This window comes from Oncorhynchus mykiss, chromosome 9 (assembly GCF_013265735.2).
Source record: "Oncorhynchus mykiss isolate Arlee chromosome 9, USDA_OmykA_1.1, whole genome shotgun sequence".
NCBI classification, from domain to species: Eukaryota; Metazoa; Chordata; class Actinopteri; order Salmoniformes; family Salmonidae; genus Oncorhynchus; species Oncorhynchus mykiss.
Window position 1 is genome coordinate 40,702,757 of NC_048573.1, and position 63,669 is coordinate 40,766,425.

At 44.4% G+C, this 63,669-nt stretch overlaps 3 protein-coding genes and 1 long non-coding RNA gene across 5 annotated transcripts in view; 1 reads left to right on the top strand and 3 right to left on the bottom strand.

Moving 5' to 3' along the window:
* Positions 1-28,364: 28,364 nt before the first annotated feature.
* Positions 28,365-40,937, bottom strand: zgc:136971 (S9 family peptidase). The gene is made up of 22 exons (XM_021615682.2): positions 40,808-40,937; positions 40,405-40,537; positions 39,754-39,886; positions 39,486-39,573; positions 39,296-39,371; positions 38,976-39,127; positions 38,645-38,779; positions 38,357-38,448; positions 38,188-38,225; positions 37,939-38,060; positions 37,362-37,422; positions 37,106-37,200; positions 36,971-37,022; positions 36,762-36,850; positions 31,334-31,469; positions 31,153-31,236; positions 30,850-30,930; positions 30,676-30,764; positions 30,308-30,516; positions 29,994-30,096; positions 29,795-29,901; positions 28,365-28,645 (listed from the first exon to the last, which is right to left on the bottom strand). Exons 1-22 carry the CDS (start codon positions 40,817-40,819, stop codon positions 28,537-28,539), a joined length of 2,196 nt encoding a protein of 731 aa, XP_021471357.1. The 5' UTR covers positions 40,820-40,937; the 3' UTR covers positions 28,365-28,536.
* A 1,929-nt stretch (positions 40,938-42,866) lies between these two features.
* LOC110532074 (interferon-related developmental regulator 2) lies at positions 42,867-56,260 on the bottom strand. Of its 2 annotated transcripts, XM_021615684.2 has the most exons (13): positions 55,709-56,260; positions 54,333-54,395; positions 49,756-49,872; positions 49,582-49,672; positions 47,048-47,172; positions 46,542-46,699; positions 46,369-46,422; positions 46,033-46,211; positions 45,716-45,824; positions 45,317-45,451; positions 45,014-45,142; positions 44,736-44,828; positions 42,867-43,781 (listed from the first exon to the last, which is right to left on the bottom strand). In XM_021615684.2, exons 1-13 carry the CDS (start codon positions 55,746-55,748, stop codon positions 43,701-43,703), a joined length of 1,374 nt encoding a protein of 457 aa, XP_021471359.1. In that variant the 5' UTR covers positions 55,749-56,260; the 3' UTR covers positions 42,867-43,700. The 2 variants fall into 2 exon arrangements, with proteins under 2 accessions (XP_021471359.1, XP_021471360.1); XM_021615685.2 differs by lacking the exon at positions 54,333-54,395 and having other exon boundaries at positions 55,709-56,255.
* Positions 56,261-57,795: 1,535 nt separating this feature from the next.
* Positions 57,796-59,682, bottom strand: LOC118965936 (aminomethyltransferase, mitochondrial-like). The gene is made up of 7 exons (XM_036986943.1): positions 59,644-59,682; positions 59,400-59,531; positions 59,246-59,291; positions 58,800-58,945; positions 58,450-58,630; positions 58,167-58,294; positions 57,796-57,867 (listed from the first exon to the last, which is right to left on the bottom strand). Exons 1-7 carry the CDS (start codon positions 59,680-59,682, stop codon positions 57,796-57,798), a joined length of 744 nt encoding a protein of 247 aa, XP_036842838.1.
* Positions 59,683-63,525: 3,843 nt separating this feature from the next.
* Positions 63,526-63,669, top strand: part of LOC110532075 — a 2,317-nt gene continuing 2,173 nt past the window's right edge. Inside the window, exon 1 of the long non-coding RNA XR_002474802.2 lies at positions 63,526-63,669. This exon is cut by the window's right edge and continues 179 nt beyond it. This is a non-coding gene — a long non-coding RNA (uncharacterized LOC110532075).

Genomic DNA, 63,669 nt, shown 5'->3' on the forward strand with positions numbered 1-63,669 from the left:
TGCAGAGTGTCTTCTTACTCTGAGAGCTCTTCATTCGATATCGTCTCCACTGAGAGGTTTTTTATCCCCGGGAGCTACAGGAGAGAGAGCTTCAAATCAATTTGTATTTGTCACATGCGCCGAACACAAATGCTTACAAGCCCTTAACCAACCAATGCAGTTTTAAGAAAATATGTCCTAAATAAACTAAAGTTAAAAATAGTAACACAAGAAAATAACATTAATAAGGCTATATACAGGGTGTACCGGTAACAGGTCAATCTGCGGCAGGGGAGGCTCCTCAGAGGAGGAAGGAGAGGACCATCCTCCTCAGTGGATAAAAAACATTTTAAAATATAAAAAACATATCATTTTTAGATAAAACTATACTAAATTTAATCACGTGACCAAATAATTGATTAAAACACACTTTATTTGCAATGACGGTCTACAGTAGCCTCAACAGCACTCTGTAGGGTAGCACCATGGTGTAGTCGGAGGACAGCTAGCTTCCGTCCTCCTCTTGATTTCAATATAAAACCTAGGAGGCTCATGGTTCTCACTCCCTTCCATACTTACACAGTAATTTTGACAACTTATGGAGGATGTCCTCCAACCTATCAGAGCTCTTGCAGCATGTACTGACATGTTGTCCAACTAATCAAAGGATCCGACAATTAATCTAGTACTAAAAGCACAATTAACAGCTAGCTAGCACTGCAGTGCACAAAATGTGGTGAGTAGTAGACTCAATGAGAGAGAAAGACAAAAGTTGAACAGTTTTGAACAAATTAATTTCTTCCAAAATGAAAGAGAAGCAAGAGAGAGATAGAGAGATTTCATTTTTTCCCACTTACTTAGATAGCAAATGCAGCTAGCGAGTTTTGCTTACTCAAACACCCTGCTCAAACAGAGGGATGATATGTTAGCTAGCTGGCTATGACTATCCAACACAGCACTGGAACTATTCCAAGTCAAGGTAAGCTTTTGGTTGTACACATTTTTTGTCACCGGGGCCTGCCGACGTAAGTGCTAAACTGCTTACTGACTGTACACTTTAACGTTACTGTGTGATTGTAGCGGGTATACTAAAGTGTTAGGTCTATTAGCCATGTTGACTATAACGTCACTTTAGCTAATATGGTGACAATGATGTAGGCTGTGTGTAGTGGGTATAATATGGTTTGGCTTGGAAAGGTTTTTTCGTCTGGTCATGTGCAACGGATGTGTTGTGCATTGAAGTTCACGAGCAAAGGGACAAGGTGAGAGGATGACAGCGCATAGATGTGAGAAGGAATACAACGCGGCTGCTATTAAAGTGAACTGTGTTTGCACATGATCATTCATTCCTCCGATTCTGATGATTTTTTTTTTCTTAAATGGAAGCAAATTTAACAAAACGGTGATAACCATACCTGCATTTGTCCAATAGAAACTCTTGTTTGCAACTGTTAGACAAATGATTGCACCATATATCAGTTAGATGTAGTGAATGTGTCACTGTCTGTCCATGTGTCTGTCACGCCCTGACCATAGTTTACTTTGTATTTTCTATGTTTTGATTGGTCAGGGTGTGATCTGGGTGGGCATTCTATGTTGGATGTCTTGTTTGTCTATTTCTATGTCTGGCCTGATATGGTTCTCAATCAGAGGCAGGTGTTAGTCATTGTCTCTGATTGGGAACCATATTTAGGTAGCCTGGGTTTCACTGTGTGTTTGTGGGTGATTGTTCCTGTCTATGTGTTTTTCACCAGATAGGCTGTTTTAGGTTTTCGTTACGTTCATCACGTTCTTTATTTTGTAGTGTTTGCATTGATTCGTGTTTTACGTTTGTTCATTAAAACATGGATCGCAATCTACACGCTGCATTTTGGTCCGACTCTCCTTCACATACAGAAAACCGTTACAGAATCACCCACCACCAACGGACCAAGCAGCGTGTCAACAGGCAGCAGCAGCAGCGTAAAGAGGAATGGACATGGGAGGACGTTTTGGATGGCAAGGGCTGTTACACTTGGGAGGAGATACTGGCTGGAAGAGATCGCCTCCCATGGGAACAGGTGGAGGCACTTAGGAGAGCAGAGGCAGCCGGAGAGAGGAGCCGGCGATATGAGGGAACACGGCTGGCAAGGAAGCCCGAGAGGCAGTCCCAAACATTTCTTGGGGGGGGGCTAACAGGGAGTATGGCTACGCCAGGTAGGAGACCTGGGCAGACTCCCTGTGCTTACCGGGGGGCTAGAGAGACCGGACAGACACCGTGTTATGCAGTGGTGCGCACGGTGTCTCCAGTGCGGGTGCATAGCCCGGTGCGGTATATTCCAGCTCCGCGTGTCTGCCGGGCTAGATTGAGCGTCGAGCCTAATGCCATGAAGCCGGCTCTACGCAGCTGGTCCCCAGTGCGTCTCCTTGGGCCGGCTTACATGGCACCAGCCTTGCGCTCGGTGTCTCCGGTTCGCCTGCATAGCCCAGTGCGGGCTATTCCACCTCGCCGCACTGGCAGGGCGACCGTGAGCATTCAACCAGGTAGGGTTGGGCAGGCTCGGTGCTCAAGAGCTCCAGTGCGCCTGCACGGTCCGGTTTTTCCAGTACCACCTCCACACCCCAGCCCTCCGGTAGCAGCTCCCCGCACCAGGCTTCCTGTGCGTGTCCTCGGCCCAGTACCACCAGTGCCAGCACCACGCATCAGGCCTACAGTGCGCCTCGCCTGTCCAGCGCTGTCGGAGCCCTCCTCCTCTCCAGCGTTGTCGGAGTCTCCCGCCTGTTTAGCGCTGTTAGAGCCTGCCTTCTCTACAGCGCTGCCGGAGTCTCCCGCCTGTTCAGAACTGCCAGTTAGCATAGAGCTGCCAGTTAGCATAGAGCTGCCAGTTAGCATAGAGCTGCCAGTTAGCATAGAGCTGCCAGTTAGCATAGAGCTGCCAGTTAGCATAGAGCTGCCAGTTAGCAAGGAGCTGCCAGTCTGCAAGGAGCTGCCAGTCTGCATGGAGCTGCCAGTCTGCAAGGAGCCGCCAGAGCTGCCAGTCTGCAGGATGCCGCCAAAGCTGCCAGTCTGCAAGGAGCCGCCAGAGCTGCCAGTCTGCAAGGAGCCGCCAGAGCTGCCAGTTAGCATGGAGCAGCCAGGGCCGCCAGTCAGCATGGAGCAGCCAGGGCCGCCAGTCAGCATGGAGCAGCCAGGGCCGCCAGTCAGCATGGAGCAGCCAGGGCCGCCAGTCAGCATGGAGCAGCCAGTCAGCATGGAGCAGCCAGTCAGCATGGAGCAGCCAGAGCAGCCAGTCAGCATGGAGCGGCCAGAGCTGCCAGTCAGCATGGAGCAGCCAGAGCTGCCAGTCAGCATGGAGCAGCCAGTCAGCATGGAGCAGCCAGAGCTACCAGTCATCATGGAGCAGCCAGAGCAGTCTGCCAGCATGGAGCAGCCAGAGCTGTCAGTCAGCATGGAGCAGCCAGAGCAGCCAGTCTGTGTCGACCAGTCTCTTCCAGATCTGCCAGTCGTCCAGACTCTTCCAGATCTGCCAGTCGTCCAGACTCTTCCAGATCTGCCAGTCGTCCAGACTCTTCCAGATCTGCCAGTCGTCCAGACTCTTCCAGATCTGCCAGTCGACCAGACTCTTCCAGATCTGCCCGTCGTCCAGACTCTTCCAGATCTGCCCGTCGTCCAGACTCTTCCAGATCTGCCAGTCGTCCAGACTCTTCCAGATCTGCCAGTCGTCCAGACTCTTCCAGATCTGCCAGTCGTCCAGACTCTTCCAGATCTGCCAGTCGTCCAGACTCTTCCAGATCTGCCAGTCGACCAGACTCTTCCAGATCTGCCAGTCGGCCAGATTCTCCCAGATCTGCCAGTCGGCCAGATTCTCCCAGATTTGCCAGTCGTCCAGATTCTCCCAGATCCGCCAGTCAGCCAGGATCTTCCGGATCCGCCAGTCAGCCAGGATCTTCCAGAACCGCCAGCCAGCCAGGATCTGCCGGATCTAACCACCTGCCTGAGCTTCTTCTCAGTGCTGAGCTTCTTCTCAGTGCTGAGCTTCTTCTCAGTGCTGAGCTTCTTCTCAGTGCTGAGCTTCCTCTCAGGGCTGAGCTACCCATCTGTCCCGAGTTACCTCTGTCCCGAGCTGTCCCTCTGTCCCATGTTATCATTGTGGTGGGTAACCTATTTAGGGACGTTTAGGAGGGGGATTAAAACTGTCATGGAGTGGGGTCCACGTCCAGCGCCAGAGCCGCCACCGCGGACAGATGCCCACCCAGACCCTCCCCTATAGGTTCAGGTTTTGCGGCCGGAGTCCGCACCTTGGGGGGGGGGTACTGTCACGCCCTGACCATAGTTTACTTTGTATTTTCTATGTTTTGATTGGTCAGGGTGTGATCTGGGTGGGCATTCTATGTTGGATGTCTTGTTTGTCTATTTCTATGTCTGGCCTGATATGGTTCTCAATCAGAGGCAGGTGTTAGTCATTGTCTCTGATTGGGAACCATATTTAGGTAGCCTGGGTTTCACTGTGTGTTTGTGGGTGATTGTTCCTGTCTATGTGTTTTTCACCAGATAGGCTGTTTTAGGTTTTCGTTACGTTCATCACGTTCTTTATTTTGTAGTGTTTGCATTGATTCGTGTTTTACGTTTGTTCATTAAAACATGGATCGCAATCTACACGCTGCATTTTGGTCCGACTCTCCTTCTCACCAAGAAAACCGTTACAGTGTCACAGTCTGTCACCTCAAAATTTTCTCTTGCCTTGTGTGCACTTAAGTTGTAAACTTTCATTCATAGGCTAGGTTGTAGCAACTTCATGATGGGTATAGGGAACATTTGAGTATCATGTAGTAGCCTAAGCCTGTCGCTGTTACATTGAACTGGGTGAATGGAATATGAATGACAGTCTTCCAATATACTGTAATAGAAATGGCCATGCTCATGAAAAATAAAATCGACCTCCTTCATCTTAAACTGCAATGACTACCAATGATGTGCAGAGGTACAGGTTAGCCGAGGTAATTTAGGTAATATGTACATTTAGGTAGGGGTAAAATGACTATGCATAGAGATAATAAACAATGAGTAGCAGCAGCGTAAAATAAGGGGTTCAATGCAAATAGCCCGGGTAGCCATTTTACACATTTTTGGCTTGGGGATAGCAGCTGTTAAGGAGTCTTTTGGACCTAGACTTGGCGCTCCGGTACCGCTTGCCACGGTAGCAGAAAGAATAGTCTATGACTTGGGTGTCTGGAGTCTTTAATAAATGTTAGGGCCTTCCTCTGATACCGCCTGGTATAGAGGTACTGAATGGCTGGAAGCTTGGCCCCAGTGATGTACTGGGCCGTACAAACTACCCTCTGTAGCGCTTTGCAGTCTGATGCCGAGCAGTTGTCATGCCAGGCGGTGATAAAAACCAGTCAGGATGCTCTCGATGGTGCAGCTGTAGAACTTTTTGAAGATCTGAGGGCCCGTGCCAAATCTTTTCAGTCTCCTGAGGCGGAAAAGCCATTGCTGTGTCTGCTTCACGACTGTCTTGGTGTGTTTGGACCATGATAGTTTGTTGGTGATGTGGACACCAAGGAACTTGAAGCTCTCAACCCGCTCCACTACAGCCCTGTCGATGAGAATGGGGGCCTGCTCGCCACTCCTTTTCTGTAGTCCACGATCAGCTCCTTTGTCTTGCTCATGTTGAGGGAGAGGTTGTTGCCAGGTCTCTGACCTCCTCCCTATTGGCTGTCTCATCGTTGTCGGTGATCGGGCCTACCAAACAGCAGATCTCTTCGTTCCTTGGGACCGAGAACTAGCACCTCGGTTTTTGTCAGAGACAGGAAACATCACAGCGAGAAACGAGCACAAGAGTCAAAGCGAGAGAAAAAAGGGAAGATGCCTTTCTCCTGAGCTGCCCTTGTCTTGGCTGTGAAGCTCTGACAGTCTGACAACTCACAGAACACAGGATGGAATGTCACATGCTGCCTTTGAACTCCTCACCAAACACAGCCACTGAATGGTAACTCTCAACCCCCCCGCTTCTCTTTCACTGTCAAAGCCTAGGTCTAGGAAAGGCATGCAAGTGTCTGTGCATGGGGCCGGGTGGGTGATGAAGAATTGCGCCTTTGAAAAATAACACTGAATGAAAGATGGAGAGAAGGGTGGAGGGTGAAGGGAAAATGACATGGTATTGAAAGGAGTTGACAGAGACAACGTAGCAACCGTCAGAGTTTCAGTTGTTGAACTGATGGCTCAGTGTGTCACACACGTTCGCACACACAAACACAGACTCGCGCGCGCGCACACACACACACGCACTCGTGAAGTCTTCTGTTTGAGCATTCAAGAGAAAGCCCGACAGGCCTCTCTTTAGAAAGCAGATGCTCTTTTTTTTTTTTACTCAGCCAGGTCTTTTGACAGTCCCCAACTTTGTAAATTAAATCATTACCAGCTTTAAAAAAGCATGCCTGGGGCCCAAGCTCATCACAACATGGAAACCAGCCCTTTTCTTTTTCCTCTCTTCCCTTCTTCTCTGCTCTCCTTTCATAATCCTTCCTTTTTCATGTCAGTTTCTGTGAAGCACATTGTGCTGACGTTAAAGGGGCTTTATAAAAAATACATCTGACTTGATTCAGTAGGTCTAGCCCCCCTGTCTGTTTTCCATAGCTCTGTTTCTGACGGAGTCTGCTAATTGAGAACACATTCCGAGCTTCTTGCTGTCTTATTTTCTCCTCTCCACAGATTTCTTTTGCTGATGAAGTCCTTGTCGGGGCACTACGTGAAACGCCAGGTGTTTGTATGGGTTTTGTGGATGGAGGGTAACAATGATTACTGTTTTGTAATAGAGGGGAATGCTTAGGTGGCCTCAGAGTCGTTCCTCCACTGAACCCCCCCATTCTGCACTCTCCCCTGGGCAGCAGTCTTCCCCTCTCCCCCTCTCTCTGGTGGGGCCCAGACATCCTGTGTGGTGCAGGTTTAACCAGGTTACCTGAACCCGAACGTGTCCCTGCGTCACAGAGAGGTTGGAGTGTGTGTACCCAGAGGGGACATAGTCTGGGACGTAAAAGAGGGGGTCGAGCCTCACACACACAACTTCCTGGCCAGGTCCAGCGGGTGAGTGAGTGGCGAGGAGGAGAACAGCACACCCTGAGCTAAAAGTGGAGTGCTCAGCAGTCTAATCGAGCGTTTAATCATGTCCAATTCCTCCTCTGACACAGACAGGAGTTAAAGCCCCCTCAGGCCTTATGCAGGCCCTCCCCAGAGACACATGCACTCGTCAAGTCATCACTAACATTTCCCTTCCCCTGCCGAGTACAGAGAAACAGAGCAGCAGAGGAGAGCACCGCACGCTAAAGAGCGCCCTGGACACCAGTAAATCCAGACCAGTTAAACGAGCCCCCATTTCAGGGACCCGTGCAGCCCACACAGGATAGGAGGAGCGGATAGCTGCTGGCTGCTCGGCTCGTCATACTTAGCGATGGAGACAGGGGAGGGCGGGTTGTGATTTCCTGGTTTTGTAATGATAAGGGAAACCACGAAGTCTACTCATCGCCTTCAGTCAGAAACATGACGCTACACAGCCTCAGGAGCCTCATTGGTTAAGCTCACGAGAGCTCATTCCGGAATGTGTGGGGTGATACACACACATACTGACATAGGGATGTATGGAGTGGGGGTGAGGTGTCTGATAGGGGGGGACTATGATTTGGAGGTTGGTGAATAGTGGTTGGTTCTCATATTAGGGGGTGAATGATGCATGATGTGATAGGACTGATATTGAGCGGTTAATGAGAAGAGGCCCACATGGATGATGTAAGCACAGATTGAAGGCAGAACACAAGGCGCAGCATAAGGCAGAACGTTTTCAACTAATGCAGCGGCTTCAATCAACGGTCCAACATTCCAATAGCCACTTCATTTAGACACCTTTACAGACACACCTTTACAGACACACCTTTACAGACACACCTTTGCACGGATAGGATTGAGAGTGTTGTTCTTGGTTGCAACTAAAAAAACACGAGCTATTTACTCACAACGACGCCCAGGGTTGTAACACAATGCCATTGTTGGTGGATTTTAAAGCAAACATGGAATCTAGGTAAGCATCGAAAGGGCCCAATGGTATTGATGGCAAGCAGACTCAAAAAGATACACAACTTATAAGGGAAAAGTAGATGAATAGCTTTCAATCAAATAGTCAATCCAAAGACATAAATGCACAATATGAAATGGTATAAACGGCATTGGAACGAGGGTTGGAAACAAAGAAGGTGCAGCGGTCTAAGGCATTGCATCTCAGTGCAAGAGGCGTCACTACAGTCCCTGGTTTGAATCCAGCGTTGTCTGGGTTTTGCCGGGGTAGGCAGTCATTGTAAATAAAAAATGTGTTCTTAATAGGGATAGCCCCCTTTTTTTCAATTTTCTCCTAAAATGACATACCCAAATCTAACTGCCTGTAGCTCAGTCCCTGAAGCAAGGATATGCATATTATTGGTACCATTTGAAAGGAAACACTTTGAAGTTTGTGGAAATGCAAATTGAATGTAGGAGAATATAACACAATAGATCTGGTAGAAGAAGATAAAACATTTCTACCACCATCTTTGAGATGGAACAGAAAGGCCCCAAATCTAGCCATCACTCTGGTTAATTCCGATAGTGTCCACAAGATGGAAGCAGTGTATGGGAAAAGTTGCAGACGGATTACTTGAAGTATGAGCAAACTACATGACTTTTAGTGTGAAGTCACCCAGGTACATTAGGGTAAATTGTAAAGGAGACGTTCACATTCACATTATATTTTTTTCTGCAAGAATGTCGTCAAATCTGTATACTTGGACTTTGATTTAGCTTTTCCAGTATTAGTAGCAATATTATAAGTTCAAACACACAGTTTTCATAACTCTCCATATTCTTATAATTTTTGTCCAAGGTTAGCAGCTACATTTTACGACAGATACAGATACTCCTGTAAAGTCCAGCTCATTGGCTATCTAGATAGCTTTGTTTGACCCCGATTAGTGCTTATTTGACAAAGATACAGTCAATCAAGTCATCGGCGTGCCATGAAGGCGTCGCTCTCTGACCAAATTTGGTGTCCTATAGGATATAATACACCCCTAATGACATAGTGAAGTCTGGTTACGTTCTAGGATCTCTGAGGAATAAATACAAACGTGATTTGACTGGTTGAAACAACGTTTAGAGTTAGATTTTCACAGATTCCTTTCTTTGTAAATTGAATGAGTGGGAATACATTGTGCATGCTATATGGACCATTTCAGGATATGAAAAGGGATTTTATCTAACAAAACTTAATGTTATCTCTGGGACCCTTTGGATGATAAATCAGAGCAAGATTTCAAAATGTAAGTACACATTTCACCTTCTGAGGTGAATTTATCAAACCTATCGCTGTGAAAAAAAAAATGTGTTGTTAAGAGCTCTCCTCAAACAATAGCATGCCATTTTTTCACAGTAATAGCTACTATAAATTGGACAGTGCAGTTATATTAACAAGAATTTAAGCTTTCAGCCGATATAAGACACTTATATGTACCGACATTTGTTTCTCTAAAATCTGCGATCGTGGCACAAGGCGCTGCATGACTGTCCCGTTAACGGGACGCCTATCCCTAATTAACTGGCTTGCCTATTTAAATAAAGCTTAAATAAAAATAAAAACAATAGTATCATTAGGTATTTTCCAATAGAAAGCTCCTAACACCTGTTCTAATCAAGCTCAACTGAAGTCTGATGCCATCTTTTGAACTTCAACCCATTTACAGTATATGTCATTCTAATAGCAAACCCATAATTAGCCACGTAGGTGTCATTATAGCAATAATACACATTTCCATACACAGTACAATAAACAGTTTCTATACAATAATAAATGAACCAAAAACATTTGATTTGAACATACAAAATGTCACAAACAACTCCCATACAGTGCTTTACATGTGTAAACAACGTAGTGGGGCCAGAAATGAGGAAAAATACAAGCCAACAAAGAACAATGAATGAATGTACTCTCTCTAATATCCCAATCAAGCGCTACATCTAAATATCTGTACATCTCCAAAACACTTAATATGACACAGATATGACATCCACAAGTATATCAACTGCAGCTACAGGCCTTAAAACCAAGACGTGGGCTTGAAACCAAGACGTGGGCTTGAAACCAAGACGCTTCTGTTCCAATTCAGCGCGGCAACGTCCAAGAAAAGCTCAGGTTGACAAATGATTCCAACACGTCAGCTGGTTGAATGAAATACCACATAAAAGGCTTGGGGTGCAGAGTGTGTCTGAACGTGTCATGTTTTTCTTCCTCTCCTTCCATGTGTCATGGAGAAACGCTGGCCCGGTGAACGAAACCTCATCTCAGCTACTAATTATCTCAATCCCAACCATCTTCCACTCTCCAACCAAAACAAAGCTCATGGTACTCAGCTGTCAAACCCGTGTCTGTTTCCATTGACTCAGTGAGTCTGTCTCGGAAAATGATTATTCATCGATCTAGGTTCTTCTGATGTGGTGTGGCTGGACGGACGTGTTTATTAAGAATCTGACTCTGATTCTTCATCTTGGGAGTTAAAGAACCCCCGAGGCATAATCTACCAATTACAGGTTGGATACTGCAACGTTACCAGGCAGACTGACAGTGTGAAGATTAGACCTTCAACATGGGTGGTCAGCCACGTAGTGTCTCTCTCTCCGTCTCTCTCTCTCTCTCTAAGGGGCTTTATTGGCATGGGAAACATATGTTTACATTGCCAAAGCAAGTGAAATAGATAATAAACGATCTATTCCAAAATAATAAAGACATTTCAAATGTCATATTATGTCTATATAGTGTTGTAACGATGAGCAAATAGTTCAAGTAAAAAAGGGAAAATGAATCAAAATAAATATGGGTTGTATTTACAATGGGGTTTGTTCTTCACTGGTTGCCCTTTTCTTGAGACAACAAGTCACAAATCCTGCTTCTGTGATTGCACACTGTGCTATTTCACCCAATAGATATATGTGGCTAATATTGTCATACATCTGGCAGGAGGTCCACCTCATTTTGTGGGCAGTGTGCACATAGCCTGTCTTCTCTTGAGAGCCAGGTCTGCCTACGGCAACCTTTCTCAATGGCAAGGCTGTGCTTACTGAGTGTGTGCATGGTCAAAGCTTTCCTTAAGTTTGGGTCAGTCACGGTGGTCAGGTATTCTGCCACTGTGTACTCTCTGTTTAGGTCCAAATAGCAGTCTAGTTTGCTCTGTTTTTTTGTTAATTCTTTCCAATGTGTCAAGTAATTATCGTTTTGTTTTCTCATGATTTGGTTGGGTCTAATTGTGTTGCTGTCCTGGGGCTCTGTGGGGTCTGTTTGTGTTTGTGAACAGAGCCCCAGGACCAGCTTGCTTTTTATTTTATTTAACCTTTATTTAACCAGGCAAGTCAGTTAAGAACAAATTCTTATTTTCAATGACGGCCTGGGAACAGTGGGAACAACTGCCTGTTCAGGGGCAGAACGACAGATTTGTACCTTGTCAGCTCGGGGGTTTGAACTCGCAACCTTCCGGTTACTAGTCCAACACTCTAACCACTAGGCTACCCTGCCGCCCCTGGGGGACTCTTCTCCAGGTTCATCTCTCTGTAGGTGATGGCATTGTCATGGAAGGTTTGGGAATTGCTTCCTTTAAGTTGGTTGTAGAATTTAACGTCTCTTTTCTGGATTTTGATATTTAGTGGGTATCGGCCTAATTCTGCTCTGCATGCATTATTTGGTGTTTTACGTTGTACACAGAATATGTTTTTGCAGAATTCTGCATGCCATCTCAATTTGATGTTGTCCCATTTGGAGAATTAGTGGTTGGTGAGCGGACCCCAGACCTCACAACCATAAAGGGAAATGGGTTCTATAACTGATTCAAGTACCTTTTGCCAAATCCTAAATGGTATGTCAAATTTTATGTTCCTTTTGATGGCTTGTCTCTCAGATCGTTCACAGCTTTGTGGAAGTTACCTGTGGCGCTGATGTTTAGGCCGAAGTATGTATAGTTTTTTGTGTGCTCTAGGGCAACGGTGTCTAGATGGAATTTGTATTTGTGGTCCTGGAAACTGGACCTTTTTTGGAACACCATTATTTTTGTCTGTGCAGAAGATCTAGGTGCTGCTGCAGGCCTTCCTTGGTTGGGGACAGAAGCACCAGATCATCAGCAAAAAGTTGACATTTGACTTCAGATTCTAGTAAGGTGAGACCGGGTGTTTCAGACTGTTCTAGTGCCAATTCGTTGATATATATGTTGGGGGTTAAGCTGCATCCCTGTCTCACCCCGAGTCTGGTGTTAATGTCACGCCCTGATCTGTTTCACCTGTTCCTGTGATTGTCTCCACCCCCTCCAGGTGTCACTTATTTTCCCCAGTGTATTTATCCCTGTGTTTCCTGTCTCTCTGTGCCAGTTCATCTTGTATGTTTATGTCAAGTCAACCAGTGTGTTTTTCCCGTACTCCTTTTGCTATTCTCTTTTTCTAGTCCTCCCGGTTTTGACCCTTGCCTGTTTCTGGACTTTGTACCCGCCTTCCTGACTATTCTGCCTGCCTTGACCACGAACCTGTGTGCCACTCTGTACCTCCTGGACTCTGATCTGGTTTTGACCTTTAACCTGTCCACGACCATTCTCTTGCCTACCCCTTTTGGATTATTTAACATTGTAAGACTCCAACCATCTGCCTCCTGTGTCTGCATCTGGGTCTCGCCTTGTGTCTTGATAGTTAATGATAATGCAGAGGATTTTCCCACGGTTGCTGTTGACGCATATCCAACGGTAGTTATCGGGATTCAATTTGTCTTCACTTTTGTGGATTGGGGTGATCAGTCCTTTGTTCTAAATATTGGGGAAGATGCCAGAGCTGAGGATGGTGTTAAAAAGTTTAAGTATAGCCGATTGGAATTTGTTGTCTGTCTATTTGATCAATTCATTTAGGATACAATCAACAGGGTTTGTATTTTGTCCTGTACTTCCTTCAATGTAACTGGAGAATCTAGTGGGTTCTGGTAGTTAATAGTTCATTTTAAGATTTGTATTTCATCCCGTATATGTTTTTGCTGTTTGTTCTCTGTTACAGGGTCACAAAGATTGGAGAAGTGGTTTATCCATACATCTCCATTTTGGATAGATAACTCTTTGTTAGTGTGTTCCAATTTTCCTAGAAGTGGTTAGATTCTATTGAATCTTCAATTACATTGAGCTGATTTCTGATGTGCTGGTCCTTTTTCCGTAGAGTTTTTCTGCATTGTTTTGGTGATTCACCATAGTGAAGGCGTAGACTCAGGTTTTCTGGGTCTCTGTTTTTGGTTGGATAGGTTTCTCAATTTCTTTGTTAGGTTTTTGCATTCTTCATCAAACCATATGTCATTGTTTTTCATTTTCTTAGGTTGTCTGCGTTACATTTTTAGATTTGATAGGGAAGCTCAAAGGTCAAATATATTGTTTAGGCTTTCTACTGCCAAGTTTGCACCTTCACTATTACAGTCAATCAATTATATGTATTTATAAAGCCCTTCATACATCAGCTGATGTCACAAAGTGCTGTACAGAAACCCAGCCTAAAACCCCAAACAGCAAGCAATGCAGGTGTAGAAGCACGGTGGCTAGGAAAAAAATCCCTAGAAAGGCCAAAACCTAGGAAGAAACCTAGAGAGGAACCAGGCTATGAGGGGTGGCCAGTCCTCCTCTGGCTGTGCCGGGTGGAGATTATAACAGAACATGGCCAAGATGTTCAAATGTTCATAGATGACCAGCAGGGTCAAATAATAATCATCACAGTGGTTGTAGAGTATGCAACCTCAGGAGTAAATGCAGTTGGCTTTTCATAGCTAATCATTCAGAGTATCTCTACTGCTCCTGCTGTCTCTAGAGAGTTTAAAACAGCAGGTCTGGGACAGGAAGCACGTCCGGTGAACAGGTCAGGGTTCCATAGCCGCAGGCAAAACAGTTGAAACTGGAGTAGCAGCACGACCAGGTGGACTGGGGACAGAAAGTAGTCATCAGGCCAGGTAGTCCTGAGGCATGGTCATAGGGCTTAGGTCCTCCGAGAGAGAGAAAGACAGAAAGAGCATACTTAAATTCACACAGGACACCGGATAAGACAGGAGAAATACTCCAGATATAACAGACTGACCCTAGCCCTCCGACATAAACTATTGCAGCATAAATACTGGAGGCTGAGACAGGAGAGGTCGGGAGACACTGTGGCCCTTTCCGACGATACCCCCGGACAGGGCCAAACAGGCAGGATATAACCCCACCCACCCACTTTGCCAAAGCCCAGCCCCCACACCACTAGAAAGATATCTTCAACCACCAACCTACCATCCTGAGACAAGGCCGAGTATAGCCCACAAAGATCTCCCCCGGCACAACCCAAGGGGGGCGCCAACCCGGACAGGAAGATCACGTCAGTGGTCCAACCCACTCAAGTGACGCACCACTCCTAGGGACGGCATGGAGCACCAGTAAGTAAGCCAGTGACTCAGCCCCTGTAATAGGGTTTGAGGGAGAGAATCCCAGTGGAAAGAGGGGAACCGGCCAGGCAGAGACAGCAAGGGTGGTTCGTTGCTCCAGTGCCTTTCCGTTCATCTTCACACTCCTGGGCCAGACAACACTCAATCATAGGACCTACTGAAGAGATGAGTCTTCAATAAAGACTTAAAGGTTGAGACCGAGTCTGCGTCTCTCACATTGGTAGGCAGACCATTCCATAAAAATGGAGCTCTACAGAAGAAAGCCCTGCCTCCAGCTGTTTGCTTAGAAATTCTAGGGACAATAAGGAGGCCTGCGTCTTGTGAAGGTATGTGAAGGTATGTGTAGGTATGTACGGCAGGACCAAATCGGAAAGATAGGTAGGAGCAAGTCCATGTGATGCTTAGCAGTAAAACCTCGAAATCAGCCCTAGCCTTAACAGGAAGCCCGTGTAGAGGTTAGCACTAGAGAAATATGATCACATTTTTGGTTCTAGTCAAGATTCTAGCAGCCGTGTTTGACACTAACTGAAGTTTATTTATTGCTTTATCCGGGTTCTAGCAGCCGTGTTTAGCACTAACTGAAGTTTATTTATTGCTTTATCCGGGTTCTAGCAGCCGTGTTTAGCACTAACTGAAGTTTATTTATTGCTTTATCCGGGTTCTAGCAGCCGTGTTTAGCACTAACTGAAGTTTATTTATTGCTTTATCCGGGTAGCCGGAAAGTAGAGCATTACAGTAGTCTAACCTAGAAGTGACAAAAGCATGGATTCATTTTTCTGCTTCATTTTTGGACAGAAAGTTTCCGATTTTTGCAATGTTACTTAGATGGAAAAAAGCTATCCTTGAAACATTCTTGATATGTTCGTCAAAAGAGAGATCAGGGTCCAGAGTAACGCCGACTGTACAACCATCAAGATTAATTGTCAGATTCAACAGAAGATCTCTCTGTTTAGTCCGTGTTTAAAAGTAGAACATTTGCCGCCATCCACTTCCTTATGACTGAAACACAGGCTTCCAGAGAGAGCAATTTTGGGGCTTCACCATGTTTCATTGAAATGTACAGCTGTGTGTCGTCCGCATAGCAGTTAACATTATGTTTCCAAATGACATCACCAAGAGGTAAAATATATAGTGAAAACAATAGTGGTCCTAAAACGGAGCCTTGAGCAACACCGAAATTTACAGTTGATTTGTCAGAGGACAAAACAACCACAGAGACAAACTGATATCTTACAGTGAAATGTTTTGTCCAGGAAGTTGTCTAAAATGACTTGAATTTGTTGTTGCCTATTAATATTTTGTTAGGTTTCTACACTGCTTTCTTTCCATCTATAGCATTTCTTAATATTGTGCAGTTGCTTTGGCTTTGATGCCTAATGACTGAGTATTGCTCTGTTCACGTAACCTGTGATTTTGCTGTGATCTGATAGGGGTGTTAGTGGGCGGACTGTGGACGCTCTGATAGAGTCTGGGTTGAGGTCAGTGATAAAGTAATCTACAGTACTACTGCCAAGGGATGAGCTGTAGGTGTCCCTACCAGTCTCCTTAAAGCCTACCGTTGACTATGTACAGACCCAGCGTACAAAAGAGCTGCAGGAGTTGTGACCCATTTTTGTTGGTTGTTTTGTCATAGTTGTGTCTAGGGGGGCATATTTTGGGGGGAATACTGCCACCTCCATGTAGGTGTTTGTCCCCCTGTGTGCTGAGAGTGTCAGGTTCTTGTCCAATTCTGACATTTAGGTCGCCACAGACTACTGTAGTACATGTCCCTGGGCCTGGAAATGGTTGATCTCCCCCTCTAGGATGGAGAAGCTGTCATCGTTTAAGTATGGGGATTCTATTAGGGGGATAATAGGTAACACAAGTGAGGACATTTTTCTCTGAGATAATTTCCTTATTAATTTCTAGCCAGATGTAAAATGTTCATGTTTTGACTAATTGAATAGAGTGGGTTAGGTTTGTTCTATAATTAGCATACCCCCTGAGTCTCTTCCTTGTTTCACACCTGTAGTTTGGTGGATGGGACTACCATCTCTCTGTAAGCTAGAGGGCAACCAGTGGGTCTCTCTCTCGCTCTGTCTCTCGCTCTCTCATTGAATCATTTATTGTGTCTTTCACCACTCTGATTGACTATTATTGCTGTTATCCACCTCACAGACCAACACGCCTCATCACTGTGAAAGAGGAGAGAAAAACAGAGACATGAGATGAGCACTTGTTTAGCTGTCTCTAACCTATTCCATTCCAGACAGGTGCCGGGTTGATATACTGTCAGACCATAAACACACGCAACACATACATACACGCACACCAGTGGGCAGCTATCACAAATACTTACCACACACACACACACACTAAACCAGTCAGGAGGAAAGGTGGGACAGGGTGTCTAGGGTGTTTGAACTACGATTTGGCCTCTGTGCTGATGTGTTGGATTGGAGGTGTTCAAATGTGCTCTGCAGTTGGTTAGTTATTCCTCTCCTCATCTCTCATCTTTGCCATCTTTCAACGCTTCCATCTCCTCCTACAATCTCCTTCCTAATATTTCCCTAATTTGTACCTCTTCACCCCATGGTACAGTAACAAACCTACCTTCCATACAGACCCAATCACTCCTGGCACAATTTTAAAAAAAAATGTTAACCTTTATTTAACTAGGCAAATTCTTATTTACAATGGCCTAGGAACAGTGGGTTAACTACCTTATTCAGGGGCAGAACAACAGATTTTTACCTTGTCAGCTCAGGGATTTGATCTAGCAACCTTTCGGTTAATGGCCCAACTCTCTAACCACTAGTCTACCTGCCACTATAGAGTGCATTCAGAAAGTATTCAGACCCCTTCACTTTTTCTACATTTTGCTACATTACAGCCTTGTTCTAAAATGGATTAAATAGTATTTTTTTCCTCATCAATCTACACAAAATACCCCATAATGACAAAGCAAAAACAGGTTTTTAGAAATATCTGCAAAAAAACCTGAAATATCAAATTTACGTAAGTATTCAGAGCCTCTACTCAGTGCTTTGTTGAAGCACCTTTGGAAGTGATTACAAGTTTTCTTGGGTATGACGCTACAAGCTTGGCACACCTGTATTTTGGGAATTTCTCTCATTCTTCTCTGCAGATCCTCTCAAGCTCTGTCAGGTTGGATGGGGAGCATCGCTGCACAGCTATTTTCAGGTCTCTCCAGAGATGTTCGATGGTGTTCAATTCTGGGCTCTGGCTGGAACACTCAATGACATTCAGAGACTTGTCCCGAAGCCACTCCTGCATTGTCTTGGCTGTGTTCTTAGGGTTGTTGTCCTGTTGGAAGGTCAACCTTGGCCCCAGTCTGTGGTCCTGAGCGCTCTGGAGCAGGTTTTCATCAAGGATCTCTCTGTCTTTGCTCCGTTCATCTTTCCCTCGATCCTGACTAGTCTCCCAGTCCCTGTCGCTGAAAAACATCCCCAGAGCGTGATGCTGCTGCCACCACCATGCTTCACCGTAGGGATGATTCCAGGTTTCTCCAGACGTGACGGTTAGCATTCAGGCCAAAGAGTTCAATCTTAGTTTAATCAGACCAAAGAATATTGTTTTTCATGGGCTGAGAGTCCTTAGGTGCCTTTTGGCAAACTCCAAGTGGGCTGTCATTTGCCTTTTACCTAGGAGGGACTTCCACCTGGCCTACCAAAAAGGCTATATTGGTGGAGTGCTGCAGAGATGGTTGTCCTTCTGGAAGGTTCTCCCATCTCCACAGAGGAACTCTGGAGCTCTGTCAGAGTGACCATCAGGTTCTTGGTCACCTCCCTGACCAAGGCCCTTCTCCTAACAATTATGGAGGTCACTGTGTTTTTGGGGTCCTTCAATACTGCAGAAATGTTTTGGTACCCTTCCCCAGATCTGTGCCTCAACACAATCCTGTCTCGGAGCTCTACGGACAATTCCTTCGACCTCACGGCTTGGTTTTTGCTCTGACATGCACTGTCAACTGTGGGACCTTATATAGACAGGTGTGTGCTTTTCCAAATCATGTCCAAACAAGTGAATTTACTACAAGTGGACTCCAATCAAGTTGTACAAACATCTCAAGGATGATCAATGAAAACAGGTTGCACCTGAGCTCAATTACGAGTCTCATAGCAAAGGCTCTGAATACTTACATAAGGCATTTCTGTTCTTTTTAATACATTTGCAAAATATCTAAAAACCTGTTTTCTCTTTGTCATTATGGGGTATTGTGTGTAGATTAATTTTAGAATAAGGCTGTAACGTAACAAAATGTGGGAAAAGTGAAGGGGTCTGAAGGGGTCATCCCAAGCCAAACAAATCTAATCCCAAATAACCATTAACAGCTGAAAAATGCTTATGTACAGTAATTATGGAAAGAGAGGAAGTAATAAGAGGAGAGAGAGAGAGAGAGAGAGAGATAGATAAAAAGGCAGTGGGCGAGTGAGAGAAGGAATGAGAGATTTCTGGGCACCAGGCTGTGGTGAGGGAGCCAGAGTTAAAACACAGCTCATCTCACATCTGAGCCCTGCAGCCGGCCTGAATTAAAGGCCATTAATGAAATCAAGACAAGAAAAATAATCAACTACTGCATATAATTACACAGAGTCCTTCCTGTTATAGTGCTGAACTGGCCTCCAACATAAAGAACAGTGGATCAGTGTTCTTATTAAACCTCTTCTGTTTGTTTTAACCCCGCGTGGCTCATTAAGGCCCAATGCTGAGTGATGGCTAACAGTTAGCTGTGTTGGTCAGACCCAGAATCACAAGGCTGCTCCTCAAATCTACTGACGGAAACCTGGAAAGCAGGACAAACATTACAGACAGGGGAAGGGAGCTTCCTAAAAGTCAGAGATGATGTGCAGTGTGTGTGTGTGTGTGTGTGTGTGTGTGTGCGTCTCTCTCTCTCTCACACACACACACACACACACACACACACACACACACACACACACACACACACACACACACACACACCAGCCCCCAGTCTAAACTTGTCAGGGATACCTCAGGATCTTTTAAACATTTTTCTAACTTGATTCCCTGACCTGGAGACCTGGCAGTGACGAGAGAACGCACACAGCAAACCAAACCAGACCTGCTTCTCCCAGGGTTCTATTTAAGGTTCTGGCCCTGTATCGATGGGCGATCACGTTACCCGGGTTTGTTATGGTGGTCTCCTTTCGGATTCCCACTTGGCACCACAACCCCAAGACCTGCGTCGCTCTCAGCACCTACTTTTACAAAACACCTCGCTGCTGAAAGGAAATGTCAATTCTGTGTGTTGACTAAATATGCACGCTTGTTTTCTTTCTCTGGTAAGTACAGTACTTCCCTGGAAAGAGGGAAAGAGAGGGATGGGTTGAAGGGGAGCCTCTGCACATTTCATCATGTGAAGTGAGGATGCTCTTAGAGGCGTGAGAGGGGGAAATTGGGAACCCCATTACCTAGGGTTTGGTGTGAGAGATTGCCTCCCCCACTGGTAATGTACTTATGTGCATTGAGACACAGTCCAAGTGGCGACACATTGTGTGTGTGTGTGTGTGTGTGTGTGTGTGTGTGTGTGTGTGTGTGTGTGTGTGTGTGTGTGTGTGTGTGTGCGTGTGTGTGTGAAAGTGTCAGACAATCTGTGCATTCCAGGTCAACGTTTTCAACACTTCTCTACGGAACACTAGCCACTGGCCACAGACGTCGGTTCAATATCTAGTTTTGATTTACATTTGGTTGGGTTGTCAACTATGGTGAATTCAATGTGAAAGAGATAGAGAGTAGAGTACAGTAGACTATATAATTACAGACATGGACCCTTTCTCTCTCAGCTCATTCACTGTCAAGCCACTAACACCTGTCTAATCACAGCCAAATTACCTTGTTCCTCAAAAGGACAGACATGGAAACAACCACACATTCACAGCCCAGTAAGCTGTACAACATCACAGCCCAGTAAGCTGTACAACATCACAGCCCAGTCAGATGTACAACATCAGACATTCACAGCCCAGTAAGCTGTACAACATCAGACATTCACAGCCCAGTCAGCTGTACAACATCAGACATTCACAGCCCAGTAAGCTGTACAACATCAGACATTCACAGCCCAGTAAGCTGTACAACATCAGACATTCACAGCCCAGTAAGCTGTACAACATCAGACATTCACAGCCCAGTAAGCTGTACAATATCAGACATTCACAGCCCAGTAAGCTGTACAACATCAGACATTCACAGCCCAGTAAGCTGTACAACATCAGACATTCACAGCCCAGTAAGCTGTACAACATCAGACATTCACAGCCCAGTAAGCTGTACAACATCAGACATTCACAGCCCAGTAAGCTGTACAACATCAGACATTCACAGCCCAGTCAGCTGTACAACATCAGACATTCACAGCCCAGTAAGCTGTACAACATCAGACATTCACAGCCCAGTAAGCTGTACAACATCAGACATTCACAGCCCAGTAAGCTGTACAACATCAGACATTCATACAGATGGGCCCAAAACAGCACAGAAGAATACCAGAAAGCAACCTGTAACCAAAATGTTCAAACACTCTTAGATAACTTTCTGGAGACCACATTCTCTCACAGTAAATAAGGCATCAATCAGAACAAAACACCAACTATATCTTCACGCAAATGGCAAAAGAAGCACAATTGAAATGGATAACAAACAAAAGAGAAAAGACCACAGATGACAACTGGTTTGGTTGTAAAATTATAAGGAAAAGACCACAGATGACAACTGGTTTGATTGTAAAATTATAAGGAAAAGACCACAGATGACAACTGGTTTGGTTGTAAAATTATAAGGAAAAGAACACATTCCAACCAAAAGGATAGAGACCCACATAATGGTGAATTACACCTTCATTCCTGTGAGACTTTAAAACTATAGACGTGCACTCAGAACTAAAAAAAAAGCACAGTACAGCTGACACTAATTGAGGTGTCCATAAACACAGACAACTTGTGGCAAAATTGTAAAAAAACGTAAAAAATCTAAACAAGAGGAAGGAGCGATACAAAATGGTGACATACGGACAACCCATTTTAAAACACAACACCATTCAAATGGACACAAACGCAGAACAACGCCAAATACAGGCTCAGTGAGCACAGCCTTGCCGTTGAGAAGGGTAAGACACAGGAAAACCTGGCTCCCTGTAGAGGAAAGGCTGTGCAACCACTGCACAACAGCAGAACCTGAGACATTCTGCATTTCCTGACAAAATGTCCAAAATATAAAACAATTAGTCTCATTTTCCCAAATTTGAAACCCTTATTCAAGGTTTCAAAGACCTCTCTGATGAGAGTAGGCTACCCGTCCTGTTGGGGGAGGACGCAGAGAGCTGTGGGTTGGCAGCGCACTACATTGCTGCCTGCCGTAAGTTGAGGGACAGTGTCTGACAGACCAATCAACCTGCACATGTACTCTACTGTATGCCTATTGTTATTGTTGAATGTATGGTTATTTTGACCCTTGGTTATTGTTGTTACTGTTGTCCCGTTGACAATTTAGATTCTCATTTTAATTTATTTTTTATATTGTAAATATCCAAATAAGCTTTGGCAATATCTACATTGTTACGTCATGCCAATAAAGTGAATTTAATTGAATTGAGAGAGAGAGAGAGAGAGAGAGATACAGAGAGGGGGAAGTGAGAGAGAGGGAGAGAGAGAAAGAAAAAGACAGAGAAAGAGAGAGCGAGAGAGAGAGAGAGAGAGAGAGGGGGAAGTGAGAGAGAGAGAGAGAGAGAGAGAGAGAGAGGGAGAGAGAGAAAGAAAAAGACAGAGAAAGAGAGAGCGAGAGAGAGAGAGAGAGATAGAGAGAGAGGGAACAGAGAGAGAGAGAGAGAGAGAGAGCGAGACAGAGAAGGATATTGCAAAGATTAAAGAATAGAGAGCTCAACTGCATTCCCTCTGGTTGTGACCTGAGTAACAAACTGATCTCTCAACCAGAGGTTGCCTGTGACAGGGAACAGTATATGTAATGGTATATGTTTCTGTTGATCTCAACTAGATGAATTACTGCATTGATGTTTTTGACTGTCTCTCACTCTCTCCTCTCATCTCCCCTTTCTCTCTCTCTCTCTCTCTCTCTCCTCATCCAGTCTTTGCATGTGGAGAAAGTTATGTAAATGAAACTGAAAAAAGACCTCTCCCTTAATATGCAGAAAACATGCATGAATGTGTGACGGCCGAGCACAATGGAGATATGTGTTTTTATGGGATGAATGGAGTGAATGAATCAATGAAGGAGGAAGGAAGGAAAGAAGGAGAGACAGAATAAAGGGGCGCCTCTCCTCTGAGGATGCTGAGGGCCCCAGGATTAAGAAGGAACCAGAGGGGTCTCTTTGAGGCGAGACCTGCAACCCACAGTGGGGCACTGAGGGCTGGGGAGGTGGATGAGACATGAGCTTCAGGACAGCAGAGCGTTACGGAAGGCAACCAGGCGCCACGGAAAGCCTCCCCACACAATGCAGAGGGCAGGCCAGGGTCAAGTGGAACTCAAGCCCCTGGTTGTGACCAGGCCTGTGGGTGTCTCTGACCCTCTTCTCTGGGCCTGGGGAGGTCCTGGGAGCGGACAGGCTGTCTCTCTCAGCAGACCCTTTCTCTCCTTCAGCCAGAGGTCTTCATCGCTCCTCCAGGATCCAATCAGGGGTCTGAAAGTGGGGCCTTGCCAAAATGAACACAGTTTTCACATGTGGTTGCTCTACATTGAGTTATATGACAACTCATGCTGAGATACCCATTACGTCACCATGCGATATTGCGCTCTACAGCACTTCATCACCACTACCTTTACTGACAGCTCAGCTTTTGCCACTGGATGTTTGCCTGTGATGGTAATATGGCTATTGAGTAGGGAATAGGCACTGTATAACCGCACTGTGTCCATGTTGTAGGGACAGTGTCTGACAGACCAATCAACCTGCACATGTACTCTACTGTATGCCTATTGTTATTGTTGAATGGTTATTTTGACCCTTGGTTATTGTTGTTACTGTTGTCAATTCTGATTCTTATTATTTACATATTGTAAACAATATCTACATTGTTACGTCATGCCAATGAAGCGAATTGAATTGAATTGAGAGAGAGAGAGAGAGAGAGAGAGAGAGAGAGAGAGAGAGAGAGAGAGAGAGAGAGAGAGAGAGAGAGAGAGAGAGAGAGAGAGAGAGAGAGAGAGAGAGAGAGAGAGAGAGAGAGAGAGAGAGAGAGAGAGAGAGAGAGAGAGAGAGAGAGAGAGAGAGAGAGAGAGAGAGAGAGAGAGAGAGAGAGAGAGAGAGAGAGAGAGAGAGAGAGAGAGAGAGAGAGAGAGAGAGAGAGAGAGAGAGAGAGAGAGAGAGAGAGAGAGAGAGAGAGAGAGAGAGAGAGAGAGAGAGAGAGAGAGAGGTACGTGACCCATTATTGACCTGCTGAACACAAAGCTGAGAATCTCTCGTTCTCCGTCTGGAAATTCTTAACACATGACTCTCGCTCTTGCTGTTAGAAACCTTATATGATCCTTATTCCTATCCTTTATGTCCCTCAGATGAAAGATGCTACATTCAGGTCAGAGGAAACACAACTACCGTGAGGCTGGCACTCACTGGTCACTGGTCATGCTGACCACCTGGTGACCCTGGTCAGCTAGACCAGAGGCTGCGTGGGTTCACAGGCATCCTGTTTATGTATGACCTCTGACCTCACAGTGGGTAAGGCCTCAGATGTGTGGATGAGCTACAGGGAGCTGGTCAAAGGTCCAGTCTTCACAGAGCAGTGCAGTGAACCTGAATTAAACTGGGTAGCTGCTGCCCAGTTCCCATCACACTGGCTTTTAAGGCTTTATGGTCACACAGGCCCTTCGGCGAAGCCCACTCTCCCAGACACACACGCAGGAGTGTCTGACTCTACAGTATCTCTGACAGCGGGGTTGGTGTATAAGTAGAGAATACAATGGAACAGATTACTGTGGTGTGGAGTTGTGTAGGGAGACCCTGTGGTCATTTCCACAGATTTCTGCCCAGCTAGCATATAACATTCTGTGAACCATATGTTTCTTAGGTGGGACTTTCAGTACATTTCCTACAGGCTTCCTCGTGATTGTATTTCAGGTCATGCTCTCAAATTGTTCCTGAGAACATTAAGAAACAATCGTTTTCTGTGTGAATTTCAGTACTTCAGCATACTGTTTTTCTGCAGGATTCATCAAGGTTCTAGTTAAAGTCATGTCCTCAGAACATTAAGACAACGTTCCATAAAAACCACAAGAAAACACTAGTAAGAATCTTCTACGTCCTCATAGTTGTGTTCAGGTGTGTTGGCCACGCCCACTAATTGGCCACACCTGATCTTAAGGAGTGCGTGTTTCCTTTGAAATGGGGTCTATTTGAATTGACTAAAATGAACAGCTTAGTATGAATACAAATATAAAAAACACAGAATGCTAAGCTATGTCCTGGTGGCACAGTGGACTAATTCCATGAATAGAAAACAGAAAGTAATAGGTTCAAATCTCACTGCCTCAATACAAAAAGTGTTTGCATGATTAATGCCTAAGCAAATTCATTTCCAAGGGTCCTATCTGCGCTTGGAATTAAAAAGAGTCAAACTAACCAAGCAGTGTTATTAAAACATGTATTTAATTTAATTTATGTTATTATTTTATTTATGTTATTTATGTTTAATTTATTTAATTTATGTTATTATTATTATTTATGTTATTTATGTTTAATTTATTTAATTTATGTTATTATTATTATTTATGTTATTTATGTTTAATTTATTTAATTTATGTTATTATTATTATTTATGTTATTTATGTTTAATTTATTTAATTTATGTTATTTAATTACCTTCAAATAACCTATAATTTCCATTCTCGGAAGGTTAATAAAACATCCCATGAACACTTTCAGGGAACCATAGTAAAACGTTCTCAGAACCTCCCTGCAACCTAAAAATGTACGTCGCCAGAACAGGAGAAATGTTCACTTCCGTTCTCAGAACATTTTTTTAAAAGTTACGTTTACCCGTCAGGAAACGTATGGCTTCGTTCACAGAACCAATGGGAAACCAAAAACGTTGCCAATTTCCAAGGAACCAAATGTGTTAACTGGGTACAGACTAAGATTCTGATAAACAATGAGTAACAGGTAGGGAGGTACACAAACAGACACTATGACATCAACACGGGACACACAACAGACAACACGGAAACAGCCCTCACACAGGCCACCATTGAAATACAGAACCTTAACACAAAGGCCAGTGTATAACAGAGCCATATTTCTACAGATCGGCCCACTTCTCTCGCTCTGTGCCACTGGGTCCACTCTTGCCCCCCGACAGTGCTTGTTTCCTTCCTTCCGCCTGCCTCTCTCTCTCTCTCTACTGGGTTCTGATCTTATGTTTTAGCCATCAGGGTACTACTGTTACCTCTCTGCTCAGTATTGACACCAGCCAACATCAACAGCAGAGGTGAGGACACGATGATGACTTAGCCATGCTGCCATGGTCAAAGATAGAGTCGTCTCAGCCAACAGCACCATCACCCACTACTGCTCTCTGGTGGTGGATACCAGAACTGCACTGCACTCCACAGGATGGTAAATTGAGATCCGGTTGGATACATCAGATTAACTAGAACCACATGTTTACAGATGACCATGAAATATGGTTAAGCGATGGCGGCTTGGGTTCAACCCATCATAAATTATAGTAATCTAGAGGTATTGCTGTTTTAGCCCTACAGTAACAAACATTCATATTCAAATAAATTTGTCATGAGGAAAATTTAAAACAGGAGTACATTTTTGAAACTGCATTTTTTCCCCCCTATCCTCAGATTCTCTCTCACATTTTGGGTTGTTTCAATCTCACCAAAGGAGGGCTGAAGTATTGGATTCTACACCATCTGCCTGAAAAAGACTACTTTACCATGGAGAGATCGTCAGTTCTACCTTCATACCGAGTGTGGATGGTATCTATGAAGGTGTGGTTGTCCCCTGTGTATGTTATGTTATCTGTAGAGGTGCCATTGTTCCCTTGTGGGAGTGAGTGTTGTCTGAACATGGCAGGTAAGTGTTTTTGTCTGCAGTTGACTATGGTGTTTTGCAGTGTTGGGGAGTAGGGAACTAAATTCAGTAGTTAATTATTTGTTGTGCCATGTAGTGGTGTTGCTAACTACCGAAGCTAACCAATTTTTTTCCACAAAAATAAAATAAGCAAAAATGTTGTTTCTTTTTCGGCATCAGACCTACCGGTAACACTTTACTTGACACCTAGAGTCATAACACTTTTACAGTCATAACTGCAGACATAACTTGTCATAAGCTGTTATAACACGGTCATGACACATTTAGACCGGCTGTGCCATATATTGCGTGTCAGGCCTGTTGTCTCAAACTCACAAAACCTACCACACAAGGCAAAGCATTACGTAATTTTTTTAATTTGACTATATTAAATTGTAAATTGTCAGACATGCACCTACCCTAAAGCTCGGTTGCTGATGACCAGGATGAATGCAGGAGTAGGACAAGACTATTTTTGACTGACGTCTGATAGAGGGCATGTACCTTGATAGGCCTATCAGGCTTATATGATTCTGATGGTCACAAGGCTTCTTGACAGTGTCATAAAGTGTATTTTCTTAGTCCAAGTCAAGTGACACGGGATGGTCAATATGCTTCACAAAAGTGTCAAAGTTAATTTCCTACAAGCTGAATTAAAATATGAGAGAAAAAAAAAATCAGGATTATGACAAAGGATTTAACAAACTTTCAAATGAAAAGAAACTTATTGGCAGGGAGAAAACTAATTTGAATGAATGTGGATTGACATTTAGGTGTCAGTAAAAGCCACAATACAATATGTCACACCAGGTGTAAACATATTGGTCATATGACAAGTTATATCAGCTGTTATGACACCGAGTGTCAAGTAAAGTGTTACTGACCTGCCTAATTCTCACTTGAAACAGTGTTTAATAGAATAAATGACATTATTTTAACATACGACCACAAAGTGATCAGTCTTGCAATTTGTAGTCTATGACATTTCCAATTTTCATATGAACACAAAGTAATTTGGATGCAGTGAACTAACCAGCTAGCACATAACATTCTGAGAACCATAGGTTTCTTAGCGCTTGGTGAGAACGTGGTTTATTTGCACACAACCTTCCCACAACTTTCTGGGAATGGTGCAGGATAGTTGCTTGGCTTTTGAACATTCTCAGCACATTTAAGGGACTTTACAAAATAATTTGTAATTACTTTAATAGAACGTTCCTTAAAAGTTCAAACAAGGTCACATTTTAGGTCATGTTATAGGAACGTTCTCATGGTTCTATGTAAAGTCCAAGAACATTAAGAAAACTTCCCATAAAATCCACAAGGAAACTTTAGTAACGTTCAGGTGTGTTGGCTGTGCCGACTAATTGGCTACACCTAATCTTAATGTGTGTTTGTTTCCTTTGAAATGGGGTTTGTTTGATTAGACAAATGAACAGCCTCGTATGAGTTTTAAAAAACCATGACACGCCATCTCCATTCTGGTTGTGCAGTAGACTAATTCCATGGATAGGAAACAGAAGATCATAGGTTTGAATCTCACTGACGCCATGTCACAATAAAGAAATGTCTTTGCATGATTAATGCCTAAGTAAATTCAGTTCCAAGGGTCCCATCTGTGCTTGGAATTAAAAACAGTTAAATCAGCTATGTCTCGCTTCAGTATAGCTTAACGTCTTCCAGTGTGAAGTAATGGGTAGCATGGCAAACTAGATTTTTAGAGAAGCCTCCCCAACACTGGTGTTTTGGATGCTTTCCAGACAACTCCACAGGAATCTCACATCTGCAGTTCAGTAAATCATCCATTGCGTCATGGAGCTCACGGAAGGTTGTGCACAATTTACAATCAACGCAAAAGGATGTCATTTTTCAACAAAACATTTATTGCTGGCGTAACATGATGCAACCATAGAAAACCAACACCAGAAGAACCTGGTAACAACTGAAATGTACAAAGGGAGTGCAGTACACACACGTGTGGCTGTCTTAATTCCACAGTTCTTTGTGTGTGTCCCCAGTCATACCAGTAGAGGCTCAGTGCAGGTGGAGGTGCTGCTGGAACCAAAGCACCACGTTGAGAAAGCAGTCAGCCTGAGTGTCCACACGAGCCAGAGAGTGGGCGTCCTCCGCAAACCAAAGCAACCTGCAAGGGGGGGAAGCACACTTGTATTTATGAGCAGCCAATGTAGGAACACAAAAACAACAAATGTCTTATTGGACAAGTTCAGGTAGTCCCGCCCTGTTTCAGTTTGTTTTGCTTCCGTCGGGTACCTAACAAACACGGCCCAGAGTTCACAGGTCAACGAACCGTCTAATAACATTGCTAAACTAGGACGGCGCTGCATAGCTGCCGTCTTACAGGCTCCTGACCAAATTCTGCTATTTTGTGTGGATTTTTCCTCCACTGAGCTTAAACTTCATTTGTACATAATGTTTCCGACGTCATTTCCTGTGACAGAAAACAGCTTCTGGACATCAGAACAGCAATCACTAACCTCGATTCGGATATAGATTTCTACTTCAACGAGTCGGCAGCTCTGGTTGTTGACCCCTATGTCAGCCTACATCTAGACCGCCATTGCCGTCTGTTTTGTTGGCGAACGTACAATCACTAGAGAACAAACTAGACAAGCTCTGTGGGTGACTATCCTATCAACGGGACCTGAAGAACTGCAATATCCTATAAGTCGAGGAGTCTTGGCTGAACAAGGACAATAGACCTCACTGGCAAGATCAAAAGGCAGCGTCGGGTAAGCTGAGAGGGGTAGGAGGAGTGTCAACAATAGCTGGTGCACAAACTCATTTTAAGGAAGTCTCAAGTTTTTGGGTCACCTGAGATCAAATACCTCATGATAAGCTGCAGACCATACTATGTACCAAGAGAGTTCTCATCTACAGTACCAGTCTAAAGTTTGGACACACTCATTCAAGGGTTTCTTTATTTTTACTACATTATAGACTAGTGAAGACATCAAAACTATGAAATCATATAGTAACCAAAAAAAGTGTTAAATCAAAATATATTTTATATTTGAGATTCTTAAGAGTAGCCACCCTTTGCCTAGATGCCAGCTTTACACTCTTAGCATTCTCTCAACCAGCTTCATGAGGTAGTCACCCGGAATGCATTTCAATTAACAGGTGTGCCTTGTTAAAAGTTCTATGGGGAATTTCTTTCCTTCTTAATGCGTTTGAGCCAAATTCTATAGTAAGTACTGTGGTATTCTATAGTAATCTGTAGTTATTTTTTCATGTGGGCAGGATGGTGGATAATATAACAAGCGGTTGTCACCTGACGGGGGAGCCCCTACTCTTCAGAGAGCGGTACAGCTCCAAACCTTGGTGAGGGGACACTCTCCTGTCTTTACCCCCCAGCATCAGGAGCACTGGGGACTTGATCTGGACACAGACAGAGGAAACCAAATGATATGCTTGTTTCATTGACAGCTTATAAGGGAGCGTGCTTGTATTTGTGTGCATGAACATCAAACCTGAGGTGCGTAGGATATGGGGGATTTCTGGAGCATGGTGGTGAGAGCTTCTGGGGTGGGCAGCTGGTCATAAGAGTACTGCAGCCCCACACAAGAGTAACGCCTGAGAAAGGTAGAGGGAGACAAAGGACAACTATCCATCAACCAACCAATTAATCACATTGTAAAAATAACCATTTAAAAAAATACAATTACTATGCAAACACAGTCTTAAATATGCAGTGCACACACTTTCCATCCCCCAACTAGTGCACTTTAATTAGTGTTTTACAGTCTCCACTCTCCAGACAGGGACAGAGAGTGTCAAGTCTCACCAGTCCACGATGTCACTGGTTCCCAGTAAGGTGGCAGCGTTGATGACTGGGTTCCTGACGGCACACGCCTTGTAGAAGTCTGGGTACTGGCCAATCAGGTGGCAGGCCAGGAAGCCCCCGTGGGACCCACCCATCACCACCACTTTATCAGGGTCAAGGGTTAAGAGCTTCTCAGCAGTTTGGTCAGCAAGGGCAGTTAGTACAGCCCTCTGGGAATGATAGTTAGGTTGAGGTTAGTTGCACAAGATGTGTTAGTAGTATTGAGTTAGAATACAAATTAGCAACCTGACTAGCACCATGGGTTGAGAAACACAGTTGTATTGAAGGCTCTGGCTGTAGATATTTTCAGCTGAGAGCTCACTCGGTACCTGCACATCCTTGACGTCCTGGCTCCCAATGTTACCGGCCAGAGAGAGGATGCTGTCCTGGCCAAAGCCAGTGGAACCCCGGTAATTCACTACAACACAGAGAGAGAGAAACAATATTCTATCAGTGGATACCAGTGTGTGGGTCTGAGCCAAGGAGGAAGTCCACTATCTTACCCATGAGTACAGCAAAGCCCAGTTTGACCAGGACTGCTGTAGTGACATTCCACTCTGCAAAGAACTGGGAGTGCGGCCCGCCTGGGAAAGAACACAAATAAGCTTCAGTGAGTCCGCCGTGAGCTCTTTCATAGATCGGTTCCCATATACATAAAAGTGTCTCAGAATAAGAATGCCGATCTAGGATCAGTTTTTATACAAATTAAATATACAGCAAAGATTTGATCCTAGACCAGCGCTCCTACTACGAGACACTTTATGAATATGGGCCCAGGATCTAGATTGTCCAGAGGTTTCTCTCACCATGGATAAACACCACCAGAGGGACCTTGGTGCGTGACGGAAGGTGGTTTGACGTAACCAGCAGGGCACCGAAGTCTAGGCCAGCTGCATAAGAGACACACAACTTAACATTATTAGTTTTTTTCTCGAGGACATAGTTATGGCAACCAGACAAGTTCTAAACCACCATTGACTGACTCACAGTACTCTGGGTTCTCCTCCTGGGGCGTAGGGATGATGTCCAGAACATTGACGATGGCGCCACGTAGACACGACTCACCTAGAGGGTCCCAGGACACCTCCCCCTCCCCCCCGGCCAACGGAAGAAAAGCCACTGCCTGCAATTACACAATGCGTATATGATAATGTACTGCAACTGTACATGATGGGATATGACCAGGTAACCTAAAGGACCACAGTGTGGTATAGGGGTAACCTAAAGGACCAGTGTGGTATAGGGGTAACCTAAAGGACCACAGTGTGGTATAGGGGTAACCTAAAGGACCACAGTGTGTTATAGGGGTAACCTAAAGGACCACAGTGTGGTATAGGGGTAACCTAAAGGACCAGTGTGGTATAGGGGTAACCTAAAGGACCACAGTGTGTTATAGGGGTAACCTAAAGGACCAGTGTGGTATAGGGGTAACCTAAAGGACCACAGTGTGGTATAGGGGTAACCTAAAGGACCAGTGTGGTATAGGGGTAACCTAAAGGACCACAGTGTGGTATAGGGGTAACCTAAAGGACCACAGTGTGTTATAGGGGTAACCTAAAGGACCACAGTGTGTTATAGGGGTAACCTAAAGGACCAGTGTGGTATAGGGGTAACCTAAAGGACCAGTGTGGTATAGGGGTAACCTAAAGGACCAGTGTGGTATAGGGGTAACCTAAAGGACCACAGTGTGGTATAGGGGTAACCTAAAGGACCAGTGTGGTATAGGGGTAACCTAAAGGACCACAGTGTGGTATAGGGGTAACCTAAAGGACCAGTGTGGTATAGGGGTAACCTAAAGGACCAGTGTGGTATAGGGGTAACCTAAAGGACCAGTGTGAGTTATAGGGGTAACCTAAAGGACCACAGTGTGGTATAGGGGTAACCTAAAGGACCACAGTGAGTTATAGGGGTAACCTAAAGGACCACAGTGTGGTATAGGGGTAACCTAAAGGACCACAGTGTGTTATAGGGGTAACCTAAAGGACCAGTGTGGTATAGGGGTAACCTAAAGGACCAGTGTGGTATAGGGGTAACCTAAAGGACCACAGTGTGGTATAGGGGTAACCTAAAGGACCAGTGTGGTATAGGGGTAACCTAAAGGACCACAGTGTGGTATAGGGGTAACCTAAAGGACCAGTGTGGTATAGGGGTAACCTAAAGGACCAGTGTGGTATAGGGGTAACCTAAAGGACCAGTGTGAGTTATAGGGGTAACCTAAAGGACCACAGTGTGGTATAGGGGTAACCTAAAGGACCAGTGTGAGTTATAGGGGTAACCTAAAGGACCACAGTGTGGTATAGGGGTAACCTAAAGGACCACAGTGAGTTATAGGGGTAACCTAAAGGACCACAGTGTGGTATAGGGGTAACCTAAAGGACCACAGTGTGTTATAGGGGTAACCTAAAGGACCACAGTGAGTTATAGGGGTAACCTAAAGGACCACAGTGTGGTATAGGGGTAACCTCAGTGTTTCCCACAAGCACATGGAGTAGCTAACCAAATATAAAAAAAGTAACCAGGTGGGATCACCCAGGCGGTTAATCATTTTCTGGGAAACAAGCTCCATTTTGGTGGCCTCTAATACAATCCAATGCCTTGATTCCAGCCGAAATAATCAAATGATTGAATACTTTGAGTTTAACTCCTAAATTAGATTTTTTTCTGGTATTGTGTCTAAAATTAAAATGACTGAAATGTATGAATCCACTGTATTGTTAGTTTTTATTAAATATCATCTAGGCTTAAATGATCAGGACTAGTTTTTATTAAATATCGTCTAGGCTTAGATGATCAGGACTAGTTTTTTTTTTTTAAGTAAGCAAAGAAACCTTTATAAAACATTTATCCAGTCTTCGAGATTAAAGAATTTTACTGCAAGATATGAATTGCCACAATGTTTGTTCTTCAAATGGTATTTTATTAAGACAAGATAAGACAAAAAAAGCTACCAGTATGCGAAAGATGAAGCCAAATGAGCTCTTACCGATGCGATTCGGTAGACTACTGACAAGTCACTCACTTTAACGTCACTGTCTGGCAAGTCCTGATCGAGTTCATATCGAAAATACAAAACGAGATCTTTAGTTTACTTGTCCCGATGCGATACTATGGCCGTACAACGTAGTTGTATGATTTATGAAATGGTAAGGATATGAGATTGACTTTTTCTCAGGTTAGACAACATTTGAGTCAAGCTTGTTTGTCAATCAAATCACAGTTCTGCCCTACCAAGCAACAGAGCAGTAAATGCTCAGAGTGAAACAAAAAACAAAAGGACTTGTTTTATTGTCCAGCCAAATTAATTGTAGGCAGATCATTGGAGATGTGGTTGTCTTACTAAGAGGCCATTTTTTATTTACATTGACATGATCTTTGACCCTAGATGGCAGTTACTGCCTTCTTGCTTGATACAGCAAATTAAATGCCTTTCCATGACGATTTTGTTACACACAAGCATGTGTTCCCTAGTTGCGCCGTGATTGGCTGTGTTCTGTCACTCACGGGGACATTAGGTCACGGCAAAATCTACAGGTAGAGTTCGAAAACTCAAGCCCCTTGGGTGCTGTCATAGGCTGCATTCCAAACACTTAAAAGACGCATCCTTTCTCCTCAGCTCTCAAATTAAGTGGACACTTCTGATGACGTATCATGACTTCTGACGAGTATACACTTGCAGAGCAAGGGGCGAGAGAGGAAGGAATGATTTTTTAAATGGACCGCCCTTGACCAGAAATTCATCACTCGTTCATCCTGCGATGATTGTGTTTTCAGCCACAGGTGGCTTGTGGGTGCTTTATATGCGCTACAGTCAATGAGTGCATGTCTATTTATATTAACTATATATTTATTAATATACGCCAACTGTATGATAGCTAGCGTTAGCCTGCCTAGCTGGAACTTTGAAGGAACATTTTTTTATTCTACAATTTCCAAAAGCTAACCAAACAAAAACATATTTATGAGACGTGTTTGTATTAGCAGCACAATTTCTAACTGATTTACATTCGTTTTTACTTACTGTTGACTCCATATTGACCTTGAGGTTTTACGTTTTGGCTGACTTTTCTTAGCAGATGTACAATAATCGCGAACTGAATTATGGGGCGTTTCAGGACCAGAAGTGAACATAATTGCACACCCGCAAATTCCATTAAAAACAAGGGCTGAGGGGCTTACGTTGGAAACTTCCCTTGCTTGGCTAATCATTTGGTCCGACGACAAATATGGCAGCAGGGATTCCCCCAAGGGCATAAGGCGAGGGTAAGTGGACGAGGGCGTCTTTTATGTTTGAAACGCATCCATTGAGTTACATTAGCAGTGCCCATCCAAGAAGGCTCAAGGTCATTGGCCACAGATAAAATGACGTCAAATCACATTATAGCTACCGTAGTTTTGATTGTACTGACCATGTCAACGTCATACATTCAAAATCTTAGCGAGCAGTCATGAATTAAGTCGACAATCTACTGGCAAATCGTTGTCATATGAAGAGAAATGACAAAACTTGTCGGTGCTCGTCGGCCGTTGGACATCAACATTACACACCAAGTTGGAAATCGCTAATTCAACCATGAGTGATTTGGAAGGAATCAGTGGCTAACTGCAAACGTTGCAAAGCAATTACTAGCCTGCTATTCAGTGGAGTGGGTGTTGAAAAGGATAAACATTGAACACGATGGACCAGAAAAGGTTGAATACATTAGCCGTGCTGTCAATCCAGCATGACTTCTGCAGCATTCAAAACAACTGGAAACTCGGAACTGGGAAATCTCAAGACACATTTATTTAATCAAGTCAGCCATATCAGCTATTATTTTTTAAAGGCAGCAAATGTGTCTGAAAGGGTTTCGCTGCCAGACAAGGCTCCGCTGACAGGCAGGTGTAGCAGTGGTAAGGATTCACTCAGGCGCTGAAAAGAAAGCTCTATAGCTGGGACAGCTTTATGTAGGTCTTAGCCGTTTTGTGGGCACTGTTGGTCACCGTTATAGTGCAATTTAATGTACTGTTTAGTGTTGTGTAGTGGATTTGCTAACATGCACCGAAAAATAAAACTTGGAGGGAGTTTGTCCCACCAAGATTTACATGCTAAAATCACCATGGAGAAAATAAGTTAATGTGCCAGAAAAGAATGTACTAAATGGATTTCGACTCATCGTTACCACATTATTTGGGACGTGCAAATAGACTTCAAGCACAACGTACACAACACACACACCCAGGAGGTAGAGAGGCGGGACAGACAGCAGACTGTCAAACCAGCAGCGTCTCCCTGTCATCGCTCACTTACTGACACACGCTATAAGATGCATATCATTCATTTTAGTGGGAGAGGGCTCTGTGGACTTTCTTTCCACCAGACTTGTGAATTGTAAAAAGTAGCATAGTTCATTTAAGTGGAAAAAGTACCCGGGTGAAAATGAGTGTAACCGGCTGTATAGCCGACAGCCAGTGCTAATGGAAAATACTGTAACCTAAATGATCACAGCGTTGTATAGGCGTAACCTGAATGCCCAGAGCTCTGTATAGGGGTAACCTGAATGTCCAGAGAGTTGTATAGGCGTAACCTGAATGCCCAGAGCTCTGTATAGGCGTAACCTGAATGCCCAGAGCTCTGTATAGGCGTAACCTGAATGCCCAGAGCTCTGTATAGGCGTAACCTGAATGCCCAGAGCTCTGTATAGGCGTAACCTGAATGCCCAGAGCTCTGTATAGGCGTAACCTGAATGCCCAGAGCTCTGTATAGGCGTAACCTGAATGCCCAGAGCTCTGTATAGGCGTAACCTGAATGCCCAGAGCTCTGTATAGGCGTAACCTGAATGCCCAGAGCTCTGTATAGGCGTAACCTGAATGCCCAGAGCTCTGTATAGGCGTAACCTGAATGCCCAGAGCTCTGTATAGGCGTAACCTGAATGCCCAGAGCTCTGTATAGGTGTAACCTGAATGCCCAGAGCTCTGTATAGGCGTAACCTGAATGCCCAGAGCTCTGTATAGGCGTAACCTGAATGCCCAGAGCTCTGTATAGGCGTAACCTGAATGCCCAGAGCTCTGTATAGTGGTAACCTGAATGTCCAGAGCGTTGTATAGTGGTAACCGGAATGACAGGAGCGTTGTATAGTGGTAACCTGAATGTCCAGAGCGTTGTATAGTGGTAACCTGAATGACAGGAGCGTTGTATAGTGGTAACCTGAATGTCCAGAGCTCTGTTTAGTGGTAACCTGAATGTCCAGAGCTCTGTATAGTGGTAACCTGAATGTCCAGAGCTCTGTATAGTGGTAACCTGAATGTCCAGAGCTCTGTATAGTGGTAACCTGAATGTCCAGAGCGTTGTATAGTGGTAACCTGAATGACAGGAGCGTTGTATAGTGGTAACCTGAATGACAGGAGCGATATACAAATGACCACAATACTGTATTACCAGGCGTGGGGCCTCGTTCAGATGGGAACAGTGGACCACCATCAGGTTATTCTGGATGGTGAGCAGCTTCCAGCTCCCAAATTTCTCAGCTGAGGGGAGAGAGAAAGATTGAACGGTTTGCTACAGTTCGGACTAGTTTCAGTTTGAGAGGCTCGAGATGAAAACCTAACATACTAATAATCATATAAAAGAAGGAGAGGAGAGCTTACGGTCAGAGATGCGGGTTACTCTCCTAGTGGTCCTGTCCACTACAAAGAGGTCCTGGGAGAGAGGGAGAGATGGGAAAGTGAGATCATGGAGTACAAAGTTATTTGCGTCCGCTTGTGTGCATGTTTACACTATACCCTCCAGTTCCTCCGGGCGCTACTGAAGACCACTCTCTGGCTGTCTGACGCCCAGCAACGAGGTGGCAGAGCCTCATACAGCCCAGCAAACTCATCTAGGGACAGACAAGGGGGAGGTCACAGGAACGGGAGGGATTGATAGATTGGTCCGGGGAAGGAAATGGGTGAGAAGCAAGAGATGGAAAGTGCAGTAGGAATGAGGTGCCATTCTATGTCAAGTTCAAAATGTTGCGTTAAAGTTATTCAATTTCTGTACCTTTCTTTGGCCTATTGACTACGTCCACCAGCAACGAGATACTCCTCATCTCCAGGTCATACTGTGGACAGAGAGAAGGTACGGATATAACAGTATAATAGTGCAGAGTACCACCAGCGAAGCATAAACAGCACTCCCCACTGACCTCCAGACCATCCTTGCTTCTTTCTGATAAGGCGATAACAGTTCCTTCATGAAGGGGCTGGGAGCGGGGGTCTGGAGGTAACGTTGAGGACTAGGGGCTAGGCTGGGAGCGGGGGTCTGGAGGTAACGCTGAGAACTAGGGGCAAGGCTGGGAGCGGGGGTCTGGAGGTAACGTTGAGGACTAGGGGCTAGGCTGGGAGCGGGGGTCTGGAGGTAACGCTGAGAACTAGGGGCAAGGCTGGGAGCGGGGGTCTGGAGGTAACGTTGAGGACTAGGGGCTAGGCTGGGAGCTGGGGCTGGAGGTAACGCTGAGAACTAGGGGCAAGGCTGGGAGCGGGGGTCTGGAGGTAACGTTGAGGACTAGGGGCTAGGCTGGGAGGGGAAGGGTCTGGACTGAGGGTCTGGGAGTTTGGAGGCTGGGCTGGGGACTCACCTGCTGCATGGTGAGACACTGGCTGTGGGGGCCAAACACCTGTCCCTCCAGGTACACCAGGTAGCGTCCATCAGGGCTCAGACGGGGGGACGAGACGGAGCTGGTGTCCCCAGACAGACACTCTGTAAGGATAGACAAAGGGTTGGAGGTTTGAGGCTTTGTTACAAAGATAAGCTTTGTTGTTAATTCACTGCGAATTAACAAGTTGTTTACCATGACAATGAACAAATCAACACATAAAATACTCACCACAGTTTCCTTCCAGGTCCAGACAAAACAGAGCTGACCTGAAACCAGATGTTTTCATTTTAGTCTTTCTAAAATAACACACAAGGGCATCTCTTGATCAGTCTATTACTCTGGAATATTGATTAGTGAGATGACGTAAACATGGTAGACTACACAGGCTGCTCCTTACCTCCTATTGGAGCAGAACCTCAGGCCCAGTCTGAAGGGCTCATGCCACCAGCCCACAAAAAACACACACTCACCATCATGGGCCCAGAGAGCCTGTGTTAACCAGACAGACAATCAGCATGACAACAATTACTGTACATGGCATAACATGATATTACATAGACTTACATGATTACAAGACATGTGACTAGTGATCCTTCCAGTGAAGTTGCAAATACCATATGATGTTCTGCTAATACCTTCATGGGTGTGTGTGTGTGTGTGTGTGTGAGGCCCTGTTTGCGCTCACCTGGCCTGGGGAAACATGTGAAGGGACACCCTGCAGCACTGTTACCGTGCCCTTGGCCACGTCGGCCACACACAGCACTGGGACACTTTTACTGGTCAAGCCTTCCCCCCAGTCCTCCCAGTACATACTCCTGTCCTGATGCACAACAGGGGAAAGGAAGGGTGTTGAAGCCATGAAAATAAAATAAACACTGGATCATGTTTACGCAACATAGCAGCCATCCAAAGAGTACTTCCAGAACCACCCAAAAGTCACAGACTGCATCCAACTGAATGTATGGCTAAACATACAAAGACAATTAATAGAGGAGTGATCAGGGTGTTTCGGATACCTTCTCAGAAGGGCTTCCCAAGGGTCTTGCTGTTGACTCTCCAGCTGATGGGCTGGAGGCTGAAGTGTATGACTCTCCTATAGACCTTTTCCCCTCAGCTACATACAGCAGCCTGCTCTCACATGTAGACCAGGCCAGGCAGCCAAACTGAGCTGCACATAAACAGACGGCGAACAAGAGACAGACCGACATGGAGAGAGTGACTGGCTGATGAATTCAAGCAAATGGCCCTGATTAGGTCCACAGTGGAAAATGTCTAGCATCGGACAGAATACTCAGAGCACCGTAGGCATTAAAACCACCCAAGAAAAGGCCTTTACCATCCTCATACACTCTCCCATGTTTGTTGAGAGCTGTGAGATGGATGATCTTTTTTAAGCTGCTGTTGCTCCACACCTGAAAATGAACAGACCCTATAAAAGTTCAAGCAAACCAGTATGCACCGTATCCGGATGGGTGAAGGAATTTAGCCAAATGATGACCGACACAGCCAGACCACTCCATCCTTACCTCTAGGAACTGTTGTCCAGCAAACTGACCGCTGGTTTCCCTGACAACCGCCTTCAGATCTCCAGACAGGGAATAGGAACTCAGCAATCTATTTGAGCAGAAAGGAAGGAAGAAAGCATGGAAAATGGCAGCTTAGAGAAGGACCTATCGTACCTTTAAATATATACCTACACTACACACATCTTACACACATTACTTCATCAACACCAGACACTGGGATGGAGAATGAGTGGTGGGGGAGTGTTAATCTGCCCGCCTGTCTACTTACTCGCCGTGTAAAAGGCTGCAGGGGCTTGGTGGTTGGATGTCTATGTCGGTCTCTTTACTGTAGTTTTGAATCAGTGTCCACTGCTGGGCATAGTGCAGTCTGGTTCCCTGGAAGGTCTCACTCTGACTCCACTCTGATAGGTGTAGGCAAAGGAGAGGTTAATAACGATGATTTATTTTTATTTTTATCAATACATTTAAAAAAGTAATTCAAACTATTTTTTCCAACCAAGCAAACATAATAGCGTACGTGCAGTCAAAAAAAACAAAACAAAATACACTTCCAGGTTTATGGCACAGACACAAAGGTGAGTCCTCTATGTAACTCTAAGGTAGCAGCAGAGACCTAAGAGGAAGCGAGAAACCCCACACCCTTATTGTTTCTGGTTACATTACAGTGAGTCATTGTAAATAAGAATTTGTTCTTCGCTGACTTGCCTAGTTAAATAAAAGGTTCAATTTAAAAAAAAAAAAACGCCCTTTCAGTTTGTTAAACAACTCAGAAGCAGAAGAAAATTGACGACTTCAAAATGGTGATGGCCTCAGGCGCTACCGGTGGGCTCACAGACACCATAGTGGGACAGTTACAACGTTGCGATCTCTATACATTTCTATTGTGTGTGTGTGTGTATGTGTATGCGCAGTGTCTCACCTGCAATTAAAGTGAAACTCGTGCCGTTTAATAGTGCCATGTAGTCATTCGCCGTCACGAAGGCAGAAATAGGGGTGGGATACCCACTATATTCACGGTACAAAGTGCTGATAGCATCGGGTTCCATTCGTGCCTAGGTGCAGTAGCGTTAGTTAGACATGCAGCTGGCAACGGTTTTTGGAAACACTTTTACAGTGCATTAGCTAGCTAACTAATCACTTCCATCGATTACAGGTGATATTAAAGCATGTGACTGCATGCATTCAACCAACATTATGTATCAGCTTCATTTTAAAGGCTAGAGAGACGAATGTTAAGATAAACATAGACGGAACACAAATGTCCATTTTGAGCTAAAGTGGTACTTGTAAAATAAGTAATAACAACAACAGTTGTCTTTTACCAGGAACTCCATGTCGACACGACGGCCGATACCATTTCATACAGGGGCTGATGGAAGAGACCAAACGCAAGGCGGCAGCAGCAACACATTTTGTAGGATTTCACAAAGGAAGTGATTAATGGCGCTTTGGGATTTCACCCCAACTCTGACGTCACCCCAACTCTGATCCAAAGAATCTCAGATAGCACTAACCATAAAATAAAAAAAAATCTCCTGCCCCATCCAATCCCACAGTGATACATAAACTCAGCAAAAAAAGAAAAGAAACATCCATTTTTCAGAACCCTGTCTTTCAAAGATAATTCGTAAAAATCCAAATAACTTTACAGATCTTCATTGTAAATGGTTTAAACACTGTTTCCCATGCTTGTTCAATGAACCATAAACAATTAATGAACATGCACCTGTGGAACGGTTGTTAAGACACTAACAGCTTACAGATGGTAGGTAATTAAGGTCACAGTTATGAAAACTTAGGACACTAAAGAGGCTTGTCTACTGACACTGGAAAAACACCAAAAGAAAGATGCCCAGGGTCCCTGCTCATCTGCGTGAACGTGCCTTAGGCATGCTGCAGATGTGGCCAGGGCAATAAATTGCAATGTCTGTACTGTGAGACGCCTAAGACAGCGCTACAGGGAGACCAGACGGACAGCTAATCGTCCTCGCAGTGGCAGACCACGCGTAACAACACCTGCACAGGATCGGTACATCCGAACATTACACCTGCGGGACAGGTACAGGATGGCAACAACAACAGCCCGAGTTACACCAGGAACGCACAATCCCTCCATCGGTGCTCAGACTGTCCACAATAGGCTGAGAGGCTGCACTGAGGACTTGTAGGCCTGTTGCAAGGAAGGTCCTCACCAGACATCACCTGCAACAAAGTCGCCTATGGGCACAAACTCACTGTCGCTAGACCAGACAGGACTGGCAAAAAGTGCTCTCACACGAGTCGCGGTTTTGTATCACCAGGCAGGGGTAATGTTTCCATACCCTACATTACTCATATACTGTACTCTATATCATCTACTGCATCTTTATGTAAAACATGTATCACTAGCCACTTTAAACTATGACACTTTGTTTACATACCCTACATTACTCATCTCATATGTATATACTGTACTCGATACCATCTACTGCATCTTGCCTATGCCGTTCTGTACCATCACTCATTCATATATCTTTATGTACATATTCATTATCCCTTCACACTTGTGTGTATAAGGTAGTAGTTTTGGAATTGTTAGGTTAGATTCCTCGTTGGTTATTACTGCATTGTCGGAACTAGAAGCACAAGCATTTCGCTACACTCGCATTAACATCTGCTAACCATGTGTATGTGACAAATAAATCAGATTTGGTCGGATTTGCGTTTATCTTCGAAGGAATGATCATTACAGAGGCCTGTACTCTGGAGCGGGATTGATTTAGAGGTGGAGGGTCCGTCATGGTCTGAGGTGGTGTGTCACAGCATCATCGGACTGAGCTTGTCATCATTGCAGGCAATCTCAACACCATGCGTTACAGGGAAGACCTCTTCCTCCCTCATGTGGTACCCTTCCTGCAGGCTCATCCTGACATGACCCTCCAGCATGACAGTGCCACCAGCCATTCTGCTCGTTCTGTGCATGATTTCCTGCAAGACAGGAATGTCAGTGTTCTGCCATGGCCAGCAAAGAGCCTGGATCTCAATCCCATTGAGCACATCTGGGACCTGTTGGATTGGAGGGTGAGGGCTAGGGCGATTCCCACCAGAAATGTCCGGGAACTTGCAGGTGCCTTGGTGGAAGAGTGGGGTAACATCCCACAGCAAGAATTGGCAAAGTCCATGAGGAGGAGATGCACTGCAGTAAAATGCAGTTGGTAGCCACACCAGATACTGTAACTTTTGACCCCCCCCCCCCCCCCCCCCCTTTGTTCAGGGACACATTCAATTTCTGTTAGTCACATTTGTTAAACTTGTAGTTTGTCTCAATTGCTGAATCTTATGTTCATACAAATATTTACACATGTTAAGTTTGCTGAAAATAAACACAGTTGACAGTGATAGTAAGTTTCTTTTTTTGCTGAGTTTAATTGGTACCTTTTCATGCCTTGCCTTTGGTATCTGCAGTACAATGTCAACATTCAAATATATTTTTTAAACCCACTTAAGGAAAATAATCAAAAAATAGTCTTGGTGTGAGTGTTTATTACATTTAATTTATCCATAATCAATTAATTTGCCGAACCCTTTCGGTTATTACATAGCATTGCTTGTCAAAATACATCTCCATTCTTCAATGCACTCCTTGAATACATACATATGCATTTGTATATACATATGCATTATGCACAACCAACCTGCATAAAAATATACATGAAAAATTACACCATAATTCTCTTAGTCCTCTTCCCATATTTGAAGTCTAAAAATAACTTACTTTAAAAATCATACTGTTCTCCCACTTTCAATAAATTAGAAAGTAAAATACATGACCAAAAACGGTTTTAGATGTTCTTCCAAAATACTAATTTAAAAAAGGTACAATAAACAACCTTTTTGTTTTATTTTCAGGCATCTCATAGGTCAGTTTTAATGAGGTGTTAAATAAAATAAAAACACACGTTTGCACTGTCTGCAAAGTCCCTGGTATGGCAGCAGCCACTGGGTCCTGTGAGACGAAGAGTAGGGAGCAGGATGACAATGCAACGTTACAGAAGGTTCACTATAGAAATGTACTGTGTAGAACAGATAGGATTGTCTGTCATTTTGACTAGGAAATCAAGTCAGCTCTATTCATTACATTGGTCTCCAACATTCCAGACCTTTCGCTTCAATGAATACACCCCAGTATTCTTCTCAGTCCTCGTCCTATATGGCTACGGCACTTTCATCAATTCCTCACATCACATCTGCTCTCTTGTCCCTCACTTTGTTCCTTAGTTTAGTCCTGGCTTTGAATGCCGCGGAGTTGAACAGATGCTGTGAGAGGAAAATAAAAAACAGGTTAGACTTACACCCTTCAAAATAAAGAATGCCAATATGGATGGCAGTCCTGTGAAGACTAGGCAAACTCATAACATTTCATGGTACTGTTAAATCAAAACGGACCAGTACATTTGTGTTTAACCGACATGCATTTACACTGAACAAAAATAAACACAACATGTAAAGTGTTGGTCCCATGTTTCATGAGCTGAAATAAAAAAGCGCAGACATTTTCCATTCGCACAAAAAGCTTATTTCTCTCAAATTTTGTGCAAACATTTTTTTTTTTTTTTTACATCCCTGTTAGTGAGCCTTTCTCCTTTGGCAAGATAATCTTTCTACCTGACCGGGGTGGCATATAAAGAAGCTGATTAAACAGCATGGGCATTACACAGGTGCACCTTATGCTGGGGGCAATAAAAGGCCACTTTAAAATATGCCGATTTGTCACAACACAAGGCCACAGATTTTTCAACTGGCATGCTCACTGCAGGAATGTCCACCAGAGTTGGTGCCAGAGAATTGAAGGTTCATTTCTCTACCATAAGCTTCCTCCAACGTTTTAGAGAATTTAGCAGTACGTCCAACCGGCCTCACAACAGCAGAGCATGTGTAACCACGCCAGCCCAGGACCTCCACATCCGGCTTCTTCATGTAGTGGATCGTCATGTGAAATCCATAGATAAGAGCCTAATGAACTCATTTCAATTGATTGATTTTCCTTATATGAACTGTAACTCAGTAAAACCTTTGAAATTGTTGCATTCTAAGCTGATATTTTTGTTCAGTATAATTAGACGGTGCATTTCATGTGAGATCTCCACTATGTGGTTGTTGAACAGGTGTGTCAGGTTAAGTGGGTATTTGTCAGTGGTCGTGGTTTCATGACGAGTGGTTATGTGCTGGTGGTAGGTGTGTTTGGAGACAGTCATAGGCCATGGGGGTCACCTTCTCGAAACGGGAGATCTTGCTGGATTTGACAGACGAGTCCAGTATCAGGGGGGGTCCCAGGCCAAATATGTCCCTCAGCAGCGGGTTAAACTAGAGACAAGACCAGGCACACCATTTAAAACTAGCTATTTCCAAAGGATATATAAGAGGCAAGCATCAAACACATTCCAGAAAGGTTTGATTAGAACATGCTGGTTGCAGAGATAGTCTTTTTATAGCATAGATATCAACTATATCCTACAAACACAATTATAGACCTAGATGCTTGTTCAAACCTGAAGATGGTGTCTCACTCCAGACTCCAGCACCTCTTTGAAGGCGTCGTAGACCCTCCTGCGCATCCAGCTGTCGATGTAGATGCCCTCCACACCAAAGCGGATCTTCTCCTCGGAGAAGTCCTCATTCTGCACAACGTTGGGCAAAAATGTCATAAAATAAATAAAAATAATCAACATGACATATTTCTCTGACTGACCGACCAATGGTCTCCAGTTACAGTGACTGGCCTGGTGTGATTTAAAAACCCTCAAGCAACGTTAGAACCTTGCACCGGTTCAGGGCGACTCGTGGTTCCTCACCTCGATGTAATGTAGCACCTCTCTGAATATGGTGCGCTGTTTCCTCCTGTCGTTCTTGGCACGGTGCTTGTTGCCGTCGGTGGCCAAGCCCTTCAGGGACTCGCACAGCGTGTCGCTGTCTTCAAACTCAAATTCCTACACAGAAAAACAAAGATCAGCAGGGATTTCCCCCCCACTTCCTCTACATTGCCTGCATATTGTGTTTGAGCTGCCGAGGGAGTAGAACCAGGGCCTGTATTCACAAAGTGTTAGAGAATGTCGGTGCTGATCTCAGATCAGCCCCCCCTCCCATGTAATCATATTCACTGTGATCGAGAAAGCAAAACTGATCAGAAATCAGCACTTCTACTCAGATGCTTGATACATACAGCCCCGGGTTGTTCATTAGGCAAAACATACCCTGTCTATATCTCTTCCCAGTTCAACCAGCAAGGCGATTGTCTCCCCCACAGCTATCCTGTAGTTCACGTCGCTGCTCTCCAGACAGGCCTGTAGCTTGGGTAGATGTCTGAGCACAAGAGGAGACCGAGGACGTGAGATGAGCAACGTGGCAGGTTATATATTCAGATCCTGGTTGTGTCTCAAATGGCACCCTAGTCCCCATGTCGTGGTCATGCAGTGCACTTCTTTAGTCAAATATGCAGGATAGGACTACGGCACTAAATGGGGAACGGGGGTGTCATTTGAGACACTGTCGGTCTGTGTGTGTCACTCACAGGTCCAGTAGCACAGTGAGGCGGGAGGCGGGGCAGAGGGTGACGAGCAGGGCCCAGGCATGCAGGGCAGCGCCGTGGAGCCCAGGGGTACCGGCATTGGGGGTGGGCAGGGTGCCCTCGCGGTTGGGGTACGACATGGTGAACACACTCTCCAGGTGACTCATGGATTTCACCAAGTCCTGCCACAGAAGGAAAGAGGAAAAAAATGACAGAGAAAAAGTGAGAGAGAGAGTTAACCATGCATTCAGACTCAATTTCTGGATCTTGATTTTCCATACTACATCTCTTTTCCAGCTACAGAGAAATAGGATGAAAAGGATTTCTAGAGAATCTCACCTCTCCGTCTTCCGCAGCAGAAACGTAGCAGCACATACCCAGCGCTCGGGCACACTGCAAGAGGAAGAGGGATGAACAGCTTTTTAAAAAACGGCGACTTACAAGAAGGCCCTCTTAGTGGGAAAACTGCCGTCGACAACAGGAGTGTGACGAAGGCCAACGGTGACACTCACGCTCTGGCGGGCGGCCACACTGGCACAGCCGTCAATCATGATGGCGCTGAGCACGGGCCGGAGGATCTTGAAACCCTCCTCACCCTCGTCCCCCCCGCCGAGCTGCACACACAGCTGGGCACACACGGTGGCCGCTGCAGCCTGCTCCTCTCCACCACCTGAGAGAGAGGAACGGAGAGAAGGGACAGAAACAGAGTAGAGGGATGGAAAAGGGGTCAGATCCCTTTTTACAAGCTCGACAAGACAAGTCCGGCTATCGCGGGACTTGGTCAATCAGAAGATTAACTGAATTCGTAGAGCCTAAATTCAGACTCGATGAGGGTCCATTTAGGATAGAAATGGTTACATTTCAAGCCAAATAAAAGGTATGGTAGAGCAAGTGTAAGTCCTAATCATCTTTTCAAGTTTTTACTCAGACCAGCACCACCTAAAGTGATGTATGTTTGACTATATTTACCACCGTAATTCATAGACCACAACCCACACACAGTGCTGTGGCGTCTCACCCTTGCGCAGGCTCCTCTCCAGGCAGTCGCTGACGGTGAGGCGTCTCTCTAACAGGAAGTCATAGAGCAGCTTGGAGGAAAAGGCCCCTCCCAGAGAGTCTAGGGCTGCCAGGCGCGTCTTTGCACTGAGCGGGACGGGAGGAAGGGCCACGTCAGTACGTCGCTACACATCTCTGCCTAATGCTGTCGTTACGAGAGGACAACTCTTACACCATTGTTGGAAGTATTCGCACCACTTGACTTTTTACAGAGTGGGATTTGTGTAGATTGTTTGTCAACGATTTAAACAAAACTCTCTCTCATTGGAAGATTTGTATAAAAATTAAAAAAATCTACATATCATGAAAAATAAAACACTAATATATCTTGATTAGATTAGTATTGAGTCAATACATGTTAGAATCACCTTTGGCAGTGATTATAGCTGTGAGTCTTTCTGAGTTATTCTAAGAGCTTTTGCACACCTGGATTGTACAATATTTGCACATTAGCTTCACAATTCTTTAAGGTCTCAAGTTGTTTGTTGATTATGCTAGACAGACATTTTCAAGTCTTGCCATCGATTTTCAAGCAGATTTAAGTCCAAACTGTAACTAGGCCACTCAAAAACATTCAATGTCGTCTTGGTAAGCAACTCCAGTTGACATTTGGCCTTGTGTCTTAGGCTACTGTCCTGTGGAAAGGTGAATTTGTCTCCTGGTGTCTGTTGGAAAGCAACAGACAACCAGGTTTTCCTCTAGAATTTTGCCTATGCCTAGCTCCATTCCGTTTCTTTTTATCCTAAAACCTCCTTAGTCCTTGCCAATGACAAGCATACCCATAACCCCATGCAGCCACCACCATGCTGATGTGTTGTGTTTGCCCCAAACATAATGCTCAGGACAAAGTCAATTTCCGTGCAACATTTTTTGCAGTTTTACTTTAGTGTCTTATTGCAAACAGGATGCATGTTCTGTAATATTTTTATTCTGTACAGGCTTCCTTCTTTTCACTCTGTCAATTAGGTTAGTATTGTGGAGTAACTACAATGTTGTTGATCCATCCTCAGGTTTCTCCCATCACAGCCATTCAACTGTTTTAAAGTCACCTTTGGCCTCATGGTGAAACCCCTGAGAGGTTTTCTTCCTCTCCGGCAACTGAGTTAGGAAGGACACCTGTGTCTTTGTAGTGACTGTCTATACAGTCAGACTGTTCTCTCTACTATCGCATGGCAAGCAGTACTGGAGTGCCAAGTCTAGGACAAAAAGGCTTCTCAGCTGTTTTTACCCCTAAGCCATAAGACTCCTGAACAGGTTATCAAATGGTTAGCCGGACTATTTGCATTGTTTGCCCCCCCCTCCCAAACCCCTTTACACTGCTGCTACTCTCTGTTTATCATATATGCATAGTCACTTTAACTATACATTCATGTACATTCTACCTCAATTGGCCTGACCAACCAGTGCCCCCACACATTGGCTAACCAGGCTATCTGCATTGTGTCCCACCACCCACCAACCCCTCTTTTTACGCTACTGCCATTCTCTGTTCATCTTATATGCCTAGTCACTTTAACCATACCTACATGTACTATACTACCTCAATCAGCCCGACTAACCAGTGTCTGTATATAGCCTTGCTACTCTTATTTTCAAATGTCTTTTTACTGTTGTTTTATTTCTTTACTTACCATCACACACACACACCTTTTTTTCACACTATTGGTTAGAGCCTGTAAGTAAGCATTTCACTGTAAGGTCTACACCGGTTGTAAGTAAGCATTTCACTGTAAGGTCTACACCGGTTGTAAGTAAGCATTTCACTGTAAGGTCTACACCGGTTGTAAGTAAGCATTTCACTGTAAGGTCTACACCGGTTGTATTCGGAGCACGTGACAAATAAACTTTTATTTGATATTGATACACCACTCAAAATGTAATTAATAACTTCACCAGGCTCAAATGTCTGCTTTTTTATTTAAAAAATGACTTGTACCCATCTACCAATAGGTGCCCTTCTTTGCAAGGCATTGGAAAACCTCCCTGTTCTTTGTGGTTGAATCTGTGTTTGAAATTCACTGCTCGACTGAGGAACCTTAAAGATAATTGTATGTGTGGGGTACAGAGATGAGGTAGTCATTCAAAACTCATGTTAAACACTATTATTGCACAGTCCATGCAACTTATGTGACTTGAAGCACATTTTTACTCCTGAACTTATTTAGGCTTGCCATAACAAAGAGGTTGAATATTTATTGACTCAAGACATTACATTTTTTTTTATTAATTTGTAAACATAATTCCACTTTGACATTACGGGATATTATTGTGTGTAGGCCAATGGCAAACAATGTAAATGAAATCAATTTCGAATTCAGGCTTTAATGACAAAACGTGGAAAAAGTCAAGAGGTTTGAATACTTTCTGAAGGCACCGCATGTTCCTATTGTCCATTTAGCCAGGTACTAGCAGCATCAGTGGCTTTCCTTGTTTGTGCAGTTAGAACGTGTACAATAAGTCCTTTCGTAAAAACATTTTAAAACCTGTGAGACGCACCTTTTGTCCATCAGGTTATCTATGCATTGTTTCAGCTTGTCCTCTGTCTCCTCCTGGGCAGTCTGTTCATCTACTGGCTCACCACCTCCCCCTGCGGTGGACCAGATACACAAGGCAATGATGCTGTCCCCTGTCTGTCTGTGTGTGTGTCTGTGTGTGTGTGTGTGTACCCACCAGTGGCCTCGTCCACGACTGAGGCGCTCTCGCTGGCGCTGCTGTAGTGACTGAGCACGTCAGACGCCAGCTCATCATCACTGGCACCCGACTCACCCTTCACCCCATTCCTCCCGCCTACGAGAACGAGAGAAAGAATTGAGAACAGAGAGGAGAGGAAGTGAGAGCAGGACAGGAGGACCGGGGTGGGGGAGAAGAAGAGTGAGCTCGAAGTGAACCATGTCGCTGTCAGTGGCTCAGCTGTTGGTGTCCGTCAGTAATGATATCCTAGGAACCGCTCCTTATAGAGAGCAGGGTCTATTCTGCCCACGGAGCTGACACGAGCACATCCACGTAGCTAAACTGGGAATGCTGGCCGCGTTGTTCCTGCGCCCAAGACAGCGAAGGTACCTGAACTAAATGACTATCGCCCCGCACAACTAACGTCTGTCACTATGACGTGCTTTGAGGGGCCATATCACCTCCTTACATCCTAGACCTGGGGTTCTTAAACTTTTTCAGCTTGATACCCAAATGAGAAACTAACAGTCAACCCATGACCCAAATCGTCCTCCATAGAGCCAAACTAAGAAATAACTGTGTGATTATAGATGTATTCTCACAACTCGTGACCCACCTCTAACATGCCCAGGGCTCACTTTGATTCCCAAACCATAGTTTATGAAATCGCCATCACACTGCCCTATCCCACTTGGACAAGAGAAATACCTATGTACGAACGCTGTTCATCGACTATAACTCAGCCTTCAACACCACAGTACCCTCCAATCACGTCACTAAGCTCAGGGCCAATGGGTCAGAACCCCTCCCTGTGCAACTGGGTCCTGAACTTCCTGACACCAAGTGGTGAAGGTAGGCAACCACACTGATCCCCAACAGAGGCCCCTCCAGGGTGGCGTGTTCAGCCCCCCTCCTGTACACCCTGTACACCTTGAGACTCCTACCCTATGTACATACAGTCACGGAACACTGCTCACTTAAATGGTTACATACTACACATAATATACTGTATTCTAGTCATGGCTCATCCTAGGTAACTTAGAGAATTTTTCTGGATTATGTGTGTTTTATTTGTTGCTAGGTATTACTGCATTGTTGGAGCTTGACGCACAAGGATTTCGCTGCACCTGCGATAACATCTGCAAATCTGTGAATGCAATAAATGAATAACCTTTGATTTGAATCGACTGGCACTGCCAGTAGCACAGCTACCGGACTGTGGCCCTGACCTGACAGGTGGCAGAAACACCAGTCTCCATTACATTATTAACATTTGACTGGTTCTGCACTGTCTGCTATTAAAACTACAGATCCCAACTGTTGGGCAAATGTTGATTTCCTGCCTTAATTCAAAGTGAGGGACAGCTCTTCAGGACAACCTCTCACAAGTCTTTCAACTTGTACATGTGTTTCAATTAAATCAACAGTATTTCTGGTCAATTGGATAACATTTGACTTGAATTTTTCCATCTTGATTTGACAGTTCGTCTACCATGGAGGGCTTTATGGATTTCAATGAGATCCATGACCTCAGTGGCCCTGACACAGGTATGACCTTTCCTCTTACTACAGTACTGTTCCCTGTAGACGCCATAGTTTCCATGTTCCACAGTGAGGTAGTACCCTCTGGGTCACACTGGCACGACCTGCCTGACCCCCATCCCACACAATGACCGGCCGGCTCACTGCAACGACTATGTGACTGGCCCACGGTAATCCTGACAACATTAGAAAGTCCTGAGCCAGCATGGGATCCTAACCCAGTCCTGGCCAGGCTGACCCCCCCCCCACAGCCCAACCCCGCCACACTTCTACCTATATCTCTGTCCCACTAGCCCAGCCAGTCATCTGGCCTGCCCTAGCAGAGAGAGCTTTACTGGAGGAAAGTTCACCGGGCTGACAGACCTGGTCGGAGGGAATCCAGCGATACAATCCCCTTCCTGTTCAATACAACAGTATTGTAGTGTCCTCAGGCTTGTATAATAGTATGACCTCCAAGCTTATGTAATATGGGCTCCCAAGTGGTGCAGCGGTCTAAGGCACTACATGTCAGTGTAAGAGGCATCACTACAGACCCTGGTTCGATGCCATGCTGTATCACAACCGGAATTGATTAGGAGTCCCATAGGGCGGCACACAATTGGCCCAGCGTCGTCCGAGTTAGGGTTTGGCCGGGGTAGGCAAATTTGTTCTTAACTGATTTGCCTAGTTAAATAAAGGCTTAATTAAAAAGTATACATAGTATGACCACATTTACTATGAAGTCCAAAGATAAACAATGGCTTCCAGAAAACATGTCCATTAATTTAGTCTCTATTCTACAATGACTGCCATTGATCTAATTCAATAAGTGTCACTCATCTCACCACTCTGTTACTAGTGATCCTGAGTGGGCCTTTATCAGTCACGTGACTTACTGGTGAGCAACCTTGACCCCCCCCACCCCATAGCGATCACTCAACGTTGCCACAACTGTCTACAGTGCACCTCAGTCATGCCAAGGGGAGGAGCTTGAGTGGCAGGGCTTCTCTTCTCTCCATACGTCCAGTGAGAGGAAAAGGCGGGACCTCATTGTCGTCACCCCCCCCCCCCCCCCCCCTTACTGGGGACTATACTGTCTCTCACATACCAGCATGGGCTTCCTGTGCTCACATATAGACTTAGTCTTGGCCAATTGGGTCTTTAACACAGATTTTCATAAGCAATTTCCCAGCTGCTCAAGGTTAAAAACCTAAGTCAGATTCTGGCACATCACAACATGACTGGAATTACAAACAGATTTCACTGAGGAAAGAACGTGAACCATAGAGCATCAAAACAACACAGGGTGTATGCGATAGGAAAGCTGACGAATGGTAATGCTATGGTTTTGAGAGAGTGCCATGCAGCATTCTGAATGAAGCCTCTATGAGAAGAGTGAGGTCAGTGAGTTGGCTAACATGGCATCACAATCAGGAGAGGGGAGGGTGGCGCTGGGAGTATCCATCTGGTGATACAGCGTTAGCAGGACAGAGGGGGAGAGAATGCTGGGAATCCTGGGACATGAGACCAGCTGAGGTGATGTGAGGCAGGGGAAAACATATGGCAGTCAACTCCCAAAAGACAAGAGCTGTGTACAAATACTCATACGAATCACACTATTTGTGACATAAATTGAGTATGTAGTACTCAACTGGTCATAGTACGGATATAGTTAGTACGCCAAAAGTTCCCGGATGTCGTTCTAAATTCGCCAAAATATGAAGTATACAAGCAAGTGGACACTATTTCCATGCTTTTTGGGCCCATAATGCATTTCTTCAGCAAATGGGCATGGCTTCACAATTCTCCGATTTGAAGTAAACGGCAGAAAATATGCTGCCAAAGTCCGACGAGAGAATGGATACAAATTCATTGCTTTAACTAACTATGACAAATGTTAAGAAAATGTTGAGCAATGTCATAAAGTAAGGACTTTTCAAATAAGTTACGTTATGAACCACATCGCATTACAGCAGAAATATGTACCGGTATGTTGTTAACTAGTTACCTAGCATTAGTTGACTACTAATACTTTGAACTTGCCAGGCAGTATATTAATTACAATCCAACGTTTATTGAGTTGATTATTCGCGTCATTCTTAGCTAAGTGTCATTGTGCGTTCTCAATGGACATAGTTAATTCTGTCTATCTACTTCGATTTCAGAGCACTCTCGTCTGAGTGTGCCAGAGTGCAGAATAACAGATGAATTTATTGAACGCTCAACACCCATTGAATATATGTCAGTAAATGTTGGCAAAAAGAAGCGTAATTAAATTGTTGTCAGCAGCACAGTTAAGGTCACCAACACTCTGGATAACAAACAGTCTAACCAGCTCTGCCAGGGCGAGTAAAATGGTCAGAGTGAGTTCTGTTCTCTCATTTGTGTCTGGAAATAGCTAGCAAGCTAGCCAATGTTAGCCAGGTAGCTTGGGTGCTTGACTGCCGTTGTGAGGTCAGAAAGCTTGGATCAACCCTACTCCTCAGCCAGAGAGCGAAACATTCTGAATTTACGAACGGACAATCTGACAACGCTCTGGATTTACAAACGCCCAGAGCGTACTCTGGCACTCCATTTACGAACACACCCGAAATCGTAAAATGTCTAGCTAGTCATTTGTTATGCTAACAAGCTAGCAAGAGGTTGCAAAGCAACAGCATCAACTTCCAGGTAGACAGGCGAAGCGCTAGTACGCTCAACTGAAATGATGCCGATGGTTTACAGTATACTAAAATGACCTAATAGTATATAGTATGTTGTATATACCCATTAAGTATGTAGTATACACTATGCTAGTATGGGTATTTGAACACAGCTATGGTTAGGAATGGTTGAAAGCAGCTATTACACCTGCAACGTCATGGGCCATGCAAGACCATATTAATTGTGACAATGACGTCTAATGGTAAAGAGGAGTTAAGTGGGTGGGGAAGTATTGGAATGCGATGGTCAAACGGGAATAGTTGACAGATGGCCATAGGCATAAAATGGGTCCAGGTGACAAATGAGGAGTACGGTTTGAAGCAGGCCAAGGGGTTGGAGCTCTGCTGTGTTACCTTTGAGAGACAGGGGGCCCTTGGCTGACAGCTGCAATTGTAGAACCTCATGTCGGAGAGAGCCTGTAAAAGGAGTTCAGGTGGAGAGGGGAGGATGGATAGCAAGTTGGCCATGGGTGGAGGAAGAGACTTTTAAACAGAGACTAAACCTCCCCATGTTGCTTTCAGAAATGTATCGCTTGCTTCCCCCAGACAGTCTTCTCTGTAAACCCGTCAGGACATTTTCTACAGTTGGATAATTCTCATAAATGGAACAAGATGAATTCTGCCATCTTTAGTATTGTCATATGGAGAGTTGTGTGTAAGTGTAAAATCTACTATGAGATTAGTCTGTGGTTGTGATAAATCTGGATTTTACTTGGAGACAGCTAGCTAATGCATTCTAGTTGAGCAGAAGTTCATTATGATCCATAATTTGGAGGTTTCTGCCACACTTCTGACATTTGGCCACCTGTACATCTGGCAAAACTGAGTTTCAGCTTCAGCAATCAGACACAGAGAAGAACCCAATGGCATGCTCCTCTTCTCCCCCTCGTCATATCCTTCTCAAAATCCATTGGATGAGAAAGCCAGAGGTCCCTCCCCTCTGATCTTCTCCTCCAATGGGTTTTGAGAAGGAGACGAAAACGTGAGGAGTACGCCATTGAAATGTCCACGGGAGATGTGTTGCGTCAGCATGTGATGTGCACTACTCACATCAAACCACAATTTACCCAGGGGCGGCGAGCAGAACGCCCTGCTAGTTATATTGCTACAAGCTCTGGCAAACCTGTGGTCGGCACACAATAGGTATTACGAAAAGCGCACACACAATCATTGTAACTGTATGTCCCGCATTCCGATCTAAACGTGTGGAATTTGACAGCATTGCCGGTCAAAGGACCAGGCTCGAGTCGTGATGACATCACTTGAGACATTTTCAGAGACTGACACGAACCCTGCTAAAAAAGAATCTCGGGGACAAGCGTTTTACCGTTCATGCTTGTCTCGCTTTAGAGCAGACTTGCCACTAACGTTATGTTACACTATGTTGTCATGTCACGTTGAATGATCAAGTGGTAAATTATACAAACCAAAGTTAGCTAAGGCAAGATGAATTGGCTAGCTAGGAATACAAAAATAAAACAATGCATAGCATACAGTTTTGTCTTATAGCCGTTATAATATATTAGTATCAAAGAAATTGACATTCAATAAGGAAGTACTATAATAGCTAGTAACTTTGTTCCATATGCAGATCAATTCTGGCAGTTGCACAACACTTAGCTAACTAGCTATGCCATCTTACTTTGTCCAGTATAGAAGATATTACTTCTACTACACATGATCGTGTGTTGGTATAAAAAATAAAAATAAGGGGTTAGCAGTTAGCTTACACTTGTTTGAACCACGTTTCCCTTTTTTAATCCTTGGCATGTCGCCAGTCAGGTTTCTTCACCACTTCCCTTCCAATTGTCAGCAGGGCACCACCGGTGTCAGTCTTTTGAACACAATCCCAGAGGATATTCAAGTTCTCAGTTTGTGCGATGACACCAGATTTCCAAAACAAATATAGCCAAAACTTGGCTAGCCAAACTAACAATACACCCACGTCGCGTTTTCAGTGGCACCACGCTTCAGCCACCACGGCAGACAATATCATTGAGTTAGCTTTACAACTCGATGAATCTCGTTTTCTTCAACGTTTCAGAATATATTATCTGTGATTGTCTCCGGGTAGCCGATATCTAATGCCAGGTTGAGATAGAAAATATTTGTCAAAGTGTTTGGGACAGAGTATCGAGCACATTACTGTTTCAAATTCCACCATCTTCTCCTCAGTAACCGCTTTCCAGACCGGACATGCTCCACCTCTTTTTAGATATTGTAGGCGAAGTTGGGTATTGTAGTCATAGGATGATTCTCACTCAAGTGCCCAAAGCATGAATTCATCGAATCAACCTGTTTGGGTTGTCTGTCTGAGGATTTGTGTGGTGAGGAACGGAAATAACACTAGCAGTTTGAAACTAATTAATTGGTTTATTTTGTGCCTTTTATCGTGTTTAATTATTTATAGAATCATTTATAAACAACACAATCTCAGTTAAATGGACAAAAACACAGGGCATTAATCAATCTCCATTGACTAATGCACGAATAAACAGTGACTATAGTCCATACAAATATGGCAATCGTACTCGCAGTTAATGAGCACATTTGAGCAAATGAGATCAGTGAAAGATAATATTTAACTTCGATCTAGTGGAGTCATGATGCCATGAAAATAGTGACCTCCAAAAATACAAAGCAATTTCTTCAAAGTTAAGGCATTCCACAACAAAGGGAAATGTGTATTATATTGTGAATTACACCCTATATGACTAGGAAAATAGAAGAGTGCTAGATACAAAAACGACATAATTACCTAGCTATACAAAATGAAGGCATTCACACGTCAATCCCAAAACACTGAGACAATATTTCAGTCGTACAGGGGAGATGCGAGACCCCGAACACCTCTAAGTTACTTTACAATAGTCCCACTTCTAGTTTCTAAAGCTTTCTTGTAAGATTTTTTGGCCACATGTTAATGCATATCATCAGTGATGTAGTAGTGGGAAAAAATATATAGTTGTGTAAAACTGATAGCCGGTCACCTGTGAAAAAAGTAAAGGTCTCTATACTTTCGACGAATTTCTCCGTAAAAGGTGGGTCATTTGTTGAAGGTTAAAAAAAGGGGATGAGCTGCACTTACCCTCCACTACACACCATGTATTGTATTGTTAAGTTTCACTTTGTTGGGAATGTTGTTGGGAACTAAGATCACTGTACAAGCCTAACGACATATAATATCACTATTTGGAATCATATGGAGAGTTTGGTCCTGTTGATATATAATATTAGGTTAGTAATTAGTGAACATTTATGTAACACACACGTCATTGGGTCACGAAGCCTGCAAAATGCACGTTTCTTAAAATTCAACGTCTAATTGGTATTAGAAAGGAGAAAATAAGTTTTGCACACTAGTCCTGTTCAAGCGACATCCTGCTTTGTCTCTTGGTTTACCTAGCACGTTACGCTGCTTTTGAGGACCAGTCAGCGAGTCAGCGATTTCCCTGTCCTGTCCTTCCAACCGTATGGCTCATTCATACAGCTCACTGTGGTCTGTAGACCATTAACACGCTTCAGATAACAGGAGTGAAAAGCCTCATCATCAAGGGTTCAGCTGTGTTTATAGTTGTGTTGAGCTGTGGCTGCAGGCGAGGCCACACGCACGCACGCACACACACACACACCGTTCTCTGTTGCTAAAGAAGCCTCGCAGTCCTTCAGCTTTGAGTGTCAATGCTCGAGGTAAACACAAGGGGGCAGAATTGCTCTGATAAACTGATATCTGGTGGGAGAAGGTATGTCTGGTCAGGTCACGGTCCACTGGCATGCAGGCTGATCGCATAAACTGGGTGTCCATTGAGAGACAGATCTACTGGCCAGAGTAGTAGTTCGTAGGCATAAAGGGCATCTTGGTTACCACCGGCTTCTTCCTCACCTCCACCTGAATGGGAGTTCCATTCTTGGCGTATGGCGCATCCACGTAACCCATGGCAAAACACATGAAATGAAAGTTGAATCTAATCTCAACAGCTGCATTTCAACGGAACAGTGGGCCAGTTGGGCCTAAATAACACTACAGTGTAGGCCCACTGAAAGATAACTGAAATAATCAGGCGTGGCATCCTGATCCTAAGTAGGTATGATAAAATTTTTACATATGATTATTCAAACCTCACCACAGTGAAAATACATAGATTGTTCTTGTATTTTGTCATAGCTAGTAGAGATCCTGTAACTGACCCTGGGGATGGGGGTGTGCTGTCTGACAGGGGGTCCCGAGGACACCAGACCCACACGCTTCCTCGCCTTTATCTGGGGGAGAATGATCTCCGCACTGGGGAAATCATTCGCCTGACGCCGCCGCTTTCCTGCAAGTCCATCAAACAACCCAATTAGCACAAACAGAAACACAAACGCACACATAAACCAACACAAACACTGATGCATACACACACACACACACACACACACACACACACACACACACACCTCTATAGGGGAGTGTATAATTTTGAGGAGTCACCTATAGTCCACAACAGGGTTGCCTCCACAGGGGTAGTAGACTCATCAATGTCGTTGCCATAGAGACAGAGGCCTGCCTCCAGCCGCAGACTGTCTCGCGCCCCCAGTCCGGCCAGCTTGACCTCACTGTTGGCCAACAGGTGCTCAGTCACGGCCACCACGCCAGACTTAGGCACTGAGATCTGAGCAGGAGGAGGAGGAAATGTCTAATACTTGACATGTTGCTTCACAGGGAAATAAACACATTCTTGTTTACAAAGGCCTACTGCTTTCAGACAAAGGATACTTGAAGGAAATGCACACAAGAACATCCACCTCTACTGAAGTACTAAGAACGAGTGAAAGAGACACCTCCACTCCATCCTCTCCGGTGTAGCCACAGCAGGTCAGCCTGCAGCCCTGGATCCCAAACACTGTGGCCAAGGTGCTGGTCATGAAGGTCAGCTTGCTGAGGTCATCTGTCAGACCCGACTGGAGCACCTGGGCCATGGAGGCACCTGAGGAGGACATGTACAGGGTTGTATTCATTAGTGCACACTGTAGCCAAATGTTTTTCAAATGGAAAACGAAAACAAGTGTTTCTTTTTGGACAAGATCAGTTACTCGCTCCCTGTTTCAGTCTGTTTTCTTCCATTTGGTGCCTAATGAATACGACTCAGGTCACACACTACTTTAACGCAGGGCCATGTTCAGGAGGGCACAACGTTGTGGAACCTTCCGATATATAAACATATCGAGTAGAACTGTTGCCATAAGAGAACTTCCCTTGAACGGCAATCAAACATTCCTCCAGAAACTCTGGATCCACACCATGGCCAGCTGCTTTAAACTCTGCCAGTCTAGCTTACAGCAAGCACAGAAAGTCTCAGATAAACGAAACACATACAGACATGACATATTATCAAACCATTACAAATCCATCCAAAACGTGGATGTCTGCGGACTACTGACCTTCATGTTGGCGGTGTCCTTGTCTGCACAGCCAGCGTTGGACACCACGTAGAGGTAGCCTTGGTCTGTCTTGGTGACGATGAGATCATCATTCATTCCTCCCTTGTAATTGGTGAAGAGGGTGAGCGTGCCCTTGAGATTTAAAAAAAAGTGGGAGGAGAGATGTGTGTGTGTTATGTGTGCTTGTGTCTGTGTGTGGGCATGCACGCACGTGTGTGCCTTGGCTTTCAGACATTTTTCTCACCTGATTGTCCGTCAGCTCTGCTACGTCTCCAACAATCATAGACTCCATGAAATTCCCTCGGTCTCTCCCCCATGGACTTTGCTCTGATGGAGAGACACAAAATGGACGCTATAGCCAATACAATGACCGCCGGATATCTGACAGTTCCCAAATCTGCATAGTGAAATCCCTCTCACCTGTAACACGTGGCTAGACGTCGAAGATGGAGTGGTGCTGGCGAGTGCTTGATAGGTACGATGTGTTCAGTGTTCCCGGATGCCTACCTACCTACCTATTCTTATTAATTTACTATAGAGAGTGAACGACAGTCCTACATACATTATTTACAAGGGTAAAAAGCAGTGAGAGGTGTTAACAAGGTCTAAACAAAATATAACATGCCACTCTTAAAACTGATTAGTACTCAACCCCTCATTTTTCCACAGGGATACTATAAATCGAAGGAAGATTTCAAAGAAGGACCCTGTGACTTGCAGTGGGCTAGTGTTGCCTTGGAGAAAGACATTACATTCTATTAACATTTGGCAGTAAATCTCCAGCAGCGTAAATTATGAAATGAAATCTCACGAGAACTGAGAATCGGGACTATGAATGGAATGGATTGTTCATTCAAATAGATTAGTTCTCGAGATAATGGTTCTGAGGCAGGGCTATCAATAATCCACTACTCTCATGCTTTTAATTAAAATCCTCATCTGTAGCAGCCAGTCAAGTGAGGGCATCGGTGCAGGTGCGGAGGCATTCTGCTGGGACAGATGTGGATTTGACTTGCATGACCAAGTGTGTCACAAATAAGAGAGGGAAAAAACATGCAACATGAAAAACATGATCACTGTTCTGTCATATTGCAATGGTTTATGCATCAAAATAAGAACAAAATCAAGGTTTGATAACAAAATATAGCGAAATCGTATACAGTTGAAGTCAGTTGAAGTCATAAACTATAGTTTTGGCAAGTCGGTTAGGACATCTACTTTGTGCATGACACAAGTAATTCTTCCAACAGTTGTTCAAAGACAGATTATTTCACTTATAATTCACTGTATCACAATTCCAGTGGGTCAGAAATTAACATACACTAAGTTGACTGTGCCATTAAACAGCTTGGAAAAGCTTCTGATAAGCTAATTGACATAATTTGAGTCAATTGGAGGTGTACCTGTGGATGTATTTCAAGGCCTACCTTCAAACTCAGTGCCTCTTTGCTTGACATCATGGGAAAATCAAAAGAAATCAGCTAAGATCTCAGAAAAAAATTGTAGACCTCCACAAGTCTGGTTCATCCTTGGGAGAAATTTCCAAACACCTGAAGGTACCACGTTCATCTGTACAAACAATAGTATGCAAGTATAAACACCATGGGACCACGCAGCCGTCATACCGCTCAGGAAGGAACGTTTTTTGGTGCAAAAAGTGCAAATCAATCCCAGAAAAACAGCAAAGGACTTTGTGAAGATGCTGGAGAAACAGGTGCAAAAGTATCTATATCCAAAGTAAAACGAGTTCTATATCGACATAACCTGAAAGGCCACTCAGCAAGGAAGAAGCCACTGCTCCAAAACAGCCATAAAAAAGCCAGACTACGGTTTGCAACTGCGCATGGGGACAAAGATCGTACTTTTTGGAGAAGTGTCCTCTGGTCTGATGAAACAAAAATAGAACTGTTTGGCCATAATGACCATCGTTATGTTTGGAGGAAAAAGGGGGAGGCTTGCAAACCGAAGAACACCATCCCAAACGTGAAGCACGGGGGTGGCAGCATCATGTTGTGGGGGTGCTTTGCTACAGAAGGGACTGGTGCACTTCACAAAATAGATGGCATCATGAGGCAGGAAAATGATGTCCTGATATTGCTTCAATATATCCACATCAGTCAGGAAGTTAAAGCTTGGTCGCAAATGGGTCTTCCAAATGGACAATGACCCCAAGTATACTTCCACAGTTGTGGCAAAATGGCTTAAGGACAGCAGAGTGAAGGTATTGGATTGGGCATCACAAAGCCCTGACCTCAATCCTATAGAAAATGTGTGAGCAGAACTGTAAAAGCGTGTGTGAGCAAGGAGGCCTACAAACCTGATTCAGTTACACCAGCTCTGTCAAAAGGAATGGGCCAAAATTCACCCAAATTATTGTGGGAAGCTTGTGGAAGGCTACCCAAAACGTTTGACCCAAGTTAAACAATTTAAAGGCAATGCTACCAAATACGAATTGAGTGTATGTAAACTTCTGATCCACTGGGAATGTGATAAAATAAATAAAAGTTGAAATAAAATCACTCTCTCTACTGTTATTCTGACATTTCACATTCTTAAAATAAAGTGGTGAACGTAACTGACCTAAAACAGGGAATTTTTACTAGGATTACATGTCAGAAATTGTGAAAAACTGAGTTGAAATGTATTTGGCTAAGGTGTATGTAAACTTCCGACTTCAACTGTATTTGAAAAAATAATCCAAAAGTAGGTTCAAATGAATATACCATATTTCCAAGCACAAGGCCAACTGCATATACAAATCTTTTAGAATTGTTACGTTTTGGGTGTCTTTTAGTGAGCTGCATACATTTGCCCTGCAGGTTGATGGAACAGTACCTCTGAATTTGAAGCATGCCTCTCCTGCCTCGCGGCTAATCCGAGTCCAGCGCTCTGTAGACACTCCCTCGGGTCTCGGAAACCGAATCCGAACCCGCGGCCGCCAGACAGCATCCGAGCTCACATCGTATCTTCCTTGCAGACGAAAACACGTTCCATAAACACCTCGCCGTCGCCAACTCTTTCGACTCCGTACTCGGAATTCTGCTTTCTCTGCAAAACAGCGACCATGGTCAGACCAAGGAATTTTGGGAAATGTAGTTGATTAAGGTACACATTCTTCAAACATTTGGAGGAAACACACTACACAGGCTGGGATTGTGTATCAACACTAAAATGTTGCTGTCATGAACAAGGAAAGATCGTACATGATTTGTTTCTACACTTGTCTTTCTTTCTATACATAAATAGTATGCATATTGTAATAATTTATGATTGTATAGGAATGATGACGTTATAACAACATTTTCACACAAGCTCTGTCTTACTGTCTTTGCCTATTTTTAAAAACGTGAATACGCCTACTGTCAGGACACTTTCAAAACACAACCATCTCTGTCAGGAGGTCTGGACTTTCACGGCACAGATAGTAGGCCTACACTGAAGTCTCGCATAAGATACTGTAGCCCAGGGAAGGGCAACTAGTGGCTGAGGGGAATTTCAAAATAGGGTTCCGCATCAACAGTTTTTCTCTTGTTATGTCAGTGACTGATCGTCAGGCAATTAGCCATATGTCAGCAAAACAAAATGTGATTGGTAGGTTACTCTAGCAGCCAGCAGAGAGGCTCCCATTGCTCTTGTTTGTCAGTCTCACTCAGCTCTCACATTAAAAACTACAAACATCTTTTTCCACCCCACGGCAAAATGATTAGAATTTCATCAAATGTGTTATGAAATTGCTAAATCGTATCTCTGCATGGCAAAATGTGTAGAATTGCAGCAAACTTGCTTAAAACTGTAACATTTCTGGATCTGGGGTGATGGTACAGTAGCCTACCTCTCAAGCAGTAGCAATGTGTTACACTATATTGTGTCTCCTCATCCACTTCAATATAGCCTGATGTGTCTCACATTGAATAGATAAACCGTTAGCTTTACACTGTCATTGGATCACTTGTTGAATTGCATATTAATAACATATTAACACACTAAAAAGCAGTCTATTCGGGGACCTTTCACTTTGCTCTGGGTTCTGTTGCCTACTGTGTCTCCTCTGCCCCTGTTGGATAATGGAATGATCCTATGGCCCAGTAGCAGCTATTAATACCACCTTAGTTCCAGCTTCTATTTTAGGGTCGAAGCTGTTAGGGTAGGGGCTAGCAGCAGGGAACAGGGCAGGGTTAATGGTCACAAGACACAGACTCAAAACACTGGGACTGGACTCACTTCCGTGTGACGAGGCAGTATTTCAACCTGGACTCTATTCAGAAGGCTA

Bases quoted from the DNA above. Each gene is read 5' to 3' on its own strand.
- zgc:136971 (XM_021615682.2), bottom strand. The intron at 37,423-37,938 runs GTGAGTCCCCAG...CTCTGTCCACAG, and splicing joins AGTGTCTCACCATGCAGCAG to TATGACCTGGAGATGAGGAG. The intron at 31,237-31,333 runs GTGAGTCAGTCA...TCTCTTATGCAG, and splicing joins GGAGGAGAACCCAGAGTACT to CTGGCCTAGACTTCGGTGCC.
- LOC110532074 (XM_021615684.2), bottom strand. From the start codon at position 55,748: ATGCCAAGGATTAAAAAAGGGAAACGTGGTTCAAACAAGT. The intron at 47,173-49,581 runs GTGCGTCTCACA...CGTCCCGCTCAG, and splicing joins GATAACCTGATGGACAAAAG to TGCAAAGACGCGCCTGGCAG. The intron at 45,143-45,316 runs GTGAGGAACCAC...AACGTTGTGCAG, and splicing joins AGGTGCTACATTACATCGAG to AATGAGGACTTCTCCGAGGA.
- LOC118965936 (XM_036986943.1), bottom strand. From the start codon at position 59,682: ATGATTGTTGGAGACGTAGCAGAGCTGACGGACAATCAG. The intron at 59,532-59,643 runs GTGAGAAAAATG...TTAAATCTCAAG, and splicing joins CAGAGCTGACGGACAATCAG to GGCACGCTCACCCTCTTCAC. The intron at 58,295-58,449 runs GTGACTCCTCAA...ATGGACTTGCAG, and splicing joins AACCCTGTTGTGGACTATAG to GAAAGCGGCGGCGTCAGGCG.